Source organism: Halichoerus grypus, chromosome 5 (genome assembly GCF_964656455.1).
Source record: "Halichoerus grypus chromosome 5, mHalGry1.hap1.1, whole genome shotgun sequence".
Lineage (NCBI taxonomy): Eukaryota > Metazoa > Chordata > Mammalia > Carnivora > Phocidae > Halichoerus > Halichoerus grypus.
This window is the reverse complement of record NC_135716.1, coordinates 35,663,729-35,720,907: the sequence shown is the minus strand read 5'-3', so window position 1 is coordinate 35,720,907 and position 57,179 is coordinate 35,663,729. Positions and strand designations below refer to the sequence as shown.

At 39.1% G+C, this 57,179-nt stretch overlaps 1 protein-coding gene across 1 annotated transcript; it reads right to left on the bottom strand.

Annotated features, from left to right (window-relative positions):
• Positions 1–2,643: 2,643 nt before the first annotated feature.
• Positions 2,644–34,330, bottom strand: YWHAZ (tyrosine 3-monooxygenase/tryptophan 5-monooxygenase activation protein zeta). Its single transcript, XM_036072723.2, has 6 exons — positions 33,949–34,330; positions 30,495–30,799; positions 8,427–8,550; positions 7,703–7,866; positions 7,530–7,625; positions 2,644–4,727 (listed from the first exon to the last, which is right to left on the bottom strand). The coding sequence occupies exons 2-6, from the start codon at positions 30,786–30,788 to the stop codon at positions 4,668–4,670; spliced, it is 738 nt and encodes a 245-aa protein (XP_035928616.1). The 5' UTR covers positions 30,789–30,799; positions 33,949–34,330; the 3' UTR covers positions 2,644–4,667.
• Between the last annotated feature and the right edge of the window lie 22,849 nt (positions 34,331–57,179).

The window sequence follows — 57,179 nt, the reverse complement described above, 5'->3', positions numbered from 1 at the left end:
TTTGATTTTTGTGCATGGCATGATTTAAAAGTGCAAATGGCATTTTCTTAAAATACTCAAAATCGTTACTTTTCTCTCGACACAGTTGAAGTTCTAATATAGTACCCGCTCCCAAACTAAATCAGTCATTAATGTGGAGAACCTGTTAGGACAGGTAAACTTTACCCTTAATTTCCTTGCTTTGGGAATCATCTGCCAAGGAGATCCACAAACTTGTTTTGCAGACCATAGTTGTTTTAGAAATAGCCTTTTTTGACTCAAAATGTAATCTTACACACCTTTGTTTTGCCAAATATTATGTGTTCCCCATCCCCTTACAGACTTCGGCAGCATGGACACTCAATCATTACAGCACATGGGAGCCTAGTTCTTCCTTCTACAGAGTCCCTCACTTGTGAGTGCACGGAAGTCTTTCAAGTTCTCGTAACTTGATGCCTTTGCACATGCTGCAACCTCCATCTGGATCCCATTCATTCTGCAAAGTCTTGACTCAAACATAAATCTGAGAAGCCCTTCTTAAACATTCAGAAAAGTGGCTGGCCCAAACCAACATCCAGTAACAAAAAATGTCAAGCACCTACTTAAAATACTGATGGTTTCTAAGGAATTGGAAATTAATACTTAAGTCTTTTAAGAACATTTGACTGGTTAAGTTTGGGCTTTCAGAAATTTCATAGAATGAGCTCAAATACAGAAAAAAGGTACTCATTATCAACTGAGTCTCTGGCATTACCTAGGGTCGGTAATAGCTGTGCCCAAATATAGCCACTTTCAACTTGGTTTCTATACCCAAGAGACACATATGCTTGCTTGTCCAGGATGAGAGTCATTCTTATAAACTAATTACGGTAATGATACAGGGCAGGTACAGACGTCTTCCCAAAGTTAGCATATCAAGTCTTGCTACTTCAGTAACTTCCAAGTTCTGAAACACTTGGGGGCTGACAATCATATATAAAATAGACTTCGAAGAATCCAGGTTGAGTAGCATGATCAGATTTTGATGTACTCAGCAATTTTATGCTTTTCAAGTTCTTAAAGCAGATCTACTGTGATGAGATCTTGAATACCATATTTTGTCATTCAAGAGTACCATTTTCCTTAGAGGCCATTGTGAAGTTTCTTAAAAGAAATACCCATACAGACCCAGCAGTATCTTTAATTTTAGGCCTTTAGTCTAAAGGAGAGCTAGAATTAACCAGTAACACTGTGACTGCTGTAAGCGACACTAAAGAGAACGGAAGAGTACTTTATTGACATTAATTTCACATTTAGAAAAAGACCCACGTCTAGCCATCTTCCAAACACCGTTTCATAGACCCCCTTAAAACTATAGATGTTTCAATTCCACCACTTATTTTCCTACATACAACAAAATAAAGCAATTTATGGTTCCTTGATCTTTCTCTGCAGGAATGTGTAAGACTATCTTCTCAGTACACAGCACCAGTTAGGAAGTTCCTAAGACACTGTATAGACTCTCATGCAGTGATTAATGTACTTGCATCCAAATGAAGTGCCGTTCTCCCCTAATGTAGATATGAAACTGTTTCAATGATAACTGCCACTGCTGGAAAGTCTCCAAAATTCTTGGATTTGCACCCAGAGGCTTTTCACTGTTGGTAAGAGTTCAATTATTCAAAGTTTCACTCTCAAATTCAGGTTTAACCACAAATAATCTAAGACTGCAGATTCCAAACTGGCCATTATTAGTTTTATGTATGTTTTGGGCCATGGCAGGATTGGTGACTATTTTGTAGGGAAGACAGGAAGGAAAAAAATTGAGGCCCTATAGTTAAACTACTTGACATTCTTTTTCTCTTATACTCCCCCCTCACCCCTCACCATTTCTATGATCTTTAGAGCATGACGTAATAGCAGAACTATTAAATGGAAAAGCTAGGACCATAGGTCAGAGCTGTAGCCAAGTCCATCCTTTCAACTGATCTCAATGCGGCTCCTCTCTCAAAAGGACAACTGTGAAGCAGACATTTTTTTTTTAACAATCCCAATACTCCACACACAGAAAATATGTTGTTGTTTTCTCCAATTTCCTGGAAATATCGTTATAGTGACAAAAACAGACATGAAGCCTGGATTTGGGACAATTAAAGAAATGTCATAAAAATTTATTATTCAAATCCCAAGGCAAAAAAAATCTCAGGTTGGAATCTTCCTTCATCTATTGGGCACTAGTACGTAGAAACATTAACAGCTAATATTAAGTATTATCACAATTTATTTCAGAATCAAACTAGTTTAGAAGACTAATGCACATAAATAGGCAAATGTGACAAGCTTTAGTTTTTATTTATACTTGAATGAAATCCATCTCCCTCAAGTCTAGTTTAATGCTCCTTAGCTATAAACGATTACTTCATGTCCTTGGCCTGGGGGTCAGGAGAAATCAGTTTAAAAAAAGAGCCATGAAGATGATTATTTTGCCCCAATGCATAAGAGATCTTTTCTCCTTGAAAGAAAGACCCCAAGGCCTCCATTGCACTTTTATTTGAATGTAGTATTTGGGACAGCTGTGCCAAAGGGCTGGTATTTCCCAATTTAATCTGAGGTCATAATAAAACAAGCAACAAAACAGTTATTTGGGATTTCCGTTTCTCACCCTTATCATCAAGACTCACTGCCTCCCGTCATCAATATTTATTGAGCATTTACAGTGTACTAGGCACAATAGAACATACAGAAAACATTGTCCCTGCTCTTGAGGAGCTTACATTCTAAAAGAAAAAAAAATACACCTCTTTTAAAATGATATTTTTGTTTGGTGTTTTCTGCAAGGTACTGAGGAAAATAGTCTGAGGGTGAGCTTTGGGTATAACTTAGCCCCATCATTATTTAAAGAGAGGAAGAGGAAGGATTTTAAAGGCAGACAATGACAGACCATTCAGGATAGGTAGGGCTTACAAGGAGATAAACACAATCTCATCAACTAAGGAGAGATTTGCTGCAGTAAATAGGATGAGGGAAATAGTTTGTGGGATGCAAGCAAAGGAAGCAAGGTATCCTTAGACACTGAGTGGAGCCAGAAAGATCATGCGGCCTTTTTTCCAAGTACACGGCCACCAAGTAGGAATGGTTGGTGACAAGACAGAAGGCTAAAAAAGGTAATCCTGTGCACCTGACAAATAGAATAAAGGATCAAAATTGAAGGCAGGCTATAACAATATCAAGAAATTCTTAAAAACAAAAGTGATTTGGAAGCACAAAACTTAATGCTACCCAATGTCATGATGGGCCAAGAACATTGTGGCTTCCTAAGTTAGAAAATGCCGTATACCAAAATTTTAAATGGAACACATTACTTTTTTCCAATCAATCCCCTGTCTCTGAAAAAACAAAAAAAAACAAAAAAAACCCCCCAAAAACCAAACAAACAAAATACAAAACTTTCTCCCCCCCCCAGGGGAGGGGAGGAATATGGGACATGGTTGGGAACAGTAGTAGTTATATTAGTAGTATTTTGTTACGATAAACTTTGTATTTAAACTTGGTAAAAGCCCATTAGCTGCCAAGAGGGAATAAGGAATAAATTTCCAAAAATGTACAATTTAGAGAAGTTTCAGAACCAGAAGACTAATTTACATGAAAAGCTGTAGAGAAAGTAGTTGAAAAGTCCATTCATAAAACTTTTATTCCACTTACATGAACTTGATACACGTGTTCTTAACAATTATGCTTGGATTGTTCATGAAAATTTCATAAGACATTAAACAAAGCTAGCCATCATCTCAAGTTATTTCCCTGTTAACTATTTTTACAGCACATGCATGTTAGGCAAGTATCAAAAAAAAAAAAAAAAAAAATCACAAAAGCAAAAAAAAAACCCCAAAACAAAAAACAAAACAAAACAAAAAACCCTAAAAAAAGTTAAATACATGGGATTTTTATTTTGCTGCTGTACTTGATATACATAAAGTAATGGATATCAAGCAATTCATTTTTACTGCGTCTTTACTTGTACATTTGTTCTTAGGTTGCCTAAAACATTTAAATACAAATAAAAGGAGTGTAGCAAAAATAATGAAAGCAAACAGCAGGTAACTTTACAAATAATGGAATGTGAACCGTTTCTGCCCTTATCCAGAGTAAATTGGGTCACAATTAAAGGAACACTTCTGCAACTGTAGTCAAAGGTGTGCACACTGAGAGTATTCCACAGATACTCATGGTTCAATATGTAATATCTACAGAATACCCATTTCTACTACAGCCTTGTAAGTGCTCCGAACCTTAAAGTACCCACAAAAACTACACCTGTATCTGGAACCAATTATCCCTTTTATTCCCCACCAGGACAAACCAATATGTAGGCAGTTTTCTTTGCTTAGACATGGAAGCAGTTTTAACACTGGCCCTTGTGAAGCCACAATGTACCAAAAGTACTATGCCAAACATTTATAACTAGTATAAAAATTCCACATCCCCATATTGGCCACCTCAAGATGAAAACAGATAACTCCCTAAATGTTAACTGGCTCTACTCCCCTAATATTCAACATAAAAACCACATGGGAAATATAGAAATTCAAATAGAAGTAACATAAACCTGTCATAAATCGTAAACAAAAAACTATTTGTGGGACAGCATGGATGACAAATGGTCTACTGTGTAAATTTTAGAATGAGGCAGACAAAAGTTGGAAGGCCGGTTAATTTTCCCCTCCTTCTCCTGCTTCAGCTTCGTCTCCTTGGGTGTCCGATGTCCACAACTGGCAAAAGAAGGAAAGATTTTTCAGCATGTTTCAGTTTGAAAAAAATCTTAATAAATTTGTCATAGTTACCAGAATATAACCACAGCTTTTGCTGAAAGCTTTCTTTAAAAGATTACAGCAATGAAGACAGCTTCAAGATATAAAACACCCTCATTTTCTCCCTAACCTTTTTGTGTCAACACTCTAAGTACAAAGCAAGTTGTCTTCAAATAAAGTCAGATAACAAGAAACTCTTGGTTATCATAGAAGAGAAAGCAAAATAAAAAATACAGAAGTGCTACAAAAATGAGAATATCAAACTGCTCTGAATAGCCCCAATATGAGAGACGGATGTTTAAGTTTAGTGTACCTAAACGAGAATCATCTTAATTCAAACCCAAGTTCAAGCTCAGGTTGATTTCTTTCGTACAACATGAGACTCCCACTGCAAAGAGAATCTCACACTCCATGAAATTCAAGAGTGAGAATATCAAGTCTGAATTAAATTACAAATTTAGCTTTTCTAATGTTTTTAGCTTAGAAAAACATACCTTTTGAATCTATAGCATTCAAAATAAATAGTTGAACAGAAAACAGTATGGTCAGAACCCAATCTTCTAAGAGGTAAAAACTGAATTGTCCCATAGTGTTAAGACTATGGATGGATTCTATTAATTTTTTTCATTAATGTTAATTTTGCAGGTTAAAAAAAATCTCAAAATTATTTCAGCTTCTTCAAAAATTAGTATATTTTACAAGTCTTAACAGTCCATAATGACTTTTAGATGTAATTATAAAAGGACTGCTTATACAATGAAAAATGAAGGAAAAAAATGCAATAATACTTTTCTAACTCCCAAATCATCTATTAGCTTTATTAACCAAATAGATCTCTGCCCTGGAAAGGAGATTTCTTCCAAGGTCATATTAAGCTAAATGACCTCTGGAAGTCTGTGTGTTCCTGTTAAACGGGTTTTGTAAGATGAAATTATCTTCTAACATCTCTTCCCAGTTTTAACCTTCTAGGATTCTCAAATTTTCCATAAACACCTGAAAAAGTTGATACATTTTTCTACCAGGGTTATGTGTTGGCAATTTAGTCCATCACATCCAATCTCAAATACTAGGTAGTTTTGGCAAAATTTAACAGATAAATGATCCAATCAACCTATAATGATAACAGGTGATATTACTAAGGCTCAGAGAAGACACACAGTAATTAGTAACAGAATCGGAATGCAATCCTTGGTTCTTTTCAGTTGTTGGGAGTATGCTCTTTCATGCTATAATAATAACCAAATCAGCTGGAAGTATGTATTTCAAGCCAGGCCCTCTCAAAAAGTGATGACAATGTAACAGCAAGTAGGTCTCAATTTTTACCTTTTAGGAATGACAACATCACTTCAAATCAGAAAATAGGAAAATTCTTAATATTAAAAATACCTAACAAAGTGCTTCTTTCCTTTGACATAAAAAATTCATTCTTTAAGAAACTACAGGTTATTCTCTTGACGAAAATAAAAATCCCATAAATTTGTAAGTAGCTCCCAGTTACACTTTCTAAAATAATTTTAAGTGTTTAATAATAACAAAGTATACAATGTGGTTCAAAAAACTCTTTGATGATGATAATAACACCAGAATATAGACCTGGTTCAGAAAATTGGCAGTGAATTAGAATAAAGCTGGAAGTGAAATGTATAAAAGGATATACAGTCCTCAGGCTCTACATTGCAACTCTTCACTCCTAGCTCTCATTACCTGGCACAGCAGGTACTTGATAACTTTTTCACCTAAGATTCAAAACTTCAAAGTCAGTATTTATCTGAAGGAGAATGGGGAAACCTATGGGACTAAAGAGACATATCAACCACTTTGCAAGGTGTAGACTTTATTTGGATCCCAATTCAAATAAAAAACTGTTTATTAAAGACAATTTAAAAAAGAAACAACTTGAATGAGTACTGTTTAGATATTAAACATTATTAAGGAATTACTGTAGGTTTTTTCAATGTGATAATAGCATTACAGTTCTTTTTTCTCAGTCTGGAGTATGCTAAGGATAAGCATGACATTCCATAACAAGTCTTTTTTTTAAATTTTTTTATTAAGAGGCTAGCTAGGCAAAATAGATCTCCATTTGAATTCCGTAAGGTATATGAAATTTTTTAACTGAAGTTACTGATGGAGTACCATAGCTGTATAAATATGGAAGCAACTTTATGGTCAAGAAAACCATTTTTTTTAAAAAAGGTTTTATTTATTTATTTGAGATAGAGAATGAGTGAGAGACAGAGAGAGCACGAATGGGGAGGAGGAGGAGAAGCAGGCTCACTGCTGAGCAAGGAACATGACATGGGGCTTGATCCCAGGACCCCAGGATCATGACCTGAGCCAAAGGCAGACACTTAACTGACTGAGCCACCCAGGTGCCCCAAGAAAACCATTTTTAATGGAATTTAAACATGAAGAGAACTTGTATAATTTTGATAATAAAAACTATTCTGTGACTAAAATGGAACAAATGGAAACACCCAAATTGAATTGGAAAATAAAACAGCCTACGTGATTGAAAGTCCAAAACCAGGGCTTACAAAATTATTTTAAGAACTAAAACTCTAACAATAGATATGTAACTAACTAAAGTATACATTTTTGGTCCTTGATCTAATCTTAGTTTCTATAAGGCAGTTTTTCTTCATAGCTTTAATAGCTGATACAATTTTATATTCAATAAAGAGACCAGAAATATTCCTTGTAATAATCTATAGAACATAATTTCAACCACACTGGCCATTCATGACGCTGTCATGTACTTACTGTCAAGTTGTCTCTCAGTAATTGCATTATTAGCGTGCTGTCTTTGTAGGACTCTTCACTTAATGTATCAAGTTCAGCAATGGCTTCATCAAAAGCCTATGATGAAAGAAGGACATTTCAGTGCTCAAATAATGAGGATTACTAAATTTCCACAAAACAGGTAAAATACGTACTGTCTTTGCAAGAGAGCAAGCTTTCTCCGGGGAGTTCAGAATTTCGTAATAGAACACAGAGAAGTTAAGGGCCAGACCCAATCTAATAGGATGTGTTGGTTGCATTTCCTTTTTGCTGATTTCAAAAGCTTCTTGGTACGCTTGTTGTGACTGATCCACAATCCCTGGAAAATAAAACATGCCAAAACGTATCGACAAAGTTTGCACTTCATCTTCACCCCTCAAGCCAGACCTTTAATATCCAATGGTATGCTCTGAAATACTAAGCTGTAGCAACCTTGACTGAATGAGGATCTTAAATTAAAAAAAAAAAAAGAAGAAAAAAAGGCTTCTCGAAGGAACACCACCACACTAACCATTGGTCACTGTCAATACAACAACTCTTGCAATCATCTCAGAATTAATAACTAGTTTTCACTGCTCTATAGTTACGCTGTGATCACTCTCTCTTAAAATTGTGAGGAAACGGGGCGCCTGGGTGGCTCAGTCGTTAAGCATCTGCCTTCGGCTCAGGTCATGATAAATAAAATCTTAAAAAAAAAAAAATTGTGAGGAAACATTCCTATGCACAAAATTGGCTTTTCAACAAGCATGCATTTTAGAACACCAGTATTAGGCAGTAGGTATACATTCTCAGGACTGTTTACATTTACATTTCAGAGAGACTACTTCCATACTGTGTTATTTTATACAAGTTAAACAAACATGTTTAAAAACAGTTTACCTTTCTTGTCATCACCAGCAGCAACCTCGGCCAAGTAACGGTAGTAGTCTCCTTTCATTTTCAAATAGAAGACTTTGCTCTCTGCTTGTGAAGCATTGGGGATCAAAAACTTTTCCAAAAGAGACTTTGGAAGAAAAGAAACAGTCACAATAAGAATATTTACAAGACTGAAAAAATCTTCACTTCTTAACAGCATACTACATACAGCCTAATACCCAATTATTACCAGAGTACAATAGTTGAACTGCAGTAGGCTCATAAATTTGTGGTTTAAAAGCAGAATGCTTTAGGGCGCCTGGGTGGCTCAGTCGTTAAGTGGCTGCCTTCAGCTCAGGTCATGATCCCAGGGTCCTGGGATCGAGCCCTGCATTGGGCTCCCTGCTCTGCAGGAAGCCTGCTTCTCCCTCTCCCACTCCCCCTGCTTGTGTTCCTACTCTCGCTGTCTCTGTCAAATAAATAAATAAAATCTTTAAAAAAAAAAAAAATCTTTTAAAAAGCAGAATGCTTTGGGTAGCAATGCTTAAAAAGTGAAGTTAGTGTTGAGTTTATTACTTAAGGACACATTTTGAGTATGTGCCTCCCCCGCACAGTACTATCTGTTTACATGCTGATAAAGACCACATGCTTCAGTGAATGTGAAAGCATGAGAGCTCATAACAAGCTTTTTCTACTAAGTTGACAAACTTTCCATTTTCAAGGTAGTCATTAGAATGGAAAGAACACAAGAGATAAATTTTTGGGACTCTCGGAGGATTATGACTCAAGCAAAAACCAATCATGTTAAGAGACACTACCAGAGTCCATAACCGAGAAAGCAGAACAAAATTAACGTCATTTAGAACACAATTCAAGCAAAACCTCACAACAGGTACCAAGTTGTTCAAAGTCAAAGTTTTATTGTTCCTAATTAAAGTTAAGACAGTGGTATGGGGCGCCTGGGTGGCACAGTCGTAAGCGTCACACTCTGGTTTTGGCTCAGGTCATGATTTCAGGGTTGTGAGATCCAGCTCCCCACCAGGCTCCCCACTCAGCAAGGGGCCTGCTGGAGATTCTTGTCTCCCTCACCCTCTCCCTGCTTGCTCTCTCCCTCTCTCAAGTAAATAAATCTTTAAAAAAACTAAATAAAGACAGTGGTAGATAGGTTTATGAGAATTACAGATCTGAAGAGTAAACCTTTTATTAATTTCCTTAAAGTGATTTTTAGCTAATAAAATACATATTTACAGACCATACCAACAGATAAAATTTCATCCTGTATAATTTTGTTTAAAACTATTAACAATCTAAACTAATTTAAATCCTAGCATGCTAATAATTATATTCTACAATTGATTTAAAGCAAAAAAAAAAAAATCAGATCGTTGTATTAAGGGGAGAAGGCACAAAAAACTAGTGAGTTTTTTTTTCTTTTAAGAGGAAAAAAGATAATTCCAGTAGTACAATTAGGCAAATGTTAATAAAAATACTCAAAAAACAAAACCATTCTCACCACCCCCAATTTTCCTCCTAGCTAAAAATACCCTAGGAATCAAGGTGAAAATCAGTTTTCAACTGGGCTTAGCCCCAACTAGTCCATTTTTACAAGAAGAGTTATCGAATTCTTGATTCTTGGTTTCTGTCCTTCTGGCAGTCACGCAGTTTAGTCTACTTATATGCCAAACAGTTTGAAGCTACAGATACCCACATGAAGTGGGTAGGGGCCAACATGGCAGTAGGGCCAAGCTGCACTGCATTATTGGAAGGGGGTCAAGGTGAGAAGTCAAACTAGGGGTCAAGGTGAGAAGTCAAACTACTACGTTTCCTGTGGTTATTAACCAGTATTTGAAACTACTGGCCTAAAATCAGATGAACACTTTGGTTAGGATAACAAAAACTTTATTATACCACACCCATACCTTCATATTCAAAGGCCTCTCAGCTGCGTTTGTCCTTTGAACACCACGCTCTTTAGGACATAAGCACTCTTTTTCTATTTTTATTTTTAAAGATTTTATTTTATTTATTTGACAGAGAGACAGTGAGAGAAGGGACACAAGCAGGGGGAATGGGAGAGGGAGAAGCAGGCTCCCCGCTGAGCAGGGAGCCCGACGCGGGGCTCGATCCCAGGACCCTGGGACCATGACCTGAGCTGAAGGCAGACGCTTAACGACTGAGCCACCCAGGCGCCCCCATAAGCGCTCTCTGAAAACTGACTATGGCAGCTCTTTTGGGATCTGCCTCAAAAACAGAAGATAGTTCCATTTAATATAGTAAGTGGATTTTTCACTTAAGTGAATATGAATTTTTCACGTAAGAAACAAATGACCAGGCCTTTTCAAGTTTTATATCTTAATACAAAATACATTATTCATTCAACTATGGAAGATGGTATAGCATAATGGCTTTGGAGTCAGTCTAGTAAATGGTGGCATTCCACACTTCAAATGGTAAATTCAATTTCCGACTGGCTAAGCTGAAGGTTAGACTATGAAGTCTAACTAAAGAAAAAGTAATAACGTGACTAACCAGAATTCACAAATAACTTCAAACAGCAAGAGAAAAATATATAAATTTAAAGAAGGCTCCATATACAAGTCTTTGACTCATTTACATAAGATTATACTAAAATATCTTCAAATAAAACTGACAATAACTAAGCCCAAACATGAAAGTTATTTTTCACTTATGCAGTTCTATTTCATATTTTACTGCTTAAACCTATTTTTCACATTCACTTAATTCTCCAAATATTTAAATGCCCCTGTGCTAAACACTGAGAAATAAATGGTGGGCAAGGTCGTCTCTAACTTTGTGTTAAGTGGTCTAGCAAGGAAGACAAATGAAACTGAGAATAACATTGCCTAGTCACGTCCTTCAACTTTGCTTTTTTTTTTTTAAAAGATTTTCTTTATTTGACAGAGAGAGACACAGCAAGAGGGGGAACACAAGCAGAGGGAGTGGGAGAGGGAGAAGTAGGCTTCCCGCTGAGCAGGGAGCCCGATGCGGGGCTCGATCCCAGGACCCTGGGACCATGACCTGAACTGAAGGCAGATGCTTAAAGACTGAGCCACCCAGACGTCCCCCTTCAACTTTCCAATGACTTTAACCCATTCTATGTCAAGATGAAGGCCACAAACACGTGTAGTCAAGGTGACAAGAAATGTTACAACCCATCTTTAGTAACACATCTTTTATGAGTACTAACTTCTATATCCCTAGTAACATCGTGTGTAACTCAAAAGGAAAATTTTTTAAACAGTAGTTAAGCACCTCTTCCCCCAAAGTGAACACTGCTTTAGCAGTAACAGAAACAACTTTAAAAGATATTAACCAGAAACTACAAGTAATAGGAAGGCAAGACAACAGTCATCAAGCAGCTTACTGACCCAACGATAGACCAAAAGGACCAAGAGTTAAGTATCAACAGTGGCAAACAAATGTTTCTAGTGAAATGCTGACTACAAGCTGAGAAAGCAAGCTCATTAAACTGTACACTACAAAAATGTGCAGTTCTTTGTATGTCAGTTATACTTCAATAAAGCTGTCACAAGTAAAAAGCTGAGAACGGGATAAATGGCATACTTTTGTCTATTGTATCTTCTGATGACAAAACTCTAAGAACCATTAAAACTTAAAACACAAGAAGACAGACTGGATATTAAAGATTAAATAAATATTTAAATAAATATTATTAAAGATTAAATAAAAGGGCTAACACTTGGTTCAATTGGCTAGGAAAAAACAGAATTGTGGTAGACAATCTCCAAAGATAGCCTCCACTAACTCCCTTGCCATCCCTGTACACATATGCCATTCCTCCTCTTGTCAAGATGTGGAATTTATTTCCTTTCTCCTGAGTCCGGGCTAACTTTGATGACTTGCTTTGACCAAGAGAATGCAGTGGAAGGGACTGAGTTCCATTTCTGAGCTTAACCCAAGAAGACTGGCTGCCTCCCTCCCCTTTTGCTCTTGGAACCCTAGGCTCCATATAAAAAGTCAAACTACCCTGCTGGAGAGAAAGGCCAAGCTAGCCCCAGGAATGGGACATGTTAGGTAAAGCCATTCAGGTGTTTCAGCCCCAGTCAAATGCAGCAATGAGTGACTCCAGCCAATACCATGTGAAGAGCTGCAGTTGAGGCAAACCGCAGGATCACAAGAAGGAATAAATCATTGTTTTAAGTTACTATGTTTTGAATGGTTATGCAGCAACAGACAAGAGAAAAGTTTATAAAGCTATTTCAATAATAAAGATAACACTTCTAATACTTACTTTAATTTGATCCTTTCATAAACCTACCCATGAGAAACTAAACTACCCTACAGAAGACAATGGGGCCCAGCTCAACGTGTGAAGGTACAACTCCAACTAGGCAATCTGACCTGTACTACTACAATTATGCTACATTTTCTTCTGCCCTAATAGGGTGCTATACCTACGAAAAAGGATAATGTGATTCCAAGATATTAATACAATTAGGAATCAAAATTAAGGAAAATGATTCAGTTCTATAATGTATAATGAGACCAAAGCTATAGTATATTGCTTCTTTAAGAAATTTATCAAGACAGGCATTGACAAACTGGAGAATATCCAAGAAAGCAAGCAAGAATGGTAAAGAAACTAGAAACTTGTCATGAAAATTGAAAGAATGGCTCTAGACAAGACTAGTTAAGTTCAGCAAGAGGCAGATTTCTGCTCAATAAGAGAGATTTGTATGAGTGGTCCAAACTTGGAATAAGCCACCTAATCAAATAGCTCCACCTACTCTTACAGAGATTTTAAGGAAAAATAAGGTGATTACTTGGGGTATTTTATAGATTCATAAATCAGATGTGGTTTCATTCAACTCTAATGTAAGATATGGAAGATACAGAGTTCATTCAATTAAGTTAGTTTTAGCACTAAAGAAGTGATTAAGTATGTTAATTTGTCAAATTGACCAAAGAAAAATAAAATATACATTTTCCAGATTTAGAAGCCACAGGAAAGAGGCAAAGTAGGAAGACCAAGATGGAAAGAGTAAGAACAAAAGGAAAAAGGAATGAGCACTTATCAGAAAGCAGCAGTGACAAGGAAAAAATTGGAGGTGAGCAAATTTAAAAATCAAATAGAGGAAAGGACTAATAGCTATTTTCAAAAAATACAAAAACTTGAGAATATCCTACTCAATATATAATGCAACCTTCTAAACTTCATTCATCTACTATAGTATAATGAAAGTGATGATTACTCTGGGACACTGTTAAGAATCTGAATTTCTAAGGGGAAACAGCATTATATAAGTGGTAGATGAGACATTACAACTTCCAATCATAAACAAAGGGTAGGCTGACTACTGATGTACCTCCACTTACAAAATTCTTCATATAACACAGTACATTAACTTTCTAATCCAAATGTAATTAAAATGGAAAAGGATATTTAAGTCAAACACAAAATTAAAGAACATCTTACACTCAAGCACCGAGGCTATATAATCTGTATGAATCTTGCTAAAATATAATTTGATTAAAAAATTCACGGTATTGCCTCAGCAATTTAAAAATCTGCTTTTGATGACAACCACTGTCTTTTAAAGATACCATGGCCAACACTTTCAAAAATATCTATGATTAATTTGCGAAATTAGAGTGAACGCATATTCTGACTTTATATATATATAAGGTAAAATGGGATAGGAAGCAGCAAGATGCTATTAGAAGCCCATATTCAACATCTTTCTGTAAATGGTTCATAATCCAGTGCTAAATGATATGTTCTTAAGAAAAGACACTGAAACAATCTATCAATGGATAAATTATGTGACCCTTGAGATCTTAAAAAGACTTTTCTCTCTTTACAGGCACAATTAACCTCTTAGGTTGTGAAAACACTTAAGATATATGGGGACAAGTAATGACTTTCCCCCCCAAACCAGTCAATTTACCAGAGCAGAATATATTAGCAAGTTTCTAACACATGCTTTGATCAAAGGATGATCTACATACCATAAATGCTTTGACTTTGGAGTGTATTCAAATTAAGGAACCATATAAACATGTCATTTGGTTCTGACTGCCCTTCCTGGGGTAGGTTCAACCTGCCTTCTTCATTAACAAGAACTTAACATTCAATCCTGGCTGTGGTCAAATATTTCTAATGAAAGGTTTATAAACTGAAAAGTCTCTCTCTATTCTACTGATATACCATACCACTGGTCCTTTAGTATGATTATAGTCTGAAATTAAGAGTAAAACATCACCTTAGGCAACAATTAGACTAGAAACCACCTAAAACACCAAAACTACTACCTTAATTGGTAGCAAGACCCTAATCTCTGGGTATCCAAGCACTTCCTAGAGCATCAGCTTGGTGTAATAAAGCATAAACTCTAAAATCAGACAGACTTTGAATGCCTCTCTCATCATTAATTTTGAAATATTGGGCAAATTAATCTCTCAGAGCTAATCTATAAAACTAAATGAAAATCTAGTTATATAAATGATCAACATGAAAATCTACTTCAAAAGGCTGCTATGAGGTCTAAATGAGAGTATAAATAGGAAAATCATAGTTCCTGACAGAGCAGGCACTCTATTCAGATATAACACATGAGATCTTGACATTCAAAAATCTGCTCTAGTGGCTCTTGTAATCTCATTTTTAACACTTTGAATTCAGTAATCTAAATCTGTGTAACTATTAAGAGGGGTAAAATAATGTGAGTTAATATATAGAAAGCAGGGGCGCCTGGGTGGCTCAGTTGGTTAAGCGACTGCCTTCGGCTCAGGTCATGATCCTGGAGTCCCGGGATCGAGTCCCACATCAGGCTCCCTGCTCAGCAGGGAGTCTGCTTCTCCCTCTGACCCTCCTCCCTCTCATGCTCTCTCTCATTCTCTCTCTCGCAAATAAAAAAAAAAAAAAAAAATATATATATATATAGAAAGCATTTAGAACAGGGCAAGAAGGGATACCCTTTGGAGGACAGAACAGTCTAATCTGAACTAGCATTCTCTAACCAACTATTTTCTTTCAAGTACTGTCTAAACTAATCAAGTAAATAAGTTATCATAGGAAATATTTGCACTATAATTAACTTTAAAATGACACCTTAACCAGCCAACCCACCAACATCCCAGAAACCCACCTTAGTTCCAGACTCCCCCTCCTCTTATGTGATCTAATTTCCTTATGTTTAAAAAATGCTAACTTATTCCTCCCAACCATAAGTACTTATTCTTTCTCTCTAAACGTACACTTTCAGGGTGGCTGGGTGGCTCAGCCAGTTAAGCATCTGCCTTCAGCTCAGGTCATGATCCCAGGGTCCTGGGATCGAGCCCCGCATCTGGCTCCCTGCTCCTCCCTCTCCCTCTGACTGCTGCTCCCCCTGCTTGTGCTCTCTCTCCAAATAAAAAAATAAAATCTTAAAAAAAAATAAAAAAATAAACAGATACATGTTCTAGAAAAAAACTAAGTAATAACAATAAATGCTCCATATTTAAGGTTTAAAGATTTTTGGTTTTAGGACTGCTTTATACTCATTAAAAAAATTTAGAAAGCTGTCAAGATCATGGAAGTGGTGGATACAAGTTTTCCAAAATTCTCATTTGTGTTTCAAAGCTTAACTTTTACCACTGGTCACAAATACCATTTGTTTTCATTAAAGTGACAAGATCACTTCTTCATTTTCAAGATGTCTGCCAAATACTCAAGCCTGAATAACCATAGCTTGCCTTTCTGTCATTCTTTGAAGTAAAGAGTGTTCTGTGGGGTAAAAAAAGGGAGCAGCTAAGTTCAGCTCACGATTCAATCACAAAAACTTTTCCTGGAGGTTAACTGTTATACTTCTCATTATGCCTCACAGAATATTAAAAAGATTATCTACATAAGGGCTATTAATGATTTTATAGCTTCAAGGACAGTAAGTAAAGCCAGTATCCACCGCCCCAAAAAACTAGATGGGTGGTGGTGAGGAATACATAAATTACTAATACAGTATGGTCCCACTTAGTATTAGGACCAGCAGTTTTTGCATCAGTGCTAATGTCCACACAGTGAAGAATCAATGGTGACTCAGTATTATCATAAAAATAATTGTGACCTCAGGGACCCCCTCTAAAAGGAGTCCATGCATCACTATTGATTTAAAGCAATCTGTGCTAAATACCATCCACCTTTAAATATCCAGCTCTAATTCTATGTTCTCCCTAAAGCTAATTCTCAAAACTATTCAGTTTAGGCCTATGTTTTCTATACCTCTAGTGTTTAGTGAAGAGTTTTTTTTTTTTTTTAAAGATTTTATTTATTTTAAAGACCGAGCAAGCAAGCAAATGAGCGAGCTAGCACAAGCAGGGGTTGGAGCAGAGGGAAAAGGACAAGCAGACTATGCGCTGAGCAGAGCCCAACATGGGGCTCAATCCCACAACTCCTAAGATCATGACCTGAGCTGAAATCAAGAGTTTGATGCTTAACCAACTGAGCCACCCAGGCACCCCAAGAGCTTTTAATTAAAGAAAAAAAGGAAATATCCTAATTTGTCAATAATGGACTAAATAAATTATATTACACATATATACACATAAATTATAGTACACATATGTAACGCTACAAAACATTTTAAAAATGAGGTGTCAATATGGAATAAAGCCTAAGACATACACCAAAGTGCATGTGTGTGCACAAGTTACAGAATACTTTGGGGAGTTTTTTGGTTTTGCTTGTTTCTTAAAGATTTTATTTTTAAGTAATCTCTACACCCAACGTGGGGTTCAAATTTACAACCCTGAAATCAAGAGTCCCATACTCTACTGACTAAGTCAGCCAGGTGCCCTCAGAGTACTTTGTATATAATCCTAACTCATGTGTCTTCTTCAAGGATAGAATTGTTTGCATAGGAACGATAAATTCCCAGAAGGGTAAAAATAGGACTAAGGCTAATACAGATTACCTCTGAGCAGGTAGGACAAAAATCAGAAAATAAATTTTTATTTTATTTTTTTACTTCATATCCTATGCTCTTTAACATCTAAATTATCCAGAGTAAAAAATTTAATTTTATACCTTTAACTTTTCACATACATATCTATTCTTAACCTACTTATAGGCTCTTTACAGAAACAAGTTTTATACATATTAGGCACTTAAATATTAAATCCCCAGGCTGAATTACATATGCATAATTCAAACAGTTTCATTTTAATAGAACAGAAGAAACCTAGAATAATCTTGAGGAAATAAACTTAGTTCAGCAACCTGAAAACTATCAAAAGTTCATCATCTTACCCAACTTCTAGTTAAAACATGATAGAAATTCTTAAGGTTGGTACTGTAAGGTAATGATTATTCTGCAAAAAAGAGAAAAAACAATATTCTGTTTTCTCTAAAGACCTAAGACATTGCTCCAAAATGACAAGTGTTTGGGTGTTATAAGCACATATACAGATGACCCTTGAACAACATGGGTTTGAACTGCATGGGTCCACCTAGAAGTGGGTTTTTTTTTTAATAGTATGGTACTATAAATGTATTTTCTCTTCCTTACGATTTTCTTAACATTGTATTTTCTCTAGTTTAATTTTAAGGATACAGTGTACAACACCTATAACATACAAAATATGTGTTAACAGACTGTTTATGTTACTGGTAAGGCTTCCAGCCAACAGAAGGCTGTTAAGTTTTTGGGGAGTCAATAGTTATACAATTTTCAACTGCACAGGGGGGTGGTCTCCACCCCAACCCCCACGTTGTTCAAGGGTCAACTATATTCAGAAACAGCAGCCAAGGGGAGGCTAGGTACATATATATCCTAATATGCTTGCAAGACCCCTGGATAAGCTGCAGGGTTCTATGTAATGACCCTGAAGGAGGCTAAGGGAGACAAAAATCCAGAGATAAAGTCTTCCTGCGTTTCACTCCAACATTAATTTCAAAACCTCCCTTCCAATTTTATCCCAGGAAAACTTCTCTAATGCACTTCCTATCCCACCACTATTCCTTAGATTTTCTTTAAACTCAAGGTCACTTTTTCTTCCTTTCTTTCTTAAATGAGAATCAATTTATAGACTAAGGGTCCTTAGACTAAAATCTAAAAAATTAACAAATACCCATTAGAAAGTACACATTTATTTCAGCCCTAAAGAACAGTGACTATGCACTTAAATTAAATCACTGGCCTATATGCTGTGATTTGGGCTTGCCAATTAGAATACATGAAGCCAGCTAGCTAGTGAACTATGTCTTTCAAAGCAAAATTACAAGTTACAGAACTGGGATATCTTCCCTTTTCAAAGAGTAATCCATCAGAAAATGACATAATCTATTCAGAAAGTACTTTGGCAAAATACATTCAGTTCATAACCTTTTGACAAAACAAACATACTATGTGCCGTCTATCTTAAAAAAAAAAAACTCAACTGATTAATACTTTTGTATCATACGGCGTTTCTACAAGTCTTCAGTGGTTTAAATTAATGTCCTATCTCGGTATCTTGGTTAAGTAACAGGATAGTATCACGTGTCTCCTAGAGGGCACAATATCACTTCCAGGAAATGGAATTCTTCCCAAAATGCACCATCTGAATTATAAGAACTCACCGGAGAAATCCAAATTGAGGGACAGTCAACAAAATAACAGGCCAGTACTCTGAATTAGGGGTTATAAGTGGTACTATCTGTGAATAAATTCTCTAGGTTATACAGTTTATTTCATCAGTTATTTTACAAAATGCTAATTTTGATAATTATACTGTGGTTATATACGACATGTTAATACTTAGGGAATTGGGTAAAGGATATATGGGAAATACTTCATACTATTTTTCCAATTTTTTTCCCTAAGTTGAAATTATTTCAAAATGAAAAGTTAAAAAATAAGGTAACTGGTTAGAAAGAATTTAACTACCATATGTAAAAATAAAAAGGCTATTTTCCATTTTTGTTATTTAATATTATATAAAAATAAGTTTTAAAGAAAAATCCTTTTTAATAGTGACTATTTCTAGAACATGACAATACCAGTGAGTTTGCTCCTCCACGCTCAGACCATTTTTGTGCTCAATTGTATTTTTCAAATTTCCTTATTTGATTGGTAAAATTTGTATTTAGGAGAGAAACAGCACAAAAACAAGTGCTGATACATTTGTAAACAAAAATATGAGGGGTAGAAAGGAGGCTCCCACTTTTTCTTAGTATTGCACTACTAGTACTAAATTTTATTTCCATTAAGATAAATATGCATGTCATTAGCAAATAGTAAATAGCCGCAGAATACCAAAGCAAAAGAACCCCTAATGAGACATTTATGGACTGCAATTTGAAAATATGCCTAGAGTATGTCTCCTTTGACTTGACCTCACTAAATACGTGAATGGGAAAGATCAAGCTCCCATAACCCATTCCTGTTTTAGATTGTACTGCCATGGCCCTCTCCTATGAAAACAAATGGAGAGGTCAGGATACAGATATTCTACTTTCATACAAATCATGTATGAAAAATGCCAGTGGTTAACAAGAGAAAGGGGGGCAGGAAACTGAGACACAAAGGCTTTCACAAATGAGATTCTCATTATTTTCATTTAAGTACAGAATCCTAAAATGCAGTATAAAATTGAAGCCACTGTTTTTAATGAAATTAAAGTGGTGATTTTATCCAATTATTCCAACAATCCTCACTCCCTCCTAAAAACTCATGCATTTATAGCAAAGTAAACATCATGTCTCAATTTACAACTAAGGTGATATATAGTAAGAGACAAAGTATTATGTTTATGGTATGACCTAACATAAGTCATTAAACCTCTGAGCTTCAGTTTCTTATCTGTGAAAATAAAAAATCTAGGATGGATGCTGCTTCAAACCTAAAATTCAATGAGTCAACTCCCAATTTATTTTATTATTTAGTTACAAAACTTTGTAACATCTCAAAGTCATTTTTAATAACAACCTCAATAGGAAATCAAATTTTACAGCACATTGTGTAAGTTCAAATTTCTAGTCTTGCACAATTCCCTTGTGTAAAGAGTTTTCTCAGAACTTTCACTTTATTCTGCAGAGCCACTGAGCCTTTTATCATTCCTAAATCTAAAATTCTAAAAAGCAAGCAGGCTTTTTGTGGCAACTGGGGCCCACTGACTTGGAAATTAGTCTCTTGCTCCCCCTTGTGGCTGGAATGGCCTCTTTCAACTGCAACTTCATTTAGTTGCTTCCAACCAACCAATTAGAAAAATGCTCCACCAGAAATGCTAATGAATCAGGCCATGTCAAGAATTAATTTGCAGACATTTTGACTTAAACTCATCTTTCTATGCAATGTTGGCCTACAAGAGTAAAATTTTAGGTGTCCTATAAATCAGGTCATATAGTATGAAAAGACAGAGCCGCTTAACTTCAAGGATGGGATCACAGAGGAGTGTAACCAATCACTTAGCTGAATGCATTTTCCATTAATAAATAAATGGCAAATCTTCACCATTTAACTTCTAAAAAATCAACAACTGAATTTGAGAAAACCAAGATATATTAACCCTGGTGTTTAAGGAAATGTTAAAGCCAGCCTAAAATTTCATCCTAAATCCTGTTGAAAGCTAGAGTAGTTGCTCCTTAAATTTTCCCCAAAATGAATCAAAAGATACCTGCGGAAACTTAAAGCTGATAAAAAGCCTGGTGTTCTAAAACATTTTGTATGTATGTCTTTAAAAAAATCACCTCGGTGGGGCGCCTGGGTGGCTCAGTTGTTAAGCGTCTGCCTTCAGCTCAGGTCATGGTCCCAGGGTCCTGGGATTGGCCCCCCGCATCGGGCTTCCTGCTCAGCAGGAAGCCTGCTTCTCCCTCTTCTGCTCCCCCTGCTTGTGTTCCCTCTCTCACTGTCTGTCTCCCTCTGTCAAATAAATAAATAAAATCTTAAAAATAAATAAAAAAACAAAAAAAATAAAAAATAAAAAATCACCTCGGTGAAAAGACTCAAAATAAGTGGGATGAAAAACTGCTAAATTAAATCAGGTTCAGAGAATATCTGCCTTTGGATTCTTAATACTAGGCAAAATAATCTCAGGATAATCAATGTTCTACCTCATATTCAAAATGTAGCTCCTAATGATAAAATGATAAATGGTAGAAGGTACCAAAAAGAATTTATAGAGCACCAACTGATAACTGTTAAAACTGTTCTAACATGCTTGGGGGCTTTCCTCCTTCTCCCCTGACGCAGAACCCTTTTTATAGTTGGCATCAACCCTGACCAGGGCTGACCACCAACCAAGGCCCCATTTCTCAGTATTTCCACCACAAAACACTTTTTGTTTAAAACACCTCATTTTTTATAGTGTTTTTCAATTTGCACATGCACACTGTATTATATTATTATAAACTCCCTAGTGGGACTAGATTTTATCAGTTGCTCTTTAAAAAAAGGTGAAGACCAGCTCTTTCATAGTTAACCAAACACGAAGTCTTTCTGTTGTATTATTTGGGTATGTGCCCACTTCCCTAAGTTGTCAAGATTTTTTAAGAGCAGAGGCTTTTAGTATTTATTATATCTATATATATAATATTTATTTTTATAAATATTATTATATATTTATTTTTCAATAACACAGGGAGCTTATAAAATAAATATACGGAATTTATGCAATTAAAATTCTTACATTTAACCTCAAAATTAATAAATCAAGTCACACTGAAGTGATATCAGAGGTACAAAAAAAGGTAAGCAGTGTATTTGCTTACCTTTAATATCACCATGGGTGTGTGTTAACTCAATAATTCTCAAAACATCCTCAAGGTAGATACTATCACCATTCCCATTTTGAAGATGTGGAAATAGAGTCACAGAGATGGAATAACTTGCCCAAAGTCATAAAATGAGTAAAAATTTCAAACCCCAAGTTTGCATAGCCTGTGCTAGATTCTATCATCCCTTTAAAGGTAGTATACATTTAGAAAAATTACACAAGTTTATTCTTCAAGTCTTATCCCTGTGATCTAATTAAGTCTGATGAAAAGCCCTTCTATCAGATGAAAACCACCAAAGGAGAAACTGGACGGAAAAGTCATTACTCATAGCAAAGAACACGATCACTTTAGGATGTCTATTTCTGAACATCTTCCAAACACAGTAGTAAAGTACTCAAATTATTGAACTGAGAATTTGTTCTAAGTATACTACAGCCTGCCTATATATAATACTGCCCTCAACTGTCAATTTCACAGAATCGCATTTTAAAAGTAATGCATTTGGGGTAGGATTTCACCAAATGTCCCTGGGTTAAATGTGGTCCAAGTATGTCTACGTCCTCCTAAACTCTGGACAATGGTGTTTATTGTATGTTTTAAGAAGCAAAAAAATTACGAGCAGACAATTCATGAGTCTTGGATCAACAAGTAGGTTTTTCTCAGAAAAGCATTTGTAATTAATCAAGATGAGACACACACAACTCAGACTGGGTTCCTTGGTAATACTAATTAAAAACAAACAAACAAACAAACAAAAAACCCTCTTAGATCCCAAAACTTGTTTTCAAGATAGGAATTAACCTCCACTAAAAAATGTTTTTAACTACTCATTAAACAATTCAAGTAAATGAAATCCCAATACAACAAAATTGGGCACTCCTTGAAAATTAAATGCAATAGGGTCTTTCCTACATTTTAAAAAAATGAACAGGCATACAGGTCAACCCACTGAACAAAGTCTTATTTTGGTCTATTTAACTCTACATATTAACATTTGACAGACTGTCCTTACATTCTTAACTTGCCATCCTACCTGTGGCTAACACCACTGTAAGCATATCTTTATTTGGGGGAAAAGAGAAGAACGCTCATACAAATTCTATCAAAAGAAAAGTCACAAAAGTTTAGATGTTGAAACCTTTTAATAATCTATTCGAGTGTAAACAAATGTGCATGTCCGTATCACAGGATCATACTGATACCAAATCAGCTATACATCCATGCTCTGTTGCCTTAAGAGCCACACTGTAGCAATAAAATAAGCCAACAGAAAACAAAAGTGAACTCTGACAAGATACAGGACTCTTCTACAGAGCGCCTGGGTGGCTCAGTTGGTTAAACGTCTGCCTTTAGCTCAGGTCATGATCCCAGGGTCCTGGGAGTGAGCCCCTCATTGGTCCCCCTGTCTACAGCTCCCCCTGCTTGTGCTCTGTCATATAAATAAAATCTTAAAAAAAAAAAAAAGAAAAAGACTATTCTATACCACATTACTACTTATGTCACATTATCTTACCAGAAAATGCACAACTAAATCAATGACAAATGACAACTGGTACTACATTTTTGCAGATAGAAGTTTTTTATTCAGAAAGAACAAACGAAGAATGACCTGTAGCACAGCAATGTGCCTAATACCATGGAAACTGCTGAGATATGGTGGCTAAACACTCCATTCCTCCCAAGCCAAATTAGAATCTGTGCTACTTAAAAAATACTGATATGCTTAATATCAAATTAAATACCACAAACATGAACCGTCCATTCTGTTTTCAAGGAGAATGAAGGAATGGAGCCAATCCTCTGAAGTTGGAAAAAACAAAAACAAGACTAAAGTAAATTCTAAAGCAGAGTAATGAAGCAGAAATGCTCAGGCCATAAAGATGAGAATTAGCAATGGCTTGTATCAGGGACAGTGGTTAAGACCAAACTAGAGCCAAAGGCTCTATGTACGGGATTTTGGCAAAGATCGAACAGAAGGACAGAAGGGAATCAGTGCTTTACAGAAATAATAAGAGCTGTATGCAGCACAGAACTGCCAAAATTAAGTCGATAGAAAGGAGAGATAACTTCGAAAGAAAGATGAACTCTGGCTTTTGGCATATTGAAACTTAGAGCAATTCCAAATCCCCTAAAGAGCACTGTTTATTCTCAATGTAAAACCATCATACTAATCAAACTACAAGAACCAGGATGAAATCACAATAGGGATCTTAGAAATTCTAGGGGGAAAAAAAATTTCTAACACCTATTATAATTTCAATGGACAAGTTTTTTTAATATGGCTGACATCAGAACATCTATAATTTTAACTTTTTAAAAGAAAATTTCTCATATGCATATACATTCTTCACTATGAATGCGCCAAAGATCACTTACTTTGGGATCAAAAATGTATAGTCAAATTAATCTCAATGGCCCAGTAACATTTAACTCAGTATTATAAGGGCAAAACTATTTCAGATACGGGACTCCCTTTATATGCTAGAACCACTTACCAGGTATGAAAAGATACTGTATTTATGGGGGGAAAAAACCCCCAAGTCTTTCATAGGTTAAAGCCCCAGGTATAAAAACAAGATTAATGTATAAACAATGGTTAACTATATATCCATTATATGGGCACTGAGAATCTATTCTGATACTAGTAGAAGAAAATGAGTCCAAAGAACCAGATCAAATCTTCAAAAAATTTGTAAAATTATAAAAGCTGATTTTCCTTATAAAAACAACTATTTTTTGCATGTCTACCAATCTACCTTCTAAGAGGCAAAATTTGGTGTCACTTTCCCGGGCCTTAAGTTTTTCCATGGCCTTTGAAGTCCCCCACTCCTTAGTTTATAACATTATGCTAGGTATGTATAATAGTATAGTATAATCTAGCCAGTACCCATCTCTCCTAGTCTCATCTCTTGCAAAATTATTGAAAAAGCCTTTTAAAGGAAGCAATGTTGCCCCCACCTAACGTTCTAATAGAATGATCTAGAATGCAACAACTCTTCTACAAAACCTTAACTGCTGGATTAACCAAATTTCACTTAATTGATAACCTGGATTATACTATATTCTTCACTTCTAGGTAAGCAAACCCGACAATGCCCAGGACTTAGGCTAAATGCTTGAGGATAGACTTTTCAGCTACTCTCTGGACTCCCCCTCAGCTTCTATCAGCAGTTATTGACATCTGTTAAGATATCTGACCAATAGTCTGATATTTGTTTCCAAAACCATGCCACTATACTGGCTATAATTACTTAAAATGTTCTGTTATTTTTTTTTTTTTTTTAAGATTTTATTTATTTATTTGACAGAGAGAGACACAGTGAGAGACGGAACACAGCAGGGGGAGTGGCAGAGGGAGAAGCAGGCTCCCCGCGGAGCAGGGAGCCCGACGCGGGGCTCGATCCCAGGACCCTGGGACCATGACCTGAGCCGAAGGCAGACGCTTAACGACTGAGCCACCCAGGCGCCCCAAAATGTTCTGTTATTTAAATGTTAGGATATACAAGTGTGAAAAGATATGTTACTATGAAAACTAAATGGAGTGCTTTGGAAGAGCACTTTTTTGGGGGGGGGGGGTGAGGAAACAACTAGTTTTTAAAGGGAGTTACATACAGACAAATAGCATGGGTTTGACAACTAAAAGATTAGAAAAAATTACACATTTCTAGAGGGATTCTGAACTGATTGCTTACCAAACATTTAAATTCTCACTCTACTATGCAGACTCAAACTGTATTTTATAAAGGATACATCATTGATAGGGGTAGTTAGCGAATTATTTGAAAAGGCCTTCGCCTCACATTAAAAATGGACAAATGAACATATACATCTGTATTTTAATTTAAAACAAATGTTTAAAACAAGTATGATCATATAAACTACTTTTCAATTAACCAATTAGGATGCTTCTATTGTACCACTATTGAGGTGTTACCACTAGGATTTCTTTACTAGTAAAGCTGAGTGTTCTTAAAAGAACAAATGAAAAGCAAAATTACTCTTGGGGAGCTATTATAACTCAAAGGGAGCTTATTTTCCACCTTTCTAATTCAAAATGCCTCTGTGGGGGCCACATACAATTTCTTCCTTTTTCTTGGGTAGATTAAGAGTTGAATCATTTTAAGTGTGCCTGTACTTCCTATTCTTGAGATTTTAACTCAGGTTTTTCACTCTAATTCCAATTTCGAATCCTTTAAACTTTTCCTCTTAGTTCACTTTTAACACACTAATCATCATCATCATCTTCACAGCTCATCACTAAAACTAAGCATCTCCATCTTTTACTAGAACAGGTAGAAAGGCATTCTTAGTGAAGTACTGCTATACTGAAAAAGGATAGGTAGCCTGTTGCTCTTAAGTTGTTGGTTATTCTTCCCCTTTCCACCAAAGAGCAATCACCTGCCTTTCTATTTTCATTCCTTTATTTCCTTTCATTTTCACATCACACACCTCAGACTTTCCAACTGTATAAACTACCTTACCAGGTGCAATACTGCTTATCATGACAACTCTCCAAAAATAATGAATTTTATTATCAAGAAGAGTCTGTCCAATGTATTCCTCCCTGGAAGAGACTGTAGGTGTATCTACTATGCAACAGAAGGTCTTTGTATTTTCAAACATACCAAAAGCCATTTGAAAAAAAACATGTAAATATATTAAGTAATAAAGATGAGTATGACACTGCAGAATTCTTTTGAGAAGCCCTTATTCCAATAAATAAGCTGCCTAGTGGCTGTCAGCTTACAATTCCAAATAGTGGTTTTAAAGCCCAAGGCACACAATATATTCAGACCAGCAAAGCCCCAAAAGCTACCTGGTTTCCTAGCTTGTTCCTGCTTAATGGCAGTTCTGTAGTCTACAGATAAAAACCAGTGCCCAGCACCCACACCTTAAAACTGCCTGGGGCAAATAAAAATGAAGAGCATAATAAAATGGAACTCAAGTTAACTGAGTAACTATTGCTATTACTCAACTACTGTTGCCAACTGTTACAGATGCCAGATTCAAGATTTTACTGCTTCACCTCCTATAAGCTGTTTTTTGCCTTATACCAGTGGCTTTCAGATTTTTTAATGAAACTCTGGAAAATTTACTAGTCAAAATGGACCCTCTGCCCCACAAAAATACAGTTTTTAAGGCTTCCTGGATCTTTTAAATCCCATTCCTGGACTCTAGAGTTAAGAGCCTCCTGATTTTCATTCTCTGTAACAATCCTATGGGGTAGACATTACTGTCATTTAATTGAACTCAGTTTTCTCAGAGGAACTGATTGATTTCCTTAGGCCTTGTAACTATTAGATGGTAAAAAGTTGGTCCGACTCAAAATGTGGTATTCTTTTTACACCACTACATTCTTCTTAGAACTGCAATTAGGTTTTCTAGTATGTATTTTGTCATTTCATGTTCAAGACAAAACTATCCAGTTTTTGGCTGCTTCCTGTGGATTTATGCAGAGGAGGTAGTAGAGATCACTAGTGTTGAGTCCTTACCCTACTACCAAAAGAGCTTTTGTCTAAGATCTGGCAGGAAAGGCAGATTGCATTAGTTCACATACTGCAAACTTCAAACTAACAACACAAGGAAGAACCCCAAGTTCTCTTGCGAAAAGAGAAGTCCATGTTGTGAAGAACATGCCTGTGACCATCTTCCACAATAATGCTCTATAACTCTTACACAAACTAACAAGACTACCTTTTCTCTGTTTAATAAATGATATTAATTAAACACTTGATAAACGCTTATACCAGAATGGCAGTGACCATTTAATAAAAGACTGAAGAGCTCTTCAGAAAAACTTAGCTCCTTTTTATGGGAAGAGGTCTTGGCCAGTATGATGCAGGTGCTCAATAGAACAATGAAGTCTGTTTCATTACTGATGCAACTGATCAGTAACATTAATTCTGAAAAGGGATTACCTGCTTATTTTTCTCAAACGGGGGGGAGGGGAGTCAAAGTTCAGAAAAAAACTAGAATAAAAATTGTGATTATATATATTTTTTTTACCATGTAAGACCTTACAATATAATTAAGGGAAACTTTCCCTGATCATCAAATACATCAGAAAGTTTTTTCTCTAGGAGAAATGTCAGTTCTGCTCTATTTTATTCTTCGATTTTACTCAAAGAGGGAAAAGGAATTTTATGCAAGATGTTTCCACAGCCAACATGACCTGTTTGAAAAAAGATGATGGGTCTACTTGAAAAAGAACCACAGTATCTGTAAATACCGAATTTTCCCAAGATGAAACAGAAAAGGTCTTGGAAAATTAGCAGTGCTGCTGACCTAGTTCTATTATCCTCTTTTCTGAAAAAGCCTTTTTGTTCATTTACTCAGCAAATACCTGAGTAGATACTATATGTTAGGAAGCATGAACTATGCAAAGATCACTAACAGAGCAGAGCTAAAAGATCTGCTTTTAGGTCACTAAAAGACCAAGGCTGGAAGCAAAAATTTGTTTAGCTCTGGTATGGTAAAGCAATTAAACTTTCATTTATCTATACTCTCAAGATGGAAATTTCATTTAGACTTAGTGAGAGGCCAGTACTCTTCTGAAGAACATGGATAGTCACCAATATCAAATCCCCTTAATAAAGATCAAAGATCAATCAAAGAAGCTAGAGATTAATCTAGTTATTACCATCCACTGATCCTATGCAGTATTTTTTTTTTTGATAAGGAAACCAAAGGGAAGCAAAGTTAAAACTGCTACAGTCTTTTCCTAGAAAAATCCTCGCAATGACAGGAGCTTTTATACTTTGTGTAGGAAAAACATGCAAATACCTACCTGGAATAGCAAAGAAGCTTGTTAGTAAAGAGTAAATGTTACTACATCCCCTTTTATTCCTAAGATTGGCTTTTGTCTTAAGTTATAACTCAACAAATTCTTTGAAACCAAAATAAAAATTATCAAGTGTAATTGGAGGAAAAACACCAGCGCGAAAATTCAGTAACATCTACACAGGTATTAGTCCGCATAGAAAGCAAGGGAGGAAAAAACCCAACACGTTTTATTATTATAGAAAGACGTATTTTTGAATTTTAAATATTACTACCTTAGCAAATCACAAGATAAACATGTTATTTAGCCTTAATAAAAACAAAGAATTCCTTTCCCACCTTAGAAATAAATGACGCCTCTTAATGTAAAGATTTAAAAGAAAAAAACCACAAAACCCAAAAACCCCACCCGAGACAGACACTACATGTAGAGAAGACTTTGTGAACCCCTGTTAAGATAAAAAATACTGTTCTTTGAAATACAGCCTAAAGAAAATATCATTTGAGAATAATTTAGGACTTAAAGCTATCCCATTAGTAATTAAAAACTTTTGTGAAGGAATCTTAATACCAACACAACTTTAACAAAAGCCCTAAACCTAAAACCACAGAAATAATCCTATGTTGCTCATTAGAGTACCCCTTCCATGAACAAGTTTCAAATAAGTGTGCACCTGGATTTCTATTCGGAGTCCCAGAACCAGTAACCTGTCCAGAGAAATTGGGATACTCTATACATAAGTGCCCCGCCATACTGAGTGAGACCCAAGTCCAATAGGTAATCATTTAGTAAAATCACTCCTGGTTCATTAAAAAGGAAAAGTACTGATGTACATGTTATATACTAAATGACTGGATCTCCTACCAATTTATCCTAAGATTTAAACTTTTCTCAATGAGAAAGCTATCATTTTTAAGAAGGTTGATTAAAATTAGCTAAAATGCAATGTTCAATTCTTTTAAGCTTTTTAGAGAAGCAGTGCTTCAATGACAGTATGTACTAAATTCTTAAAATACTTCTTGATTGAACCTAGAAAAATCAAGTTTGAGTTATTCATAATCTTTTATTGTGGTTGTCAGTGTTCAAAGCTGACTTCTAATACTTAAATGCAGGAAGAGGCAAAAAGCAACTCTGAAGCCACAGTTTTTTGTATAGCTGATTCATTACATTTTAGTGGCTAAACCAGGTAAGGATATTATGTCTACAATGAGTCTCCTACTACATCTCTCTTACATAAAACAAGATACGTAAAATTCCTGTATCCGCAGATGTACAGTTAAGAAAATGAGCTCTATAACTACTATAAATACCTTAACCATAACTGAAATGATAATAGTTTATTTTTTCAATTAGCACAAAATACACTACTAGTCTTTTTTAGTCTACCTGAACTGATAATCAGTACTGCATTTATTTTATACCAATTTACCCACAACTGTTTTAATACCTTTTAGTAATGACACCCTGAAGACTTCAAAATTTAGAACATTCAATTTTTTAAAGGAAAAGAAAAACCAAAGAAAGAAAAAGTTGAAAGTAACACTTGACATTCATTATAGGAGCCCTATATTATAATGAAGCTAGTCTGAATGATTCTCACCAGTACATCATTGCAGATATCTCTTAGCTCGGTCTCAATTTTCTCTCTGTATTCTCGAGCCATCTGCTGTTTTTTCTCAGCACCTTCCGTCTTTTGCTCAATACTTGAGACGACCCTCCAAGATGACCTACGGGCTCCTACAACATTTTTATAAGCAACTGAGAGAAGATTCCTCTCCTCATTGGATAATTCAGCTCCTTGCTCAGTTACAGACTTCATGCAGGCTGCCATGTCATCATATCGCTCAGCCTGCTCGGCCAGTTTGGCCTTCTGCACCAGCTCATTTTTATCCATGACTGGATGTTCTGCAGGGAAAAAAAGTAGCATTTAGATTTTTCCATCGAACAGACTCAAAATTATACCTTTTGTAAATAAGTTATATTAACATTTCAAACTTTAATGCCTATGGAAGAATCTTCATGTGAGGAATTTAATGCAGCCTCACAAAAGGATGACCAGAATAGGAAAAAAAAAGGGAGAGGGCATACTCCGCATTCAGGGGACAAATTTAAAGCCATAAATATAAAGTAAATGAGAAGCAAAACTAAAATTGCATTATACCATCTTTGTTCAGAAGATCCTAATTTCACATAAAGCCAAAGCACATCTGGTAAAGAGGCTACCTTAAAATCCAACCCTTACCTTACTTGGCCCAAATCTCAATTCCAATTTCCAGTACCATAAGTAATCCAAAATTAAGCAGTTGTGTTTGTTTTTTTAGTGAAAGCACTGTCAACAAACAACATTACAACCTCTACCGTACTTCCACAGAATCATGATTCAGGTCAGTTTAATGTAACTCATGTCTTTTTACTTTAATAATACCTACTATTCTTGTCAGAAATGTGTAAGTCTAAATTTTATTGGTATTACCCCCACCCCAATTGCCAGCTGATCACAGCATGACAATTTTCTGGGAGAATAGGCCAAATTGCTTGATTTAAGGCATTCTGAATATAAAACAAGCACCAACAATCGCTAACAGATCCTAAAGCCTCATTACCTGTACCTTGTTTTATGCATACATGCTTAAAAAATACACATCCATGAGTCCTACAACTTACCATCATACATGAGCACTAAAATGTGTATGTTAAGTGCTTCTAGTGTGGTCAGTGTTTTCTATGTCATTGCTCCAGTTTAAATATAAAATTACAGTGTTTCTAGTAGTCAAAACTTAATTGTCACTCAAGCTGCCTTTACCCTAACTTCTCACTTAATTCTTTCATTTTAAAGCTCCCTAGACCTTTTAATTTACCCGTTACACTTTTCCTTAAAGATATCCTTTTGAAAGGTGCTAAAACAGCACAGAAAGATACTAAGCCATACACTGATCCCACAGAATAAGTGATTTTAAAGATAAATATACAGCCTGAAGTGCACTATTAAAAGGTGAACAGAAGAGCCACAGTCACTATAGGAACTGACTCCCCAGTATCACATCCTTTACCTTCCCAGGGAAATCCCATAATACCTTTTTTAAAAGCCAAATCGAACAGGGTAAAGAACTAATCAGCTAGCTTATTTGTGAGGTATACCGTGCCAATGCAAAACTATTTAAAATTTATGATCTCATACCCCCCCCACACACACCCCTGAAATTACTAATTTTTCCCTTAGGAACTCAAAACGCTCTCAGGTTAATGCTGCTTCTAACGAAAAATTATCAAAAACCAGTACAGGGGCGCCTGGGTGGCTCAGTCCTTAAGCGTCTGCCTTCGGCTCAGGTCATGATCCCAGGGTCCTGGGATCGAGCCCCGCATCGGGCTCCCCGCTCAGCGGGAAGCCTGCTTCTCCCTCTCCCACTCCCCCTGCTTGTGTTCCCTCTCTGGCTGTCTTTCTCTCTAGCAAATAAATAAAATCTTAAAAAAAAAAAAAAAAAAAACAGTACAAAGGTTTCTCTCCCCAACCCCTCGGGTACAAGGGAAGTGCATTTCTCACAGAGTAGTACTCCAAAGCCTCGCCTCTGTATTGCGGAGAGGACTCGCCGCACCCATTTTAACCCTTAACCAACCTAAGACGTCGACTGAGGTGAAACGAACACGGACAGACCTTGACTCTGAAGTGCAAATCCTTCCGTGCGCGCTATCCGCAACCACCCCTCCTTGGCTCCGCCCAAGTCCCCGATTCTCCCTCTTTGTCATGGCGGATCTGTGTCAAGGAGCCCAACCTACTGCTGAGTGCTAATTCCCCCCACCAGAGCGAGAGGGAGAGGGAGGAGCAGCGCGCCCCCGCCCGAGCCGGGGGAAGGGGGGGGAGCCGCCCGCCCGCCCCGGGGGCAGAGACGCCAGCGCCTCCCGCAGAAGCGGAACCAAGACCGGCCGGGCGGCGGACACACCCCACTCTCCCACCCGTCTCCTCCGCCACCGGACACCGCTGGTGCTCATTTAGTCTATAAGGACCCGACAGCTGCAGCAGGTGGGGGAGGGGGCAAGAGCCACACCCAGGCGAGCTGGGCCACCGCCGGCTGTTACGCTCAGCCTCACCCGCCCCGAGAGGGGAACAGCGTCTAAAAAGCCAGCACGGGGACCCTCCCGTTCAAGCCCACCGGGCAGGCGAGCCAGACGCCGGCCCACCGCCTTCCCCATTCTCTTCTCTATCGCCACCTGGGCTCAGAGCCCCCCATTCACCCTGAGGGGGAACAAAAAAAAAAAAAACAAAAACCCCCACCGCAGCCCCATCCCCCACCCCACTGAAGAACCCAGGAAATTCGGCCCCAGGTCCCAGGCCAGCCCCACCCCAGAGCCGGCTCCCCCTCGTGCCCGAAACGAGGCCTCGCCCTAGAGTACCTGGCGGGCGCCTCCGGGCCGGCCTCGGCTCGCGGCCCGGTCCCCAGGCCCAGCCCCGCTGCCGCGCCGCCGCCCGGGTGGGGGAGGGCTGGGTGCCGTCGCCGCAGCGCTGGGCGCGGAGGCTGCGCGGAGGAGCGGGCGGGAGAGGCAGGGGGAGGGGAGGGGAGGGCGGCGAGGGGAGGGGAGGGGAGGGCGGCGAGGGGAGGGGGCGGCCTCACCTGCGCCACTGCAATGCCCGCAGCCGCCGAGTCATTATCTCGGGCGGGAGCGGGGCGGCGACGAGGAGGGGGCGCGGGTGGGAACGGATCGCGCCCAGAGGAGCCTCGGCCACCCCCGGCAGCCGGCGACCGGGCGGCTCCCCGGGGATCTCGCGTGTGGGCGCCCTTTCCACCCCGGGGACGGGGTCCGGGAACGGGCGCTTATCGGGGCCGAGGCGTCGATCCGGAAGCAAGTAGCCCGAGGCGGCCGCGAGCCGCCCGCCCGAACCAGGCGGAAAAGAAGCCGCCGCCCGTCTCCGCCAGAGGAGACTCCGCCTCAGCCCAGCGCCGCTACCGCCGGGCGAGCGGGGCTGAGGCGCTGTGGAGCGGGGACGGCCCCCACGCTTTCGGAAGCTTGGTCTGGGAAAGGAAGGAGTGAGACTAGGCGGCGGCGGCCGGGTCCCTTACCTGTGTCCGGAGTGGGTGGCGGCGGACGGACGGGGGCTCAGCAGTCTCTGGGCGGCAGCGGCGAGGCTGAGACTCTGTCCGTGGATCTCGCTGCTCACAGGCTACAGCGGCTCCGCAGACACGGGGTTTCCTCCAATCACCAGCCCCGACAGCAGGGGCACCACACGCACGATGACGTCAAACGCTGCTATGGCAACCGTTGATTGGTGCCCACAGCTCTGGGGGCCCAGTGCAACCGCCGCTCCCTAGCGCGCGCGTCCTGCCCGCCCGCGCTAGAGGGCGAGCGGAGGAGCGTACACTTCTCCCGCTACCAACGCTCCTCCCCACCCCGCTCAGCTTCCAACTTCTCTGCTCTTGGGAGAGTGAGCCTGGGCAGGAAGCTCCTTCCTTTTTCCTTCCCACCACTGCCTGCCTACCTCGCCTTCTCGAATCCCCCGCAACCTCCACAGACTCACTCTTCCTCTAAACCAGCAAGGAAATTCCTCCCCACCCCCACCTTAGCTTTCCGTGCGGCCCTTCTGCGCCTGCGCCAGTCACTCCCTCTAGAAGGGGCTCCGGTTCAGCAACATCCGGGACCTTTCACATCCCCCCCAACCCCTCCCCGCGCCCAGGCCCGCCCCGCCCTCCGTGCTTCGCGGTGGTAACTGCCTCCTGGGTCGTCCCGGGGCTGGATTACGCGAGTGGCTCCGCCGCTCTGGCATTGTGATCAGGATTTGGGGGTGGCAGGGGAGGGCGCGGTCAGACGATCGGGAGAGGCGGTGCGGCGCGCTACCCCCCAGCCCGCCGCACCCGATCGCCAGGCGGGGCCAACCTTAGCGCGCGGCCCCTCCCTTCCTCCCTTCCGCCGCGACTTTTACCTGCTGGCTCGCGGAAAGCGGCCTTAGACCTTTTAAGGCTCGGAATAGAGAGAGGAATCCGGCCCCGGAGTATGGGCTGAGTGACGGGAAAGTTTTCCAATAGGGGACTCGGGATCTGTGCGCAGTGACAGCTGCGAGGGGACAATGGGGGCGCGAAGTGGGGGTGAGGTGGGTCGGGTGGGGCGGAGCTGGTGGGAGGTGAGGCGGCCTCTTTCAGAAAGCCTACAGCTCCGGCGGGGAAACGGCAACCTTCTTAGATGGAGGGTTCGGGTGATCGTGGAGGCCTTAGCATGAAGAGAGACAAAGAATAGAGGTTGGCCCGTACCGACTCGTTCCTCGTAGATTAGATTTTTCTATCCAAATAAAGCGTCCACTGGAAGACTTCATGTTGCAGTGATTTAAAACATAAAGATCACTACCTGCTTTCTCCTGAAGCAAGGTTTGAGGGACGTGGTAGTTCCCAGGGCCCCCGTTGACCCAGCTGGCAGTGGAGCAAGGACCTGGAGCCAGGAAGAGGGGGAAAGAGAAGAGCGGAAATTGCAGGTGCCATACAAACGGGCCAGCCTAAAACGGTAGAGCCTCCACCCAGTCAACTTAAGGAAGTTCAAAGAGATACATGAACAGTGTAAAATGCCTCTGCCTCTTCTCCCTTTAAATGTTAGAGCTAAGAAAAGATTAGTGCTAGGATGACCTGCAAAACCAGCTGCAAAAGTCATCTAGAGTTTATAGTTAGCAATGAGAACTTAGAACTCTTCCTACTACCCCTTTGCAAACTCCATTTTGGCCTTATTGAGTTTTCCAACATATCCTTTTTTAAAATCATTTTCCCTTCATCTTGATAAGTATACTCTTTAATGCCCATTCCCTATTCCCCCATCTCCCCACCTACGTCCCCTATGGTAACCATCAGTTTGTTGTTCTTTGTAGTCAAGAGTATGTTTCTTGGTTTGTCTCTTCCCCCCCCAACATACCTTTATTGAGCACCTACTAGGGGGCCTGCCTTAAGGCACAGCTGACAAAGGAGCCTTACAAAAGAGTTCAGCCTCAAGATGTGCAGAGGATTGAATTTATCAGTAGCAGACACATAAAGTCTGTCCTCACTCTTCCAACACCTTGTCTGTTCTGAATGTTGGATACAGTGTTTCTGCCACAAACCGGTCTACAAATTACATTTTGCCTGAGGTTCCAGCTGGCATTTAGATAGTAAAGTATAAACCAGGAAGAGAGTTTTCCAGTGACCAGTTCAGTTTCAGGGTATTTTATTTTTTCCCAGCCTTCCGTATCAGAACAGATTCGTACTAAACTTGATGAACAAATTGATCGGGGTTTTATTTCTGAGATATTAAAGTCATCGTTCTTTTGACTCCCAAGTAAAGTCTTTTAGAGAGTGACTCATTTAAAATATTAATATTTCAGCCCCCCCCCTTTTAAGTTGTCTTTGGTTTTGTGCTAGGCATGGCACCAGAAATTTGACAGAAGATACTAAGTTAGGGGTACCTGCTGGCTCAGTCGGAAGAGCATGCAACTCTTGATCTCAGGGTCATGAGTTTGAGCTCCACATGGGGTGTAACAATTACTTAAATAAATAAAACTAAAAAAATATATTAAGTTAAATCTTATTAAAATGGAAATTGATGTTTCTTTAATCTCAACTATGTGTCTAGATAGAATAATCCCTTTTGTTTTAGAGGAAGTTTAGGGATTTCTCTGCATCAATAAATTGTGGATTTACTTTAGGAAACAGCTAAATTAGGTGTTTACCTCATGTTTTAAATAGCAAGGCATGTGTGTATGAAACAACAGGAATTATTAGGTTTACAAACTCAAATCAAGGAATTTGAGCTCATGGAATAAAGGTGTAATGCAGTTGCAGGGAAGCAAGAATAGAGAAAGTCATGAAAGCCCAAGTGATAAGTATTTTGAGGAATAGGAATATATATGGCAAGGATAATGGCAAAACAAAAAATAAAGAGGACCTATGAACTTGAACTCGGGAAAATTACTGGGAGAATTTCAGGTAGCCTGACCTGTTTTATTTTCTTCACTGCTCAACTTTGTTGCCTCAGTCAATTTACTCAACCTTCTATGCCTTAATTGCCACATCAATAAAATACTGGTAATAAAAACACTTAACTTGTTAAGTGGTGTTGAGGATTAAATGAAGTTTTATACATATGTAATATATAAGATGTAAGTATCTTATATAAGTACTTATAATTATATAAGATGTATCTTGCATAATTATAAGAGAAGTAATTATAATCATATATACATTGCTTAGCACCATTCCTTGCACAAAGTAATTGAACTATTATTATTCATTAATAAGTGGACATATCTGATGTCTCTACTGTTCAAAGGGTTATGAAGATAAAATGAATGATATATTTAAGATGTCTTTAAAAAATGAGGTAGAGGGGCGCCAGGGTGGTACAGTTGGTTAAATGTCTGATTCTTGGTTTTGGCTCAGGTCGTGATCTCAGGGTCCTGAGATTGAACCTCAAGTTGGGCTCCGCTCAGCACTCAGCCTGCTTGAGATTCTCTCTCCCTCTCCCTCTGCCCTTCCTGGTTACGCTTTCTCGCTCTGTCTCTAAAATAAATAAAAAGAAATCTTTAAAAAGAAAAAGTGAGGTATAAAGATGTTCCCTCTGGAAACACAAATTTGTGTTAGTTTGTTAGCACTAATGAGACTTAAGGGATGAGACAGTGAGTAGGCACCACTCATGTACAAGGGACTGTCGTGACCTCTTCAGATCTATGCTATACATTAAAATAAGAGTCCAGGGGAATTTGCATAGGTGCATTATTCAAACTGGAAAAACTTCAAAAGATGGACTCTACTGATGAAGCCGCAGTTAGGTGATCTTTTAATTTTAATTGCAATTCAGTCAGGTTATAGTCTCGCCTTAACATGATTTAATTGGAGAAATGCTGCATAGTGCAGTGGGCTTTGGAATCAGAATTGAGTGCAAATCTTGGTTTGTCTATCAGAGCTATGTTACCTTAGGCTACTAAATTGCACATACTAACACCCAATCCCATCAGATTACTGCAAGCATTAAGTAAGAAAGTAAGGAGAGAGCTGAACAGAGTGCTCTAGATCACGATTATCTATTGTTGGAATAATCTGGAGTTTGCGGCAGAGACAGACTTGTTAGCTCTTGACCAAACCCATTTTGTTCCATCAGAGCACAGCTGGACTCCATTGCCTGGGTCTCCCTTGCTGTTCGGTGTGGCCATGTGAGTGAGCACTAACTAATGGTATATGACCAGAGTGATGTGCTCCACTTGTGGGCCTGTCCCATAAAATCTTCCAGTTTGAACCTCTGTTCAGTCCCTGAACCTCTCTCTGCGAACTGAATGGAGAGGATTGCAAGGCTTTAGAGGAGAGTGGGAACATGAAAGGAGCCTGGATCCTTGAGAGCCTATTTGCTGATCACTTTAGACTTTACTGGGGGTAACTTCTAATTTTTAAGCTACTGAGATTTAGGTTTATCTCTTGTAACAGCTAGCACTGTAGTATCTGTAAATGTCATTGGCAAGTTCAAAGCATGGAAAACATTAAAAAAAAAAAAAAGGAAAGAAAAAAGGGGGAGGAAAAAAGTGAAGTTAGGGAGTAAGAAAAAGGAAAGTGATCTTGTGGTAAGCTCAACTACTCTGTTGACTTCTAGAATGACCTTTAAAAAGTAGCATTTCCTCTCTTAATTCTAAATCAAACTAATTGTGTCACTACTTACTCTATTTTTTTAAATTTACTATTTACTTACAAAAAAATGAAAAATAGAGCTATCATATGATCGGGTAATCACACTACTGGATATTTACCCAAAGAATACAAAAACACTAATTTAAAAGGATATGTGCACCCCTATGTTTATTGCAGCATTATTTACAATAACCAAGATATGGAACCAACCCAAGTATCCATCAATAGATGAATGGAGAAAGAAGTGGATTCAAGAAGGGATATTACTCAGCCACAAAAAAGAATGAAATCTTCCCACTTGCAGCAACATGGATGAATCTAGAGAGTGTAATGCTAAGCAAAAGAAAGACAAATACCATGTGATTTCACTCATATGTGGAATTTAAGAAACGAAACGAACAGAGGGAAAAAAGTGACAAACCAAAAAACAGACTCTTAACTATATAGAACAAACAGATGGTTCCCAGAGTGGGAGGTGGGTCGGGGGATGGGTGAAATAGGTGAATGGGGATTAAGAGTACACTTATCTTATTTTTTTAATTAATTTTTTTGAAGTAATCTCTATGCCTAGCATGGGAATCAAATTTATGATCCCAAGATTAAGAGTTGTGTGCCCTACTGACTGAGCCAGCCGAGTACCCCAAGAGTACACTTATCTTAATGAGCACTGAGTACTATATAGAATTGTTCAATCACCATATTGTACACCTGAAACTAATTTAATACCGCATGTTAATTATACTGGAATGAAAATAAAATTTAAAATAAGTAAATTAATTTACTCTTGATGTCATCCTCATTCCTTTGTCTATTACTTTAGCTTTGTTTTTCTAAAAAAAAATTATATTTTTTTCAGCCCATATCTTTTATTTATTTTTTAAAGATTTTATTTATTTATTTGAGAGAGAGTATGAGAGACAGCATGAGAGGGAGGAGGGTGAGAGGGAGAAGCAGACTTCCTGCTGAGCAGGGAGCCCAATGTGGGACTCGATCCCAGGACTCCAGGGTCATGACCTGAGCTGAAGGCAGTCGCTTAACCAACTGAGCCACCTGGGCACCCCACAGCCCATGCCTTTTAAACTCTAGCCTCACATCCCACACTCTGGCCCTATGTTCTATGATACTTTGGTCATAGATGGGGTTTTTGTACAATGATTTAAAAAACAAAAATGTAAACAAAACCAAGGCAACTGTGAGCTCTCATTTCATACATTCATCAAGCACTTAATGAGGACCCACTGGTTAGAGCTAAGGGGTTAGGGGTTATGTTGCTCACTGGGGATAAGAATGTGTAGATCATGGTCCCTCCCTGAAAGAACTCATAGTCTCAGACAGACACAGACACCAAATGCAATTACAGTGAAGCACAGTGAAGCAACAGCTAGTTGTATGTGGGGAAATCTGAGCTGTAAGCATTAACTGTCCATAGAAAGGTGAGGAAGTTTCCCTGAAAAAACTCACACTCATCCTATAAATTACTGATTTGATTATCAACAGAGTCTATTTTGCTTTCTTGCCTCCAATGAAATTTTTAATTCCCCAGTGAAATTTTTAGTTTCCTTGCATTCTTAATTGATGGGTCACTATTTGATAGATATCATGTCTCCTTGCATTCTATTAAGGACACAGACATTTTGTAGAGTATTCTTTTCCTATAGTAAGTCATTTTCAGATATATGCTCTTCATTGGAATCTTCAGATAGTGTTCTGTTTCCTTGAACTGTAGAATTTTTGGTCGCTCTTATGTTGTGGTGATGATTGTTTTCCTATTACATGTCAACGAGGGAAGTTCCTTCCAGTCTGAGTTGGCCAACGGATAGATGAAATTTCCTCTGCTTCTCTTTACCATCCTCTTGAGAACTGTTAGGTCTAAAGTTGTAGGAGGGTGCAAGTACATGCTCCCTTGGCCAAATTCTGGAATCCAGCAGACGTTTACATTTATCACCTGTCGAGCAGCCTCAGGGTAAGATCTTGTCCTGACTCACTGTCCAATTGTCTGCAATGAGGAGAATTTATGTTGTCAAGAATCAGAGGTTATCTGTGGTTCTTTTTTAATCAGCTGTGATAAATGTAAAAACTACAAGCATGAATACTGTGGGCTCTCAGTGTGCTTCCACGTGCTGCTTCATCTGCAGCTCTTTATTCTTGGGGCCTAGCCATCACATTTTGTAACCGGCCTCACCCACCTCCCTAGCCCTCTGTACTTTGTGGTGCCACCTTTGGGGATTTGTAGATTCTGATTGAATAACAGTTTGAAGGCTTAACTTCTACCTTGCAAATTTGCTCTTCTTTTTTCAAAAATTTTTTTTGAATTTTTATTTTAAGTAGGCTTCACACCCAATGTGGGGCTTGAACTCACAACCCTGAGATGAAGAGTCACATGCTCTACCTACTGAGCCAGCTGGGAACCCTTGCTCTTCTTTTTCAGAGGATAAATTATCCATGATAAAGGTTCTAGATTCAGCCTCCTCCATACTGTAAGTGGAAATTCTTCTTGTAAATAGTTGACTCTTATTTTTCAAAAACTTTTTCATGGTATTTTAGTGGGAAGATGAATTTAGCTTGACACCGTTTTAGCATCTTAACCCTCAAGTCTCCAGTCAGTTGTGTATACACATACACACACACACACACAATTTAATATATATATATATTAAATATTTTAAAGAGACAACAGGCCCCAAATGGAGTCACTTGTACTAAGCCCACATCACTAAACCAAGACTTAATCCCTAATGTAATTGCATTTTCAGCTTCTCCCAGGAATGCAATCTTAACCAGACAGTCTGGAATTTCCTGGTCAGGTAATCCACCTGATAGACCCCTACCATCCCCAAAAGGAAGGTGACCTTGCCTGAAACAACCCACTCTTTGCTTCTAACCCCCTTTTCTTTTGTCCTGCCCCCTCTGCCTATAAAAGTCTTTCATTTTATAGAGTTCTTTGGAGCTTCTTTCTATATGCCAGATAGTACGCTACCCAATTCATGAATTGTTGAATAAAGCCAATCGGATCTTTAAAATTTACTCAGTTAAATTGTGTTTTTAAACATATATAGTTTTTTAATTTTTTTAAAGATTTTATTTATTTATTTGCCAGACAGAGAGAGAGGGAGAGTACAAGCAGGGGGAGTGGCAGGCAGAGGGAGAAGCAGGCTCCCTGCTAAGCAAGGAGCCTGATATGGGGCTCGATCCCAGGACCCTGAGATCATGACCTGAGCCGAAGGCAGACGCTTAACCATCTGAGCCACCCAGGCGCCCTAAACATATATAGTTTTTTTAAACATATATTTAGTAGAACTTATTTTTTATTGTAGTTTTACATTCACAGCACAATTGAGAGGAAGGTACAGAGATTTCCCATATACTCATGCATAGCCCCAACTCATGCACAGCCTCCCGTTTTCAGCAACTTGCACCAGAGTGGTGTATCTGTTAAAATTCCTAAAATTGATTTGTTAAAATTGAATGGTATATTTTGCCAGAATACATTCACAAATCATCATGACCTGAAGTCCAAAGTTTACATTAAGTTTCACTTTTGGTGTTGTACATTCTATGGGTTTGGACAAATGTATGATGACATGTGTCTACCATTACAGTATCATACAAATCATATCATACATCCGTACAGGCATACCATATAGTATCATACAAAAATCCTCTGTTCCACCTATTCATCTCTCCTTCTTATCCATGTCAACCATTGATCTTTATATTGTCTCCATAGTTTTGTCTTTTCCAGAATGTCATAGAGTTGCAATCATAGAGTATATAGCCTTTTCACATTGGCTTCTTTCACTTAGTATTATGCATTTAAGATTCCTCCACGTCTTTTCGTGGCTTTCCTTCATAGCTTTTTATTTCTTTTTAGTGCTGAATAATATTCCATTGTCTGAATGTACCACAGTTTATTTATCTATTTGTTTCCAGGTTTTGTCAATTATAAATAAAGCTCGTCTACTTTGGAGAAATACGAAGGAACACCATTGCTGGATTATATAATGAAAGTATTTTTAGTTTTATAAGAAACTGCCCAACTGTCTTCCACAGAGACTGTACTATTTTGCATTCCCTCCAGCAATGAATGAGAGTTCCTGTTGCTCCACATCCTTGCCAGCATTTGGTGTTGTCATGGTTCTGGATTTTGGCCATTCTAATAGGTATGTAGTGGTATCTCGTTGTTGTTGTTTTCCTCACTGTTGTTTGAATTTGCATTTCCCTGATCAAATACAGTATGGAACATCTTATCATATGCTTATTTGCCATCTGTATATCTTCTTTGGTGAGGTGTCTGTTAAAGTCTTTTGTCCACGTTTTAATCTGGGTGTTTGTTTTCTCATTGTTGAGTTTTAAGAGTTCTTTGTATATTTTTGGATAACAGTCCTTGATCAGATACGTCTTTTGCAAATATTTTCTCTTGTATGTGGCTTGTCTTCTCATTCTCTTGACCTGTTAAGTTTTTTAATGTATCATAGTTTTACATTTTGTAAAAGCAAAGGTAAAGCCTTTAATTTGGTGTTAAGTATTAGAACAGCTTTTGGAAGTTACCACTGAGATTAGTGGTGCAAAGACGAAGGTACTGGTTTATAATACATACCAGGAATTTTGTCGGAATTCAGGAGTCATTTCATATGAGAGGTACTCATATGTACGAAGAAAAATGAGAAAAAATACAGGTACTACCACATCTGCTCAACCCGTGGGGCTTGTCCCCAGGTGACCACGGCTTGGGGGAGGTGAGGGCAGCTGGGAGCTCACAGTTTCAAAAGCGCATAATTTACAATTCAGAAGTGATCAGTGGCAATCATGGAGTAAAAGGTCGGAAAAAGAATTTGTTCCTTTCTGGCATGTATTTCAGTCCTGGAGTACCCAAGAATAAGCAAAGGGAACATTTGGAATTCATTACGGATTTAAAATACAGTAAGAATGCATACATATCAGAAGACACTTAAAAAAAAAAAACAACTCCCCCCTCTAGTAAAACAGGCATCTGGAAAAGGAATCAAGGGCAATGCGAATTTCTGGCAGTTTTCCCAGGACCCGATACAAAATTTTTCCTGGACCTAAGAGCAGAATTTTTGTTTTCTAGCTCTCCTGGTCTTCCTCTGGGGCAATTGCTCTCAACTTGAAATTATTTTTAGGAGGGGTTCACACACTTTCTTGGCCATGAAATCCTCAGGAATCCCTGAAATATTTCAATATTTCAGCAACTTGATAGGAAATTTACACCAAACCCCCTCTCTAGGACATAAGATGGTTATTCTGGGTAAGTCAGATGTGTGTTTTTGACATGACTAACTTTCATACAGTTAATGCCTCACTTATTTGTTAAACATTGATTTTTTTCAATCAGGCTAATATATAGTTAGTAGCCTTCAGGCTTGAACAATTAAAAAAAGAATAAGTAACAACTAGAGGAACATTTGAATTGGTAAGTGACCAGTGAAAGGAAAGGACACAGGCGTATAACTATTTCTCTAAACCACCATTTGTTAAAAGATCTATCTAAGCAGTTTGTGAGAAGAGGTCACCTTCCTTTTGTGACTTTTCCTATCATAGCAGCACAGCTAGAAAGAGCTTATGCATGCGAGCAGCATAAATAAGTTAAAATATATCAGATAGGCAAGCATCTGTGGATACGAGAGGGTAGGGATTAAAAACAGTACGAAGGTCAAGCTTTAGAAAGAACAATTAACCCTGAGCTGCTGACAAAAAAAGGCTTGATTGTTTTATTAGAGTAAATTGAGAGTCAGAGGTCAGGGAGAAGTGGGTGTTGTACTTGACCAAGAATAGAGGGAATGTTAAACGCAGGGAAAGCACCTGATGTCTTCTGAATAGCCAGAAAGGAGAGCGTGTTCTGTGATGAGGCCTTGGTTATGATATCCTACCATTCTCCTTTGCTGAAAACTCTCAAAGGCCTTTCTAGAAGGGCAAGTAAATATTATCAGGACCAGGGAATTCTGGAATGTCAGTGAAACGTGCAATATGACCGTGGATAGCTTTCACGGTCTTTGGGAAAACAGAACACCATCGATGGATCCGGGTTCTGGAAAGACCACATTTATTCTTTTTATTCTTTCATTCATTCTTGAACAGATACTTATTGAATAGCTCTTGGGTGCCTGGGTGGCTCAGTTGGTTAAGCGTCTGCCTTCGGCTCAGATCATGATCCCAGGATCCTGGGATCGGTCCTGCATCAGGCTCCCAGCTCAGCGGGCAGTCTGCTTCTCCCTCTCCACACCCCTTCCACGCCCCCCGAACCCGTGCTCTCTCTCTCTTTCACAAAAATAAATAAATAAAATCTTTTTAAAAAATTAATAGCTTTTTTTTTTTTTTTTAAGATTTATTTATTTGAGAGCGAGAGAGCATGAGCAGGTGGGGCAGAGGGAGAGGGAGAGAGAATCGGAATCAAACTCCATGCTGAGCGCAGAGCCTGACTTAGGGCTCCATCTTACAACCCTGAGATCATGACCTGAGCCAAGACCAAGAGTCCGCTGCCTAACCGACTGTCACCCAGGTGCCCCTGAATAGCTCTTTAAATACCAGATGTAATATGCTGAGGGTAGAAAGATGGAAACGAAAAAGACACTTCTGGACCACAATGGAGTCACATTTTAGTGGAAAAGACATATCCTTATAAGTAATTGGTAAAGATTGGTTGAATGGAAGAAAGAAGAATAAATGGGCTTTTATAAGAAGAGAATAGCATTTTGGAGATTACTAATTCTACTATATATGAATAATAACACGAATAAATGAAATTCACTGATGAACACATTCTCAGTATTTATTTAAATCCAGAAATTCCAGGAAGTATTTCTCTATTCATTAAAGCTGAGTAAGTTTTCTTTATGTTCATTTCTCTGCAAGGAACCCTGATAGAGATTTGGTTACTGATGAAATGAGCTAAGGAATAAAAGAAGAGAGATAAGACCTGGATAATCCAATTATGTATAAATACTGAAAATAAATGAGACATTGTCATTTTTGAAATATTTACTTGATTCAGGGGACAGATTCAAGACATTTAAAGGGCTATTAAAATTCAAATATCAGGGCGCCTGGGTGGTTCAGTTGGTTAAGCACCTGCCTTCGGCTCTGGTCACGATCCCAGGGCCCTGGGATCAAGTACTACATAGGGCTCTTTGCGCAGCCGGGAGTATGCTTCTCCGTCTCCCTTTACCCTCCCCACCACCTCCACCCCGATAGTGCATGCTCTCTGTCCCTCAAATAAATGAATAAAATCTTTAAAAAAAAATAAAATTAAAATATCATCTTTAAGTCTATTTCTGAAAAAATATCCAAATAAACAAAGGGTTATATACAACAATAAAAAGTAATATTTTTTAAAAGCCAAAATTTAATCCCTTGTTTCTTAGATCATTTCTATAGAACTTAAAAAAAAACAGGTATACTTAAAAACTACATATCAATAATAATGATGTGGGAAACAAAGGCAAAAGAAAAAATACATTTCCTTACTGCCTACAGTCCATTGACAAGTCCTTGAAACAGCAGGGTGACCCTACTCTGGGAGCTCGGCTGGCTTGATGTTGACACTTTGCTAAGGGCAAAAGACAATCTTAGCCCAACCCCCAGAATCCTGTAAGTCTTCTTTAACACATAAAAATTCCTTTGGAGGGGTGCCTGGGTAGCTTAGTCGGTTAAGCGTCAGACTCTTGATTTCGGCTCAGGTCATGATCTCAGGGTCGCGAGATCAAGCCCCGTGTCAGGCTTCATGCTCAGCGACGACTCTTGAATTAGGCTCAGGTCATGATCTCACGGTCGCGAGATCAAGCCCTGTGTCAGGCTCCATGCTCAGTGATGACTCTGCTTCGCTCTCTCTCTCTCTACCCCCCCGCCCCCCCCCCCCCCCGCTCACTCATGTTCTCTCTCTTACTCAAATAAACAAACAAACAAACAAAAAAATAAAATCTTTAAAAATTCCTTTGGAAACTTCCTTTATCTCTACCCCCACGATACATGTTAGGAATCATCCTTTAAGCATATGGCCCACTGATATACATCTGAAGGGTCTCATGATGAAGGTTTACTAAACAGTAATAAATGACCTTTTCCTAACAATAGCTAGCCCCCTCAGGATCCTGGAAACCTTGTTTCCAAAATATCTTGGAGGGCTGTGCTATCCCTAACCCCCTCCCAACTTGGAAGTATATAATGGGCCACTCCTCATGACCCCAGTGCAGCTCTTTCTGCCCATGGGTCCTGTCCCCATGCTTTAATAAAACCGCCTTTTTGCACTGAAAGCATCTGAATAATTCTTTCTTGGCTGTTGGCTCCAAACCCCAACCTTCAAGCCACATCAATAAGGTTTTTTTTTTTTTTTTTTTAAGTAATCTCTATGCCCAACATGGGTTGGGCTCGAAATCACAACTCCAAGAGTTGCACATTCCACTGACAGAGCCAGCCAGGTGCCCCAATAATAAGGGTTTTTTAATTGCTACTAAAAATGAGGTATTTTTCCCCTTAACAGTGTGTCTTTATCTTAATAATTTAGCACCTAGTACAGTTTCTTAAAAAAGGAAAGTATTTCTATGTTATTTCTGTGTTTATTGCATGAATGCTACCTCAGTTAATGAGTGTTGGGTGTTTTTAGATTTTTATAGGAAAACTGTACTTCTTGTTCAGAGCTTTCAAGATGATAGAGGCTTGAGAACCTTTGAAGAAGAAAATGTAAATGTGGCCTGTGGGAGACTCTGCAATTTTTCTCCAATACACCTTCCTCCTTTTTTCTTAGTAATATCAATACAATTTCTAATAAACAGCTGGGCACAGTGCTACCCGGAATAAAAACATTTCTCATGGCCCACTCACCAAGGTGGGCCTTGTAAATTAAGTGATGGCCAAGAAGTAGAAGGGGAGGTTTCACATGGCAAGTGTCCATAAAGGAAAAGGATGACCACTGCTTTGTCCCTTCTCTTTCCTGATGGCCAGAATGTAGACATAGGGACAGCTAAGGCAGCCAACCTGGACCGAGGTGGAATTCCAAGGAAAGTGAACATCAAAGCACAAGTGGCTTGGGCTTTCACAACTTATGGGATCCGGGGTACCATCCCTAATTCGCATTTTGGTTGTTGTTGTTAACAAGTACAACCCCATGTAATTAAGTCCCTGCTAATTTGGGGTTTATGTCATTTAAGTCATACCTAATCCTAACCAAAAATGGTATAAATAGCCCTAAAATGGTTATCTATTCTGTATACTTGTCATGGATACTGTGACTCAAGGTTGAGGTTCTTTTTTTTTTTTTTTTGGCTATAGATGTCCAATTATCTAGAACTATATTTTGGAAAGGCTATCCTTCTTCCATTGAATTTCTTTTATGCCTTTGCCAAAAATCAGTTGGGCATTATTAGCGTGGGTCTATATAATTCATTCTTTTTATTACTGTTTAGTATTCCATGTATGGACATACTAAATGTCTATCCATTCACTGGATGTTGGACATTAGGTTGGTCTATTTTGGTTTTGTTTTTGTTTTTGGCTATTATGAATAAAGCTGCTGGAAACACATTCCAGTTTTTACATGGACATATGCTTTTGTTTCTCTTGGATAAATATCTAGGAGTGGGATTGAAGGATTGTATGGTAAGTATATGTTTAATTTAATTTAATTTTTAAATATTTTTTTAAGATTTTATTTATTTATTTGACAGAGAGAGAGAAAGTGGGAGCACAAGCAAGGGGAGTGGCAGGCAGAGGGAGAGGGAGAAGTAGGCTCCCACTGAGCAGAGAGCCCGATGCGGGGCTCGATCCCAGGACCCTGGGATCATGACCTGAGCCGAGGGCAGACGCCTAACCAACTGAGCCACCCAGGCGCCCCAGTATGTGTTTAATTTTATAAGAAATTGCCACACTGTTTTCCAAAGTGGCTGTATTATTTTATATCCCCACAAGTAATGTATGAGAGCTCTGGGTCTACATCTTTGTCAACATTTAGTATTGTCAGTCTCTCATAATAGCCACTCTAGTGGGCGTGTGGTGCTATCTCACTGTGGCTTTAAAATGCATTTCCCGGGCGCCTGGGTGGCTCAGTTGGTTGAGCGACTGCCTTCGGCTCAAGTCATGATCCTGGAGTCCTGGAATCGAGTCCCGCATTGGGCTCCCTGCTCAGCAGGGAGCCTGCTTCTCCCTCTGACCCTCCTCCCTCTCATGCTCTCTCTCTATCATTCTCTCTCTCAATAAATAAATAAAAATTATTTAAAAAATAAAATAAAATAAAATGCATTACCCTAATGACAAATGATGTTGGGCATTTTTTCACGTGTTTACTTGCCATTTGTGTATCTTCTTATCTTTTTCTCATTTTTAATTTGTTTTTTTTTGTCTTACTAGTTATGTGTCTAAAAAACACCAAGTAAGTGTTTTGAGGAAGCTTACCTTCATAGGAATCTTGAAGTAGTTCTTCCCAGGTTCAAAGGATCTTAGCTCTTTCAGAAAACAAAAAGTTGCTCCTCATTAAAAAAAAAAACAAAAAGAGAGAGAGAGAGAACTATTATAATTTATCTGGTATATATATTTGGATTTCCATGTACAGTACTAAGTTGTTTAAAGAAGGATATATAACTGAATAACTGAAAAAAATATAGCGTTTACTGCTCATTCTTTGGTGACTTAAAGTAAACATGATATTTTGGTGGTCAAACTGCTAACTAAATGTTGAAGGAATTAACTTCTTTAAGCCAGTGTTTTAGCATTTTAGTGAATAACTCCTCTTAATAATTTTTCCAACCCCTCCCAGAGGTAATCATTCCTTCTTCTAACTTTGAAAATCCTTTCTATGTTGCAAAAGATGTGTCTTGGGGCATGCCTCTTCTAGAAATGGCAATAAGTGCCACAAATCCAGAAAGTATTGGCACTAGAGAGGGCTGGAGGACAGTGGAATCTTCCATCTTGCTTTTCATTTCAATCCAGTAGATTAAAGACTGGTAGTAGATTTGAGACCAGGGTCCACCAGGCACTATAGGAACTATGATGCCAACCCAGGAGTACAAGTTAATCACACTGTAAAATGTGTTAACATACTGACTGCAACAGAGGGCAATTCCTCTGCTTTCACTGCTATAAACCAACCATTATAGCACATTTCACTAAAGTAAAGGAGAATTCTGTAGGCATCAAGCCCTTTGGTAGTGAAATGTGCTGCCTCAAAGACAGTAAGCTTCCCATCATTGGAAATATTCCCACAAATGTTGCATGACATCTGCCAGGAATGATGTGGAAGCTGCAATTGGTTACACTGTTTAAAACATTGTAATTTTAGGGACGCCGAGTCGCTCAGTCGGTTAAACGCCTGCCTTCAGTGCAGGTCATGATCCCAGGGTTCTGGGATCGAGTCCTGCATCAGGCTCCTTGCTCAGCAGGGAGCCTGCTTCTCCCTCTGCCTGCCTCTCCCCCTCCTTGTGCGCTCACTCTTTCTCTCTCTCTGACAAATAAATAAAATCTTTTAAAAAATAAATAAAATATCATAATTTTATTTACAGATTAATTTGATTGCATTACAAGTCTTAGAGGCAGTTGGCATAGTAAGGAGATTGGGGCATAGAGTCACTTGCCACCTCTCTGACCTTCTGATCCTCGGTTTGTTCCTCTAATAATAGTACCAGATATAACATGAAAGTTAGTGTTTTGTGAACAAAATGTCTGCCAATGTGCTTGGCTCAGAGTAGAGGGTCAATCAGTAATAACTATTATTCTGTTTCAGTCTTCCTAGTCTATAGCTTAAGTTAACTACTTAAACATTAGAAGTGATCATTGTGATAAGGTTTTTATTTTAAGGTTGCATTTTGTTGTAGGTCATTTTCATTAACTGGCCACTTAGCATGTGCCAAGCTGTGTGCTAAGTGCTTTATATATGAATTCTTGCAAAACTAATATGAAGTAGGTTTCTTTATTCTCATTTCATAGAAAACAGAGACACACAAAATTGAAGTAACTCGCTCAAGATTCTTCAGTGAGGAAGAGGCAGCACAGGAATCCAAACAAGGCCAGATTCTGACACTGGTATTTTATTTTATTTTATTTTATTTTTTTAAAGATTTTACTTATTTATTTGACAGAGAGAGACACAGCGAGAGCAGGAACACAAGCAGGGGGACTGGGAGAGGGAGAAGCAGGCTTCCTGCTGAGCAAGGAGCCCGATGCGGGGCTCGATCCCAGGACCCTGGGATCACGACCTGAGCCGAAGGCAGACGCTTAACGACTGAGCCACCCAGGCGCCCCGTGACACTGGTATTTTAACCACTACGGTCTCCTGCCTCCCATCTTTATTTGTACTTGTATTCTAAGCTTGAACTAACCTAAAACTCACCTTGCTTTAAACCTGCCCTCAGCTATGTTTGCAGATATCATCCCATATATTATCCTATAAATTTTTTGGAAACTCACATGTATAAACTTGAACAATATGTGATCTATTAAGCATACCTAGGTTTTCTCTCCTATAGGCCTAAGATCTGGAAGCTGATTTCTTCCAATTGATATTCCATTCAACTAAAAAATATCAAAAAATTCCCAAGGATTAGTGTAAAGGATGAATATTGGTATTTGCTAATATTAATTTTTAATTAATGTATTGAAAAGAAACAAACAAGTTTGAGTATTATCCTTATAACTTTTGCTTATCTCTTTTCTTTTTCACCTTTGCACTTTTTAAAATCTTAATTTTTGAACTACAATTTTGATTTTATTTCAAAATTAAAATCCCCTGCAACACAACCTCTTAGTGGTTCCCCTTTTCCATTTTAATCTGGCTCCTACCTGGGCAAAAGCTCAAAGAAATAAAAGGTTCTTATTCCATGACCTGAAGGTCAAAGTTCCAAACCTGTAGTAGAGGGATGAAATTACAGGAGCAAGGCTCCCTGCTTCTAAGCTGTGTGTGTGTGTGTGTGTGTGTGTGTGTGTGTGTGTGTGTGTGTGTGTGTGTGTGTGTCTAGCTCAATTCTAGGTTTGTTTTTTTTTTTTTAAAGATTTTATTTATTTATTTGACAGAGACATAGCAAGAGAAGGAACACAAGCAGGGGGAGTGGGAGAGGGAAAAGCAGGCTTCCTGCTGAGCAGGGAGCCTGACACGGGGCTGGATCCCAGGACCCTGGGACCATGACCTGAGCCGAAGGCAGACGCTTAACGACTGAACCACCCAAGCGCCCCTCAATTCTAGCTTTTAAGTATGTTTTTACGATTTTACATATTGGGGGAGTGCACAGATTTGGTATAGAATGTATGGTATTGTAAACAGTTCTACTTATATAGAATAACTTTAAATGAGATCTGCTTGAGACAGGGTCCTGCTAATTAGATTGTGTGAACTATTAGAGTCAAGGACAGTTTTCTTTTTTGTATCACCTGCCACAGGTGACGAATGTTGAATTCTCATTAGAATCATAGAACCTAGACTTTAGAATTCATGTGGCCCAATCACTCATTCGATAAAAACAGCCTTTTGAATAGCCCAGTGCCAGGAGTTTCCCATCTCAGGCAGCAACTAATTTGACTTCTGTTGAATATTTCTAATTGTTATTTTTTTTTTAAAGTGAAAGAAAGAAGAAAGAAAAGAAAAAAGAAAAAAATTCTAACACTGAACCCAAACCTGGTCATTTGTACCCATTTTTCATTTTTTTCACGTGATGGTTATTCAAGTTTTGAACATCTCATTTCTGTTTTCCTTTACACCTCTCCTGTCTAGGAAAAAGTCAGTGGTACTTTCCACCGTTCCCTGTTGGAAATATGAGAATCACTGGGACGGGTGCAGGATCTTGGGAGACTTTTTCAAACGATACCGTGCATCCTGCAGTGGGATCTGACAAACCCTCAGGGTTAAGGGAAGAGAGCCACTGTCACAGCCTAGGTTCTCTAAGGAAGTAAAGGCTAAAAAAAGAGGCACCTACAAAAGGTTTACTGGGAGGGAAGACCTACCAAGGAAAAGGGGAGGAAGCAGAGCTGGGCAGACAGAGCAGTCAAAGGGCCATCAGACTTGACCAAGTTGGCTAGCCCCGTGAGGAGCGGCGTCTCAGACAGGGCTTGCTAGAGGAGGCTCGCACTGAGGGGAAATGGCTGTCTTTGCACCACCATCTTGTTCAGTTATTGGCCGGGGATCCTCCCAAGAAGAGTGTGACCTTGACTTGAGGAGCTGAGGCAGAGCCTGAAGGATCCGACAGCTGGAGGCTCTTGGACAATCACACTCCCCGCAGTTGGACAGCTAGTCATTTCCTGAAGCAGGCTCTGAGCAAGGCATGTCTGTCTGCCCTGGGAGGGGAGGAATGGAACAATCTGACAGAGAAGTCCTGAGACGTCTTGATGATTGGTCAGATATACAGGCGAGAGGTTACAGATAACCCTGATGGCTAGGACAGCCCTGCCATCAATAGACACAGTTTGGTTGGGAAATAACTTCTTCCCATCATACTCACAGCTGCCTTTTACTGAAAGTAGCCTAATCATTTTCTGCATAAGTTGTCATGGCTCGTGCCTTCTTTATTGACTGACTAACCATGCTCTTTGGCTGCAACTGATAGGGCTGGCCAGGGGATTAATCCACAGCCCGAGGCAGCCATATGTAGGCTAAAGGTGGCTTGATGTGAAACTGTCCATTTTAAATGGGGACAAACCAACTCAACACTGTCATTTTGGAAGTCTCAAACATTAAGTGAACGAGGAGAGGTTGAAGCAGGTGCTGAGGCCGTATTCTGAAGGACACTAAGCTATTGTTCTCCTTCTCTCCTGCTGCACTGAGCTGCCCAGAGAGCAGAGGGACCTAGAAGCTCTAAAGAAGCAACAGGTCCTTTGCCACCCAATATCCTTATATCATCACAGGTGATCTGGGCATGTCACTTCCTTAAAGAGTCTGTTTTTGAATTTCAAAATGACGGTGCTGATGGTTATTTCTTCTTTGTAAAAGTGGGTGAAAAGATTGCTTGGCCCTGAGCCTCTAAGAACTATCCCTTAGTTCTTGGTTTGGGCAAATTCGTATGCCTTGAACATACCCAGCTTGCCTCCTCACCTCCCATGGTTATTTTGCCCCCAGTGGGAGCTGTCACTTCTCTAAATTTTGAATGTCAGGCTGGTCTGTCTTCTGCACTTTTATGGCATTCCAAAACACTAGCAGGCTACCCAAATTTACCTAAAGTGATTATTTTCTGCATAATATGTTTCTGCATTATTTTGCCCCCTTGCCCTGAGTTCCAAAAAGATGGAATGACTTGTGCAATAAACTTCTACTTTGCTTTGCCATAAAGCAGTCCTACTGTCTGTTTTGTCACTCATTCATTTATATGTTTATTCATTTTTGCACACACACCCCCCGCCCCGACCATTGCATGTATCCTGCCCACCAGAATTCAAGTGCACTGAGTGGGCAGATGTATTTTAGGATCTTTGTAATTCTACCCTGCCCTCTGTATTTTGAATCATGCCACTCAAGAAGCCAGATGTGATGTTTATGTGAAGCTTGGGCATGATAAGGATGGGTCAGGATAGAATAAGGGATTACGGTTCCACACCCAATTCTAATGTGTGTGGAGCTCCCCCCCACCCCAAGCAATTCTCAGCCACCAGCTGGGTATCCTACAATTCAACTGAATTCTGACACTGTGTATGGGAAGATAGCATCAGCTTCCATATGGTAAGGGCTCCCTACTACAAGACTGCTCCCTCCCCCCCATCTTCAGATGCCAGGCACAAGTCCAGGTTATCACCTGCACTTCTGCCCAATGGATTGTAGATCAGTTAACTTGCTGGAATGGCTCACAGAACTCAGAGATACTTTTATTTACTAGATCACCAGTTTATTATAAAAGGAGATAACTCAGGAGCAGCCAGGTGGCAGAAATGCATAGGGCAGGGTATGAGGAAGGGATCAGGGGCTTCCACACCCTCTGGGAGTGGGCCACTCTCCCCAAACCTCCACGTGTTCACCACGTGCTCTCTGAATCCTGTCGTTTTGTGTTTTTACGGCGGCTTCCTGACATAAGTGTGATCTTGATTAAATCATTGGCCACTCCAGCCCCTCTTCCCTTCCCCGGAAGTCAGGGGGATGGGACTGAAAGTTCCAACCCTCTAATCACTAGGTTGGTTCCCCTGGCAACCAGCCCCCATCCTTAGGTGCAGTCCAAAAGTCACCTTATTAACATAACAAAAGACACATTTGTCACTCTCATCATTTTGGAAATTCCAAGGGTTTTAGGAGCTCTGTGGTGGAAACGTGGGACAAAGACCAAATATATATTTCATATTATAAATCACAATACCACAGGAATAATTACTGGCTTCATAGAAGGATTTTTGTTCCATGTTTTAAAAAATAAAAATATTCACCTCAGGATCATCTTAGAATGTCTCCATGATGCATTTGAACTCTTTGATTTACAAAATTTGAATTTACACTTCTCTTTTCTCAGAAAGCAGCTATTAAGTTAAGTAGATATAATATGCTTGAAATAATTGCTCTTCATAATTGTAGATGACACACAGTGATAGCTTGCTATTCTTTTTTTTTTTTTTGCCTTTATATGGCCGAAAATACTTGAAAAACTGAAGAAACACTGATGCACGACTTAAAAGAGACCCAGAGGCTCTCAAAATGAGGAATGAGGATCTAAAACAATCTGTCATTTTATGTTATGCAAACAATAAACACAAGCCAGTTTTACAGCCAGGGTAAATGAGACATGGTGAAAACAGCTCTGGCGTACGAGACTCCTATACAGCAATGTGGAGATGGTGAGGCAGGCATTATTGGCCCCATTGGTGAAAGGAGGAAACGGACCATGTTTTTCTTTTACATTTCAATTGTTTTAAGTAGCTACTATTTTCACAGGATTCAAAACTCAAAAGGTACCATACAATATGCAGTGAAAAGTCTCCCTCCCACCCCAGCCCAGGGGAACACTTTGAGACCTCCTTGGCATCTGACGAGCATCTCCTTGCCCACCACTCACCACCTCCACTCATGGGCTCATTCAACAAATATTTACTGAGAACTATCTCGTGCTAGGCACTACTCGCAGGTGCAAGGAGACAGCAGAGAATAAAACAAATCCCTGATCACCTGGAACTGACATTTTAGGGGTGCAGAGGGCAGTCAACAAGGAAAAATGAAATCCACAGTATACCTGATAGTGAGAAGTGCCATCCTGGATAAGGAGTGCCAGATTAGGGAAGGTGCAATTTTCAAAGGTTGGTCTTGGAAGGCCTTTCTGATGAGGACATATTTGAACAGATACCTGAACGAAGTAAGCAAGCGAGACACATGGCTCTTTGGAGAAAGCCTACTGGCTAGAGGCAACAGGAAACACAAAGGCATATTCTAGGAAGACTTGTTTCTTGGACTGCTCTACTATAAGAGCAACTTCTGTTCCTGTTCCAAAGGGAGCCTCATAGGAGAAATCGCCTTCTCGATATTTTATTTAAATCCCAAGGCTGAACTTGAGTTGGTCATGGTATTGCCTTTTTTTCAAACCTAGCAACAGTATGAATTGGGCCATTAAAAAAAAAAAAAGATTGACTTATTTATGAGAGAGAGAGTGGGTGTAAGAGTACAAGTGGGGGGAGGGGCAGAGGGAGAAAATCTCCAGCAGACTCCCTGCTGAGTGTGGAGCCAGACTGTGGGGCTCAGTCTCACAACCCTGAGATCGTGACCTGAGCCAAAATCAGGAGTCTGCCGCTTAACCGAGTGAGCCACCCTGGTGGCCCTGGGCCATGTACTTTTTTTTTTTTTTTTTAAGATTTTATTTATTTATTTGTCAGAGAGACAGAACACAAGCAGGGGGAGAGGCAGGCAGAGGGAGAAGCAGGCTCCCCGCCGAGCAAGGAGCCCGATGTGGGACTCGATTCCAGGACCCTGGGATCATGACCTGAGCCGAAGGCAGCCGCTTAACGACTGAGCCACCCAGGCGTCCCTGGGCCATGTACTTTTTAAGAAAGGATTGTGGTGGGGCGCCTGGGTGGCTCAGTCGTTAAGCGTCTGCCTTCAGCTCAGGTCATGATCCCAGGGTCCTGGGATCGAGCCCTACATCGGGCTCCCTGCTCCGCGGGAAGCCTGCTTCTCCCTCTCCCATTCCCCCTGCTTGTGTTCCCTTTCTCGCTGTGTCTCTCTGTCAAATAAATAAAATCTTAAAAAAAAAAAAAAAAAAAAGAAAGGATTGTGGTGTTTTTTGTTTTTGTTGTTTTTTTTGTTTTGTTCTGTTTTATTTTTTGACTAAGCTCTACACCAAATGTGGGCTTGAACTTATGACCCAGAGATCAAGAGTCATGCTCTACTGATTGAGTCAGCCAGGCTACCCCCCCACCTCCCCGCCCCCCCCAGAAAGGATTGTTTTTCTATAGGTGTACTTTGCTTAACTAAGCACTTTTTTTGGTGGTGGGGAGAAATAAGATGTGTTGATTAGATTTTTGTAAATCAAATATTTTTAAAACATTATAAAATTTTGTACCATCTCTGAACCCAACAAGTATTGTGCATACTTCTAATCTCTCTTCAATGATAACTTTAGAGCAGTGCTTCTTAAATGGGGGCAATTTTGTACCCCAGGGCACATTTGGTAATGTCTGGAAGCATTTTTAGTTGTGACAATTGCACTGGAGGGGAAGTTACTGCTGGCATCTAATGGGTGAAGCCTAGGGATTCTGCTAATTGTCTTATAGCAATGAAC

Bases quoted from the DNA above. Each gene is read 5' to 3' on its own strand.
- YWHAZ (XM_036072723.2), bottom strand. From the start codon at position 30,788: ATGGATAAAAATGAGCTGGTGCAGAAGGCCAAACTGGCCGAGCAGGCT. The intron at 8,551-30,494 runs GTGAGAATCATT...TTTCTTCCAAAG, and splicing joins ATATCTGCAATGATGTACTG to TCTCTTTTGGAAAAGTTTTT. The intron at 4,728-7,529 runs GTAAGTACATGA...TTCTTTTGCCAG, and splicing joins TACTGAGAGACAACTTGACA to TTGTGGACATCGGACACCCA.